The following is a 55,876-nucleotide window of genomic DNA, read 5'->3' on the forward strand; positions in this document are numbered from 1 at the left end:
TTTATCATTTACTAATATATCCTTGGTTTGGATTTGTTTGGATTAAGATCCATATCCAATAAAAGATTTTGATCCAATAAAATATTCAAATCCAGATCTAAATTTCATTTGGATTGGATTTCTTTGGATTTGGATCACTCCATAGATCTAATATAAAATTATATCTTTGATATATTTTTATTCTATAAAAATCAAGGTTATTACACTTCCTAGTGGTCATATTGTATTCAATAAATTCAAAATTTTCTATAATAACAAGACAAGAAATATTGAAAAATTATTGAAAAAAAACTATTTATGAGGATGAGTAAGTCCCCTAATCAAACAATGCTCTAACGACATGCTTATAATACAAGCTACACAAGGTATAAAATAAACAAAGAACCAAATGTAAGCATGTTGGGGACCACTGGTCGAAAAACACTATTTGATCTAGTCATTAAAGATGTGCTTACCGAAAAGAAAATGTTGTTGATGGTTTAACAGTAATAAAGTGCCGCCTATGAATAGTTGCTGGAACAAGTCATCGAAGGGAAGTAGGTTGGAGACCACTGGTTGGGGACCACAAAAAACCTTAGTTTATGTGAAAATAGTCTTGGGTTTATATATGATTCATGAACTCCATAAAAAATAGGAAATATCGCATATATGTCATAAATTTGCAAATATAAGTAAGATATTTGCTATGTTGTGACGTTCTGTTTAAGTTTAAGTAGATGTTCATGCATATGTTTATATGAATTCATGAAGTATATGCGAATAAGTAGGATATTTATGATGTTCTGACTTTTAGTCTAACCAAATTTTTGCAAATATATTTATACAAAATCATAAAGTATATGCGAATAAGTAGAATATTGATTGATTTCAGTGGTTTCAGTCTAATCGGATGTGTACAAATAAATTTATGTGAGGTTCATATTATATATGCAAATAAGTAGGATATTTGTGATTTTAGTTGTTTCAGTTTAACCGAATGTTTGCAAATAAATTTCTGCGAGTTCGTGAGGTCCACATAAGAAAATATGTGATTTTGGATTTAAGTAGGAGTTTGCACTAGTCGACGAGCAATATAATTTTATCGCAATATTAATTTGTCAGTTCGTAATTGCGAAGGGTAAAAAGGTTCTAACAAAGTTGGGTATTTGTAGTTTTGGACATCGAAAGAATAACAAAAATTATGAGTTTTTTAGAAAAATATGTCAAAATAATCATAAAGTATAGTCATTTTCAGAAAAATCAATGGCTCATAATGCACCAAAATTTTATTACTTGAAAAATCATGATCTTATTTTCAAAAAACATAATCCAATGTATGGTTCCTACCAAACAAACCATGCTTATGACATCCATAAGGTTAAATTGCATGAAAGAGGTGTGCTTGACCTTGGGGCATATGCGGGTACACCAAAACTTGGAGCACACCATCCTATATATATATATGTATATATATGTTTTTGTGAAGAGAAGTAGATTTAATGCCCACACCATACAAGTCCTGTTTATCGATTTCTTTCGTGGCATTGCTTGTAAAATTTGACATTTGGGTTTCCTTTTTGGGGAAAGGGGTCCAGAGAATGCGGTTGAAAATTTTGCATTTTCATTAAGGAGATGGATTGACATATAGAGGGTTTTCTTCCCTAAGTTTTTTGGTTCCTTTTCTTTTCAATCATATTTTTGTGTGCATTCTTTTGAATGATTTTTCTCTTTTCTTTTGTTGTAGCAGCCCTCTTGATAACATTGCAAATATCCTACTTATTCACATATACTTCATGAAAAATGCACTGAGAGTCAATCAGTGAAAAGAAAATGCTTGAATATATAAACAAAACACATGCATGCATTCAGAGGGTAGCTATGACATTTCATCAAGGGGAAAACGGTTTTTATCAAGTCACAAGCGTGATTCTTAACCTCAAGGGCATGTTTGAAAGCAACTATCGTAGAAAATAAATAAATTTACATATGAGAATGAAAAAATTTCACTTGTTTGAAAAATATAAAATGAAAAAGAAAGAAACCACCAACTGTCGGTACCTGATGTCCCTGTCAAGCTTCAACCAGTAATTTGATCATCGAACAAAACATTTTTTCACATACTGTCACAGTGCGTAATGCCCCGATGATGGCAGTGAGTGATCACCTCCATAAGCAGCACCATCACGGCCACAACGTCTATCTCGGAGAGGGTCCGCTTGAAGACTTGCTCGAAGAGGTCGGGTGAGGGGCAGCCATTGTATACATATCACCAGGTGGAACGATGCCTCGTCCTCGCAGATGGACAACATTCGTCGCCTGATAGAGGCTCCTCATGAGGGCAATGAAAGTGTCAGAATCCAGCGAGCACAACCATTCCGAGCAGCACCATCGTTGGTTGAAAGGCTGTCAGTGTCGCCAAGATCTCGCCTGTCAAAATAGATGCAGGCCGGCAACGGCCCAAAGCTGCAAGCAGGGAAGGGAGGGTCTCAAAGAGAAAGAGAGGAAGAGGGTTGAGCTGAACCCTCCACTTCGACCTATATATATATATATATATATAGAGAGAGAGAGAGAGAGAGAGAGAGCTTTTCAAATGTGCCCCAAGAATGTTTTTAGGTAGGGGTGGCAAAACCTGACACGACCCCGAAACCCGCCTCTTAGGCGGGTTCGGGTTGGGCTTAAGCCAACCCGTTTAATAAACGGGTCGACCCGCGTAACCCGTTTATTAAACAGGTCGGGTTCGGGTTGGGGGTATACCAACCCGCCAACCTGGCTGACCCGTTTAATAAACAGGTTAGGCAGGTGGGTCAACCCGCCAACCCATCGACCCGCCAACCTGACCCGAGAACCCGTTTGCCCGACCCAACCCATTTATTAAATGGGTTGGCGGGTCGTGTCGGGTTACCCGTTTATTAAATGGGTCGGGTTCGTGTTTGCCACAGCCGACCCGTTTAATAAACGGGTTGGGTTCGGTTGAGGTATGCTGACCCACCAACCCGTCGGGTCGACCTGCCAACCTGCCAAACCGACACGATTGCCACCCTTATTTTTAGGTGGTCAGCCAAAAGATAAATGATAAATATTAATGAGACGAGAATGAAAACCTACCCATTAAAAAACATGCCAAATCTACTTAATAAAAAAAAAATTGGTGTTTTGTTTTTCAAAATTCTGACTTTATAGATGTGTTCATGATTTACTAGAAATTGACACTTGAATCATGATTTTTGTATAGAAAAAATGGTATTTGGAGCTTCAAAAATTTATGAAAATTGTACAAGGTTGATTTTTGAAACTTATAAAAACATGTTCATGCACCAGAATAAAATGTTCTAAGAACTTATTCTTATAAAAAATAAGTATATAGATCACATCACTACGGTCAACATTTTGAAAAAAAATACTAAAAATCCAATAAAACCTATGGTGGGTAGGTTTGACATAATTTTTTTAGTAGGTTACTCTTAATAAGATAGGATGGATTTGTCAATGGCTCATATGTTAAGGACGGATATATAAAAAATCCAAAAAATTAATATACCGGTATAGATAAATAAAGAAAAAAAAAGGAAAATTTTCTTCATATTTTACACTTGTAGCGTATGACAAATTTACTTTTTAGGGACTTTGATTTTCAAATATTTAAATTAATCCCATACAATTTTAAGAGATTGCCTGGTTTCACTTTCAACCCTACTTCCCTACTTTGTATTATTGAATATCACTTTTATAGTTCCTTGTTTTTTTAACCACACAATTAAGGCCAAATAAGACACTTTGATAGTCATTTGAGTAGGAGTGGTAAATGAGCTGAATGAACCAAACATAAGGTGTTCAAGGCTCAAGCGAGCTCATGAAAAATCATTGTTAATCACAAGTTAGAAAATATAAGGAACATAGCCAATTTATTGTTTACTTAACAATTTTGCCGTCACCTAAAAATTTAGATGTTTGATTTTTCAGGCGACAACTCACATGGCAGGCAGGATCAAACAAAACTTTTTTTCTCAACTTTAATCAACCTTTTGTTTATCAAATCTTTATCAGTTTTATTCATTTTTATTGATTGTTCATCCATTTTATTAATTTTTCTTGTCAATTCTTATTTTAACGTAGGTTAAGGGATAAACCGGATGCCTCTTTCCCATGAGGCGACAACTGACATGGCACCTGACTTTTTTAGGCGACAATTATATGATCAAGCTGTCTAAACTGTTAGACGATAAAACAATAAAATTGTCAAGAAAAAATTTAAGTGGCCACGTTTGGCACATATTTTTCTACTCCCCGCCAAAACAAAGAGTGATGCCAAAAGTGAGTACCATCTACGTCATTTTTTTTTGGCAAAAAAACATATTTTTTAGAGTTGAAAATAAAAAAAAATTGAACACTAAAACTTCTAACCTAAGCTTATACTAGCTCATTTACAAAATAAATAATCGTTACAAACTTGTGAGCAATAGAATTAGAACCTTAAACTTTATTACTTGGTAAAATATATTATTAAGTAATGAGCCTATAAGAGCTGAGACGATCATAACATTGGTTATTCATGCTCAAGCTTGCTGAACCTATTTCATGAGTTCAAACAAGCGGTTTACGAACTAAACATGAGCTAAGCTACCGGTGGCTCATCTCATTTCTCAGGCCAGACATTATCTTTAATATTTGAAAATAGAGGCGGCTAAAGGTAAATTCAAATAATTAAGTGTTTATATTTAAATTATACATAAATTTTTAAAAGGTCTGCAAAACTGCACCGTTTATAAGAATTGGGGTCCGTCCAAAAGAGAAGTCTCTCTCTCTCTCTCTCTCTAAAAGAGAAGAAGCGAGAAGACGACGTGTGGTTCGTGAAATTTCCTCGAGGAACTCTTACTTCTCTTTAGGCGTTTGAGTTATTTTCCTTGGTTTCTGATTCGTTTCGTTTCTTGGGTTTTCTTTTTCTTTTCTCTTTTGCCTCTTTCTCGTGAGATACTGAGAGAGCTCTCTGTTTTTCTTTCCTTCTTTTTCTTTTTTCGCTTTTTCTGCGATTATTTTAGGGATTTTGATCGATGGCTTCCAAGAGAATTCTGAAGGAATTCAAGGACCTGCAGAAGGATCCTCCTGTCTCTTGTAGCGCAGGTTATACTCTCTCTGACGATTTTAGGGTTTTCTTTTCTTTCCTTTTTCGTTTTCCTCTATCTACCTTCGATACCATTCGCCCTTTTCTTGGCGTTTTAGATTTTTTGGTTTTTGCTGCACGTTTTTAACCGATCTTTCTTCGTTATGATCGGCGTGCACGAGTTTAGTTCTGCGTTTTGTTTGAAATATGGGGTTTTGCGTTCCGTTCTTTCCTTTTTGTTTGGTTGCTAAAACGTAATGCTTTATTGGCTAGTTTGGGTGTCCGTTGTTCTTTATAAGATGAGCAAAGGCGTTTACAAAAGAAAGCAGGGGCATCCTGCAGAATGGGTTGTGTGATTTACAGGGAGAGATTTGGATGCATGGTGTTCAGAAGTTTTTTGTAGCGTAAATATGAATGTACGTGGAATTTGAAATAAAGCGATTCGGAACTTGGCTGTTGATGACAGACGTGGGCTTTAGAAGACAGCCCTATGATCTTGTGTGCTTCCTATAACCACATTCCAATGAGAAAACAAATTTGGTTACGATTGTGTTTGCCCTGGGTACATTCTGGGCAATTCAGGAGAGCATGGCATCAAGAATAGGCAAAGCGTGGTGTTCCTTTATAGCTCTTGCGATGACCGAACACTATAATAGATGGGTTGCTCTCACCCTCGATCTGGATTCTAAGAAATGAGATTAGTGGCACAATTGCATGTCCTACATGAGCCCTAGTATACCATCCATGCCAAGACTTTAATCTTGGATTGTGGATGTCTGCTCGGATCATTTGGGTCAGTGGAGGTGGAGAAGCCTGGAAGGAAGAATGAGCTGGTCTGAAAATAAATAGATAAATTGCCTATCGAGGATTAGGATATTGGTTGGGACCACATTGATGGCTTTATTTGAAATTGGCCTTTCTTTTTCCCCTTTAACGTTATTTCTTTTTCGATGTGTTTTCTTTATTTATTTTCTATTTTACTGAAGGTTTTCAGGTTTTCAGTTATATGGTATGGTATATTCTGTCTTATGAGTGTGCTTCACTATATAGACATGTATTTGACTATTTATTATTCCAGTCTTGTACATTTGTGATTCTTAATGGTTCCACTAATCTTGATTCTCATCAACTATTGTGCAAATATTATAATTTTGGTACTGATATTAGTTACTTTGTTTGTTTATCATCATTTGTATAATTATTTTATTTTATGTTTTTCTTTATGTGTTATTTGCATATTACAGAAGTTTGTGTGATTATATAGTTCAATAACACTTTTGACGTGATTTTTGCTGGTAGATTTGTATATTGACTGTGTCTAATTTGGTGTGATTTGCCACATAGTGCTTTCTTACCTTGTGACTTGTCTATGTTATGATACTGTATTCTCACAATTGTCTTTATTTCATAAAAGATGGAAAAGTACATCTTGCCCAATGGAGTATGGACTACTTGATTTACCAGGAGAGTTTGCTGATTGCTACAAATGAATTTTCAAATAGAATTTAGTTGATTGCTCTATTGAGGACAATAAGATAGCTGAAGGGGGTGACTAGCAAGAAGACATTGATGGTTGGCCTTCTTCCTAGTATCTAAACTAGTTCTAGAATGTGATTTTGATTTTTGAGCTTGTTAAGTACTATGCTGACCTCCAAATTCCCAAGAAATAGGAGTTTATCAACCTAACACAAGAAGTCTATGTCACAGTGACACTTCACTTAGCATGTGTAGTATCGACACAACAACACACTGAGACACTTTAGGGACACAATAAGACACTTCATCGACATAATCAAACTAGATTCACGCAGAGCTATGTCACATGGATACACCATTTTGCTATCTGTATTGTGTTCCCTTGTATACTAGTCGTATTAAAAGCTTCATAAAAATGGCCGTATCCCCGTATCGGAAGTCGTATCCATGTGGCATAAACATACAATCTATGTAGTCAAATGCTGTAGGCGGTGTCTAGGCGGCGAGCTCCTACAAAGATTAGTCAGGGACTAGGCGATACACCAATTAAAAAAATAAAAAAATACATAAAATATAGAAACAAACTGCAAAAATTAATAATAAACATGCATACAAATCAACAGTAAGCAATAGACAAAAAACTAACATGTCAAACACTGTAAAACAGAATCATGCATTCAAAGAAACATTTTAGAAATCAGAATATATAAAGAATCAAACATATTACATATATATAAATAACAAGATCATCTTATTAAGATGTATACATAATATATCAACTAAAGCAAGCAACAAATACTTTAACAGAATCATGTGCATTCAAAGAAACATTTCAAAAACATGATATATAAAAAATTAAAAACAGAAAATCATATACTTACACAAAATACATAACATGCTTTGATCGAACCATAAAATAAAAAAAAAATCATGCCTTCATACTTTTACAGAAAAAAGATGTATACTAACACAAATTTCATAACATGCCTTAATAGAAGCATGCTTTTAAAACAAGCATTAAGGAAAACAGAAAAATATAGATTCTCTCTCATTCAACCGAAAAAAAATAGAAGAAGAACAAGAAGAGGAGGGGGAGGCAGCTCGGGCAGGAGGAAAAGAAGATCAGGGAAGAAGAAGAGGGGAGAGGGAGGAAATGAAAAATAAGAGGAAGAAGAAGAGAAGGAAAAGAATAAGAAGGGGGGAGACAGGAGGAAGAAGAAGAGAGAGAGAGAGGCATACTTGGGGTTCGACTGCCAGCTGCACACGGTTGTTGTCTTCGTAGCTTTCAGAAGAAGAAAAGGAAAAGAAGAACATGAGAGAAGGGAAGAAGAAGAAGAAGAAGAGGGGAGATGGGAGGAAAAGAAAAGGAAGAGGAAGAAGAAGGGAAGGGAAGGAAAAGAATAAGAAGAGGGGGGACGGGAGGAAGAAGAAGAGAGAGAGAGAGACATACCTGGGGTCCGACTGCCAGTTGTGCACAAGTGTGAAGAAGAAGAAGAAGAAGAAGAAAAGGTGAAGAAAGGGGGAGGGAAGAAGAAGAGCAGAGGAGGGGGGAGAGAAGCGTACCTAGAGGTGGAAGGCGATGACGGTGAGTGAGGGTGACGGCAGACGGTGGGCGAGCATGTGAGAGAGAGCGAGAGAACTAGAGAGAAAAAGAAAGAGAGGGAAAAAAAGGTTTATAACCCTCCCCCTCCCGTGTTTTCATATAAAAAAATTTCTTGCCCTCGCGCCTAGGTGAGGGCAAGTTAGGCGTCGACTAGGTGCCTAGTCGGCACCTAGTTAGGAAAAAAAGACCTTTTTTTTAAACCTAGGAATCTGGTCAATTCCTTGGTTTCTTGTTGCCTAGTCGGCACTTTTCACCACATAGCATACAATCAACATTATGTCATTAATTTTATCTATTTTCTTTTATGATTTTATTTATTTCATATCAATGTTGTGAAAAGCGTTGAGGCATAGCGAGGTGCTCCACCAAAAATGAAGTGTGGCGTAAGCCTCGAGCCATAAAGCATATGCCTCAAAAATATATTTTTGAAAACTTAAAAAAAAATTAGAAAAATATCTAAAAATACAAATAAATAAAAGAAATACTTTATTTATGAATCTGCAATCAATAAGAAATAAAAATCTCAAATAAACACAAAAAAATATGAGATTAACATGTAAAAGTGACATTAATGCAACAACTTGATCTATATAAGTATCTAACAAATAAAATATGAGCATTCAATAAAAAAATAAGTAAGATTTGGCATATACAATTGAATTTTACATTTAACATGTTTATTTTGCTCAATTAAAGATAAATTGATGATAGCCCTATTAACAGATGTAAATGAAACAGTAAACCTCCGGTAACCACATTCAGAACTTGTATTTTGCATGGTTATAAACCAAAGAAAAATGAAAAAAGTATTGCTTTAATACACTAGCTCATAAAAAACTGCATTTACAATAATATGTCCAAAAAGAAAAATGTTCACAATGTGAAAATATCTCAAAAGAGATAATGTGCAAAAGAAGCACCACCTCCACGAAGGAATATGTGCACAAAGGCACAAGAACACTTAGAACAAAATGTACATAAGGTACAAATGAAGAACAAAGGCACAAGAACACTTAGAACAAAATGTACACAAGGTACAAATGAAGAACACAAATGCCAAAATATAAAGAATTTTATTGAACAATTGGAGAACAATGCTCTAAGCATTAAATACATTTATGAGAGGGGTTCACCCCTATTTATACTAAAGAGGGACCCTTGGAGGGGCTCCCACTAGACGTTGGAGCCCCTCCAACGGTTAGAAATCTAACCATTGGAGTGTTGGACCCCCTCCAAGAGTTGACAAAGTCAACAAGAAAGAAAAGAAAAGAAGAAAAAAGGAAAAGAAAAAACGAAAAAATGTACAAACATATTCACTAATGTGAATATGTGCAAAAGAGGAAAATGCTGAAATACCCTTGGGGGTTATATGATGTGAAATATATATATATATATATATATATATATATATATATATATATATATATATATATATATATATATATATATATATATAAAATAGAGATGCAATTTAATACCCTCCCTCAAACTTAGGGCGCAATGACCGAGAGTTTGCCGAGAAGAAAGTTGAATCCTGGAGAGCAGAGCGCCTTGGTGAAGAAATCTATCAACTGATACTCTGAGGTCACGTAAGGAAGATCTATAACTTTTTGCAAATATGCTTCTCTAACATATTGACAGTCCATCTCAATATGCTTTGTGTGATCATGGAACGTGTGATTTTTAGTAATGTAGATTGCACTTTTATTATCACAACATAACTTTGTGGGTCCTTGAACCTGAATCCCCATGTCTTGTAGCAGTTGATGAATCCACACAATTTTCATGGTTGTAGAAGCCGTGACTCGATATTCTGCTTTGGTGGATGATAGACACCTTTTGCTGTTTCTTACATCTCCATGAGATCAGGGATTTACCTAGAAAAATACAAAAGCCTGTAGTGGAGTGCCGATTATTTGGGCCACCTCCCCAATCAGAGTCAGTACATGCAATTAAATTTAACTCAAAAGATGAGGAAAGAAAACCTCCCTTGTTTAAGGTTTTCCTTATGTATCCGACAATTTGGAGAACGATGCCCATATGGACGGATGTAGGAGCATGTTGGAATTGGCTTGCGGTGTGCACAACATGCGAGATGTCGGGCCTTGTGATGCTAAGATATATTAGAGACCCCACAAGTTGCTGGTAGGGAGTAAGATCCTCTAAAGGAATCCCATCATTGATCTTCATTTTTTATCCCACAATTTCAGGGGTCTCATAGATTTTATCATCAGAAATACCTGATCTGTCAAGAATCTCACACGCTAGTTTAGTTTGAGACAAGAAATAACCTCTACGAGAGTAGACTACCTCTATACCAAGAAAGTATGTCAAATACCCCAAGTTTGACATTTCAAACCTTTCTTTTAAAGTGGTTTTAATACTTTTGATGCCCTTTATGTCACTACCTGTTATCAACATGTCATCAACATACAACAGTAAAATCATAATTCCTGCATTAGACCTTTTGACAAATAGAGCAGTGTCAGTGTAGCATGAAGTAAAACTCTCTTGAATCATAACTTCATTAAATCGATCTTACCAAGCCTTAGAGGCTTGTTTTAAACCATAGAGCGCTTTTTGCAAACGAAGGACTTTTTTCTTTGGTACGTCCATGCCAGGAGGAGCGTTCATGTAAACTTCTTCATTAAGATCCCCATTTAAAAAAATATTTTTTAACATCCATTTGGTAAATGTTTCATTTTTTAATAGATGCAATGGTAATCAAACATCTTGCAGTGACCATCCGAGTAATGGGGGCAAAGGTTTCTTCGTAATCAATATTGTATTATTGACTATATCATTTTGCGACAAGAAGGGCTTTATATCTTTCAAGAGTGCCATCACTCTTGGTTTTGACTTTAAAAACCCATCTACATCCTATTGATTTCTTTCATTTTGGAAGATATTGAAAGATCCAAGTTTTGACTTTGTTGAGGGCTCTAAGTTCGTTATCCATGGTGTCCCTCCATTCTATCATTTTCTTAGCTGCTTCAAAATTCATAGGCTCTTGATATGAGTGAATGTCACTAAGACATGCCCTATGTTTTAGAGAAAAAGACTCATAGGATATAAATCTAGAAGGATTTTTCCTAGATCTTTTGGTTCTTCGATAGTGGTGGGAAGGTTCACTAGGGTCACTATACTTCTCTATTGCACTTCTAAAGGTACTTTTATCTCTATGTGTATAGGTAATTGGTTCAACTATTATTTCTTCTTCATGTTGGATGGGTTGTGGAATACTTTCACTTGTGTCATCATCCTCATTTAATTCATTATCGCTAAAAAAATCCTCGTTCCTAGATAATAACTCAAACAAAAAAGAGTAATCAGCATTATCTTCATGAGTTTTATGTTCTTCAAAACCACTCATATTTTCTAAAAATGTTACGTTTCTTGAAACATATAGTTTGTCATTTTTAATATCATAACACCTAAATCCTTTTTGTGTTTCCAAATATCCCAAAAATGCATAAGGAATAGCTTTGGGAGATAGTTTATAATTCTTGTCGGTGACAACAAAACATTTACAACAAAAAATCCTTAGTCTATTGTAGTTGAGTTCCTTTTTATACAAGGTTTTAAAAAGGGGATATTTGATTCAAAAATTTGGATGGAAGTCTATTTATGAGATAAACCGATGCAAGAGCCGTTTCGGCCCAAAATCTTTTTGAAATTTTTTGAGAAATGAGTAAGGTCCTTGTAGTTTCTATTATATGTCTATGTTTTTGTTTGGCTAATCCATTTTGTTGAGGTGTTTTTGGGCAAGACATTTGATGAACAATTCCATTATTTTCAATGTAACTTTTGAAATCATTTGAAAGAATTCTCCCTCGGAATCGGTTCTAAAAATTTGTAATTTACTATTAAATTGATTTTGTATCTATCATATGAAAAACCTTAAAGGTAGAAAAAAGCACATGTTTATGTTTGAGGAAGTAAATCCAACTATATCTTGAGAAATCATCAACATAAATAACATAATATGAAAAATCTCTCTTAGACACTACGGGTGCCGGTCCTCATACATCCGAATGCACAATTTCAAAAGGCTTAGATGAAAACATAGTTCTTTGTCCAAAAGGTAAGCTTCTCATTTTACCAAGAATACAATTATTACAATTGAAATTGTCTTTACATAAAGTTTTAGCAAAATGTAAATAAGAGAGTTTGTCAATATTTGGATGCCCAAGGCGTTTATGCCAAACATTTATATCTTTATGTTGGGCAATATTACAAAAAGATTGTTTTGGAATTTGAAGAAATTCCATAAAGTATAGATCTCCCTTCCTAGAGCCTTCCCCAATCAACTTCTCGGACCGGCGATCATGTATCCAACATTTATTTGATGATAACTTGATCACACCCATGATCCGATAGTTGAGGGACGGAAAGCAAATTTAAATTTAGTTTTGGGATAAATCTAACTTTAGGAATAAAAAAATTTTGTCTTTCAAAATCTCTAATTCCTTTTATTTCAAGAGAAGCCTCATCTACGGTAGAGACAAAAGGAGGTGATTTTTTTTTTTAGTATTTAGAAAGAACAAAAACATTTGGAGTCATATGAAAGGATGCACCCGAGTCTAAGAGCCAAAGAGTCTTACTGGAAGGAGAGAAAGTGGTCATGGCGGCTTCGGAGACGGATCCCTTGAGGAGAGGTTGAAGAGCTTCCATGATTTGATTTAGAGACAAAAGAGACAAAATAGCATTGTTGGAAGTTGAAGGTCCTTCCTCCTTGGTTGGTTGGAAAGTTGGAGATATAGCCACCATCTTTTTTCATTTAGGACATACCGGTTTAATGTGTCTCGGTTCTTTGCAAAAGTAGCATATGATTTTACTATAATCTCTTCTTCCATAATGCCCACCATTTTCTCTTCCTCCTTGACTTTTATTGAATTGAAGGGGTTTATATGTTTTGACATTATTTCTCGGTCTTGAGACGGCATAAGCACCCTCATCCTCATCCTTAGAAGGAATGGCCAACACACTTAGATTGGTTTTATTCATCCCCAATCTAGTTTCTTCTCCACTTATTTTGGTAAGCACATCTTCCAATGGAGGAGAAGACAAAAGAGAGGACGTAGTTTGTTCAAACTCGGGTCTAAGCCCATTGAAAAAGTTGAAGAAGTGATCATCTTCTAATTGTTTGGCTCTCAATTCAATTGTCTCTCCACTCCATTTAGATTCTTGGAGAGCAAGTTCAACCCAAATCGTGGATAACTCGGCAAAGTATTTTCTAACGAACATTTCACCTTGTTGAAGAGTTAACGCCTTCTTTTGGAGATAATATTTATAGGACAAATCTCTTGAAGTATACATTCTTTCAATATACTCCCATACTTGAAAAGCTTTCTTGAACTTCAAAATATTGGCATTTATTTTCGTTTCAACAGAAGAAAAAAACCATGAAAGGATTTTGTAGTTCTTCATCTCCCATTTTCATGCCTTTTGTTGTATTTTTCAAAGGCTTTTTCTCTTTCTTCACCATCAAGGACTTTGATTTCACCCCTCTCAATAATGGTGATCTTAGGTTCGGGTTCGGGAATGGCTCCTTTGATGTATCCTCAAAGACCTTTCCCTTTAATGTGAGACTCCATATTACCGGTCCAAACATGGTAGTTTGAAAATGACTCTTTTTCACCCATTAGAGAGGAAAGATTGGAGGAAAAATACGTACCACAAAAGGACTTTTAAATCTTACTTGACGTAAAATCTTTCTAAAATAATGAAGAGAAGCCCCCATGCCTTTCACCAAGAAACCAAAGGCACGCTTTTCAAGGCACTTGCAAATACGAAGAATCACACAATCTTCAACCTTGCTTTGATACCGTGTGAAAATATCTCAAAAGGGATAATGTGCAAAACAAGCACCACATCCACAAAGGAATATGTGCATAAAGGCACAACACTTAGAACAAAATGTACACAAGGTACAAATGAAAAACACAAATGCCAAAATATAAAGAATTTTATTGAACAATTGGAGAACAATGCTCCAAGCATTGAATACATTTATGAGAGGGGTTCACCCCTATTTATACTAAAGAGGGACCCTTGGACGTTGGAGCCCCTCCAACGGTTAGAAATCTAACTGTTGGAGGGGTCCAACGTCTAGTGTTGGACCCCTTCCAAGAGTTGACAAAGTCAACAAGAAAGAAAAGAAAAGAAGAAAAAAAGGAAAAAGGAAAAAATGTACAAACATATTCACTAACGTGAATATGCGGAAAATACCGAAATACCCTTGGGGGTTAATGAAATTGCTAGAAGAATAGTCGAACAGAGAGAAAGTGACGAGAGAGAGACGAAAGGCTGAGAGACATGAGAGAGAGAGAGAGAGAGATGGGAGAGAGTGACTAGACAAAGAGATATAAGAGACATGAGATACTGATGGAGAGAGAGATGAGAGACAAACAAAGAGAGAGAGACGAGACAAAGAGTGTACCTCTCAGCAGAGAGAGATAACGAGAGGGAGAGATGAGAGAGGCGGCATCTCTCGCTCTTCTTCCTTTCGGCAAAGAGAGAGAGAGAGAGAGAGAGAGAGAGAGAGAGAGAGAGACCCTAATTAGTGTCGGGTTTCTCCCTTAATTTGGGTCAAAGCCCCCATTTGACCTGACAGGTCTGAGGCGTGCGCCTCGCTCTGAGGCATATGCCTCATTGCGTACGCCTCAGGGAAATTATGCTATTTGGGCGCACCTCAATGCATGAGGGGCCTCCCCTTGCTGTGAGGCACGTCTTTTGCGCATTGAGGTGCTCTTTTCACAACACTTTCATATTCACTCGAGTTAATTTTCTTTTAAAATTTGTCATCAATTACATTACATTTCAATTTCAACTTAGTTTCATTATTTGATGTTCTTAAATTTAGTGATTTAAAATTGCTATTTTACACACACTTACATCTTTGTGTGTGCAGCCGTGTCCCTATGTCCTAATTTTTTGAAAATGATCATATCTAACTAAGCATATGGGTGTCGTGTCCCACATCTGTATTCATGTGACATAGCAAGAAGTAGCTATTATCTTGTTTTAGCTGTATCTTTAAGTCATTTTTTTGCTTGTTCCTGCTGTTGTCTTCTCACTTTCACTTATACTTAAGTGATTAATGTGTCATGCATCCAAGCATTTCTTAGATGCTCGCTTCACGCATCACTTCTTGGACTTCATTCTTATGCTGGTCTGTATGTTCCGACCTAGCAACTTTCAAATATTAATCCTAGTTTTTTTGGTTACTGGAATATTAATTTTTTTCCCAAGAATTTATCAAAAACAGTCATCCAGCCACTCACAAATGCTTGGTCCCAACTTCCATCCAGATTTCAGTTTCCAACTCCAAAGACAGGCCGATAGTATGTAATTTTGTAAAATAAGGTTAAACCACCAATTACCCTCTCTGCCCAACAGCCATCACCATTTAATAATTCATTAACCTGTCTAATCGATCTCCCTACTTTTAAAGTAATCTCCCCTAATCTGCATGGAGGGTGTGGTTCATCCTTTGTCTTTTGGATGCTCAGTGGTGAAAAAAACATGTTTTAATCTCTCTTTCATCCGCAGAATCCAAGAAAGCTATCTCCATTTCATTTCTCTTTGGATCTCCAGTCTTGGATGAGCTTTATGAGTTCAATGATTCTGCTGTGCGATTTATCATCTGAAACTTGCAGGCCCAGTCTCTTGTTGTTTCTGAAATTCAGCCAATTCGTCCTCCTAAAGCATGATATTGCTACAAAAGGTCTTGTCCTTGTATCTCCATTGGTGGATCATGCTTCTACAGCCATGCTTGAGGACTATTCTGTATATAGCCCGGTGGCCTTCCTGAGTTCCTCCATGATTCTCTGAGTCTACTAATGAAACATTCATGAGCCTTTCCCATTATGTCTGCATGTAATGTAAACCTATCGAACCTCTTCAGGGGGAGGATTCTCCCTCATGTTGGACCATGTGAAATAATTGCCTGCCAGGGAAACTTCCCTCATTTACCAATGATCAATAAACTCTTTGAATCTTCTCATATTTTCTTGCACAGGCAAGCGTGGAATCCTTGTGAGTATTTGTATGCCTGTATCCATCATAAACTGTTTTGACACATGATCCGTTGCCTGATGTAAACAAACTACCACACATAAAGATTAATATATTATACAGGCATCAGATTGTCTGTGTACAAAGATTTATTTGCATCGGCCTACATGCAACAATATTGTATAGGATCAGATTCATTAGACTGTGGACCACGGTCATGTGCTTGTGATTATCTGGGTAAAATGACAAATATTCTAATTCCTGGACTAGCTTGCAGTTAAATGAAATCTTGCATCACACGGAATTAATGTTATTAAGGGGAATTTGAGTTTTGCATAATTTGGGGATAGCTATGCCGTCCAGCTTTTAAGAGTTATTGGGTCACCTATAGGTGTTCCCAGTCACATTAAGTCATAATATTTTCTTCTAGATATCTCAAGGGAATCATACGACCATCCAGGTTACATGGATTAACACTAAATTAATTGATATAATGTGTAGGGTAATGGTCACTAATCAAATGTTGACCTCGGTCATTGACACCCCAAATTTGTTGCGAGTAGTTGGATGAGTTTATGGCTTCTTAGATTTGGCATAAGCAGTGATGATATCCTACCATTAATATCTGCTTCTCCAAAATTCTTTTGTAATTATAGTATATCTGGGCTTCGCCACCCCCAAAATTGTTTTCTAATTATAGTAGACCTAGGTTTCTCAAAAAATATTTTATCATCGGATTCTAATGTTTACTGTGTTCCTCTTCCTGCTACTGTTTGTTGCTACGTATACTCTGCTAATTTTGTGTGGTACTAAATAACTCTTTTTATGTTCCCTTCACCTTGTGATCATACCATGAGTTTTTGTCCTTCAGATTTTGACTTGTAACATGTTTTTCGTTGAGGAAATGCTCAATATACTCGGAATTACACACAAAGGACATGTACTGTTCAAACTTGCATGCTTGAGTTTGTGCACGGTTCTCTATGCCTTGGTCTCTCACATGATTTCGATATTTGAATAATTCAATCAAGATTGCAAAATCATTGTTTATTGTTCTTCCTGTACCTATAGGTCCTGTAGCAGAGGACATGTTCCACTGGCAAGCGACCATTATGGGACCTCCTGAAAGCCCCTATGCTGGTGGTGTGTTTCTTGTGACCATTCACTTCCCACCTGATTACCCATTCAAGCCACCAAAGGTAAAAAAAGAGGAAGACATATCCCTATCTTTAACATGTGAAAAAGATAGTATATGACTCCGCAATGCATATTCAGGTCTCTTTCCGCACCAAGGTCTTTCATCCAAACATCAATAGCAATGGGAGTATCTGCCTGGACATCCTGAAGGAGCAATGGAGCCCTGCACTAACCATATCCAAAGTATAAAATGTTTTTTTTTTCTTCTCTGCTTTGCTCATGAAAGTCTCTTAGTGTGCCCTGTATTCTTGCTGCAGGTTTTGCTGTCTATCTGTTCTCTTCTCACCGATCCGAACCCAGACGACCCACTGGTGCCCGAGATTGCGCACATGTACAAAACTGACAGGGCCAAGTATGAATCAACTGCGCGTAACTGGACCCAGAAGTATGCCATGGGATAGATGGTGACGTGGTTTACAAAGGGCTGCATTTGGTCTTTCTTCCATGAAAAGTTGTCCAGATCTTATGACCGAATAACTAAAGAAAGATGACTTGGGTGTCGCAAGTTGGATATGTGGAATTTATGTCCTGACTGTTTCATCGTGTTTAGTGATTTAAATGATCAGATGTGCATTCCCTTATAAAATGCTGATTATCTCCACCGATATATTTGCTTTTGCTCCTTAAATTTTACCTTCGTTCATAGCGCCGCGGATGCTCTACCTTCTCAAATAGATTTGATTTCTTTGTGTGAACCAAAGTATTCTAAAACTCAGTTTTACACTGCCGGCACAATGACCATATTTATGGCAGGCTGAGCCAGCGCTACTAGGTCGTCGGGACGGGTGCAGTTTCTTCAGGTTATAAATAAAAAATTTACTAAAACCGGGCCAGAAAAAATCAGTATGGATCGGCTTGGTGTTTTTTCAAAATTGTGAATATACCCATATTTTTATACACGGTAGCGATTTTTGGTAGGATTACAGCTTCTGGAAGTTTCCTTTAATCATTGTTTTGTGTCTAAGGTCTCTCTTGGGTTATTTTCACCCTGTGGAATTATTTAATTCCCCATAGTCTCTCTCTCTCTCTCTCTGTGTGTGTGTGTGTGTGGACATGAGAGATGGGTAGCATGAATATCCCATCTTCAATCAAATGCATTCCAGTCTCCATGTGTAACTTCTTAGATAACCAACAAACCATCTTGCTCGAAGGAAACGTTAGTGTCATGTTTAAGAGTCAATTAGCGTTAGGTAAAAAATATGTGGTTTAGGCGCTCATCTGAGCAATTTCTTGAAATTTTAGGTGTTTACCTTAATTATTTAAAAGCTGGTGCAGGTAGCATTTCCTTTTATGCATCAGCAATGACTTAAAAAAAAAACAATCACAAGTCCGATCCTACATTTCTTTCAGATTATCTAGAGCATATAAAGAAAAAAAGAAGCCAATGTCCATTCAACATGGGTTATCTTCAAAAAATACATTTTTCCAAATTGAATTCCTCAAAAAATACATTTTTCCAAGTTGGACACCTAAAGCCACTCTTATTTATTTCCTGCGCTTCACATCCTCGCAAGCTATATCTTTCCTGTATTTAGTTCATGTCAAAATATGAAACAAAGGCACCTGCATAGTTACAACATAGGTCATGGAACTCGTGTATTCCAGTTATGTACAACATAGGTTGAATCCATGAAGCCAAGAATACCATCTCCAGATGTCCAAAGCAGGATAATGTACAATTGCATAATTCAATGGGGCTTGCCAATTAGCCTGAAATTGTATGCAAGCTTAAGAAACAACAGTACATGTCAGTTTTTTTATGACGAGAAACCCTCACTGAAGCAAGGAAAACCCTGGGTGAGGCCCCACGACCACCCTGCCTTACGTGGCCCACCTCTAAAAGCTAGACACACCTGTGCGCCAGCAGGGTTTGACCCGGTCCCTTCATCTCAGCACCCTCACAACCACCACTTGCCATGCGGACGACCCCAGCAGTGGTGAAACAACGGTACATGTTAAGCATGTAGCACATCAATGCATGTGCGCACCATGTTTGTTCTGTATGCGCATGTGTTCCAGTATGAGTCATTGGTGCGACTCCACTAAGCATTTACTAACATGTACCATGGCATCTACATCAGTCAATAGGCAAAGAACCGTTCTACAATTCATAGTTTCAGTAAACTGTAAAACCAAACCGCCAAGATTTCCTTTAACCAACAAGATCAATATCCAATTTACAGTGAGAATAATTACATGCTAAAGGGCAGTTGATGCAAAAATTCAAGGTGAGCCCACTTCTATTGCAAGTGACAGGATCCAAGTACAAGGAACAACAAATATGCATATCCGATGTTACAAGGCCATACCTTGTGCAAGAGGGTAATAATACTTCCACTGAACCAATATCACTGAAATCAAGAGTTCAGATGCTGGCCATCCACTGTACATCTTGGCGAGCATCGCTCTCCCAGACCAGTGAATCACTGTCACAGTATATGACCCTTGTTCTTTTCTTTCCTCCAGCTTGCAGACCTCTCGCAGAGCTCTCATTAGATGTCAGGCAGCTGTCAACGGAGCAGTCAGTAATATGGGTTTGTCTGTTGATAGATTTCTCGTCCAGACAGACTGCTGACATCTCTGATAGAGAGGCCAAGTTTGTGTTATCACAAGGAGCACCAAGGCAATCACTGGTGACCTTGATTGCCAGTTCAGAAAGTTCTTGTCTTGCAGTCTCTAGGCCAGTTGAACCCATGTTCTGGTCAGCAAGCACTCTACAGGCTTTCTCAAGTATGGATTGGAGGTACTTTCCTTGAGCTTCAATCCGAAGCTGGAGATGCCTCTGTACCTGCTTGCCACAAGAAACACTTTTAGAAGCAAGAAGAAATGAATCATGAAACAGAAGTCTTAAATGCAGGACTGTGAAAGGACCAGGACCAACCTCCAGCTGCTCGTGCAATCTTCTTTGCACTTCCATCTGAACTCGCAATGCCTCGGTAACCTGGTAACCACTGCACAAGAAAGGAAGATAGTTGAAACTGAATGCAAGAAGATGCGCTCACCGAAATTGGTTGATGTATGGTTTCCAAAATCTTACTCATTCACTTCTTGTGACATCATTCTCGATGATGAAGTGCCTTGACTTTCTGAAAGGTCAGCAGCTGCAATAACAGGGCACCGTTAAAAGCATGCAAACCAGGTAAGAATTAGGGTGTCTAAGGGTCAAACTCTGGGTCTTCCAAAGGTCTTAATCAGTCTAAAGATGTGAATTCATAGACTTGAAAACAGCATGGTATTTGGTCATGGAAAATCAAATTGGAAGTAGATCTAGATCCCTATCCCAGTTAGAATTCTGTGACTTGGATAGGGTTACAGATTCATCTAGATATGGTAGAGAAAAGATCTATCAAAACAAATAAAACACATGATTTTTTTCATTGGACTTGGATCTGAACACCACGCACAAATGTTCTAAGGTCCAAAACTACATTGGCTGGATTGCTAGAACACAAACAAAAGCTGGATTGAAAATAATGATAAAATGAGCTATAACAAATATAAATATTTGTTCCGCCCTTATCACTAGCAATGGAAATAACTATTTGCTTGAGATTCTTATGGATAAAATACACCTCTTTATTTGGAAATTAATCATGGTAATGCACACTCATGCACATAAGGAGGCAAGCACCCAATGTTGGATAACCTAATAAGATAACAGGGCTGACAGTGAGTAGGCAAAGGAAGCTCGAGGGAGCTCGCTTTTCAAGTGCTAGCGAAGCTAGTCAACAAAGCTTCACCAGAAGGGGGAGGAAGTGAAGTGAGCAAGCAAAGCAAAGCAGCCCCGCGAGACTTGGAAGTGCAGAATGAGACTTTGTCCATAATTTCAGGGATTATGGAGGAGAAAAATAGAAAAGCAGGTGGTGTGAATGGGGACTTGTAGCCCCACCCTATCCAAGGTTTCTGCATTCAATCAAGATAATTTCAGGGATCGAGCCCAATGTCTCCCTAAACACCTCAGCCTTACAAGAAATACAAGCAGAGAGAGAGAGAGATACCATCCTTTGAGCCGTCAGCTAATTCTTTGCATGATTGCTTGCCCAACCGGTATTTCTGCAGATTGAAGAAGCAAAATCGTTAAAACATTTCTAATCAATTCTATAATTTCTATTGTGGTGTGTCTGACCAAAAGCACAATTTGTATATGCAGGACCACCAACTTGACACTCGGAACCACTCACAACAATTAGCCTTTCTATTTCCTAGCAAAGGAATAACATAAAAAAAACAAGGCTTACAAGAATTTTAACAGAATAAAGAAGTGGACCTGAAGATGACTCTTCAAATGATAGAGAGTAAGACCCTTTACTCCCATCGTCCTCATGATGGTTTTTGGTGTGGCTTCTGCAATCACAATTAAACAGTAAACCCGTAAGAAACGAAATCCTGACCAAACCAAAGCAAGAAACAATGAATTGCATAAATTGAGCTATAAGCCTATAAACTGACTCAGTAGACGGATTGAAATTAAACAAGCATTATTTTGTCAAAAAATCCAACATATATATATACGTGTCATTTTCTTCATTTTAAACTTCAAACACTGATATAAAGTAACGGGAGAAGAGCATTCCCTTCATGGCCGCCAATACTCATCCCAAAGAACTAGAAATTCATTAGTCAAGGAATAAGTGCTTCAGAAAAATGGTGGTGACATAATGTAGGTTGATGAATTAACCTAAAACAAAATTTGCTGCATGTTAACAACAATTAGCCCCACCATTTGCAGCAAGATGGCCAGAACACTAATTTTAGTTTGAGTTAATGGCAATTAGCTTTACTGGTGAATCCAATAACGGCGTATGCACTGAAACAAATTATCGACATTTCAAGAAACAAAAGCTAACAATTTAGTTTTCTATAGAGCATAACTAGATTACCATGTTAATAAATTCTGTTTATTTACACGCCCACATTATTTTGTTGCTATGCAGACTCAAGAATAAAACAAGAAACAGAAGAAAAGAGGACAGGCTTATGCTACCCTAACAGCTCAAACTCAACAACCCATTGGCATCTGAGACAACTGCATAGGCAACTGTTTTACACCTAAAGATACTCTGAATTCACCTGCTTTGCTGAGGTGTGACGGTTGAGTTCAAAGCACTGTTCGTTCACATAAATCTGTGTGATGCGGGTGGGTTATGGATTCAGTCGGTGTCACTCCAGAAAAGGCATATGGGGTTTTGTCTATCTGGTATGTGGCTCAAGAATGGATGGATTGACACAAAACGGTCTAAAGTTGGTGTAATGAAATCAAGATGCCTCCACACACCTCATACAAGAGACACAAAGTAAATCATCAAAGAGGTCTAAACACAAAAGCCACTTAAGGGCTACTCAAGAACGCTAACATAAAAAATATATCATTTATTCATAACACACGCATACAAAATGCATAACTTACAAGGGGCAATGCCCCATATTTATATACATACTCTAGCTGTTGGGGGATCCCAACAGCTAGATTTCTAGCCATTGAGAGCCCCCCAACAGTCACATTGTCAAGGATAACAATGCCCTTGACAATGCTTATACAAGACATCACAAAAACAGAAAAATAAGGAAAATAAAAATATGAGAAGAGAGTTCTGCCCTAAATGGGCAGATCCTATTACAAGGGTCAAAAAGACAAAAATGCCCCTGAAAGGTAAAACAAATTACATTCACAAATATATATATATATATATAAGAAACACTTGTATTCTAACCAAGGTTGTAAGTATAGCATCGTTACCCATATCGATTGGGCCCAAATTAAGATTGGATCGTATCATAACGTAAAATGTCATGAAGTTTTAATAAAAAAAATTCAAGAAAAATTAGAAAAAATAGCAAAAATTCTAAAAAAAAATCATATCCCATGAAACAATGATGAATTGCACAAAATACAACTATAAAATCACATATGAAGCATTTATGTCTCTATGAGTTGCATAAGACATCATCAAATATCTCACAAGAACAATGCAAAATATTAAATATCTTGTAATTAAGAACATGCCACAAGACTCGTAATTCCATATTACATAAAAAAAATTTATGGCAATAGTTAGACTAGATTTTCAATCAGTTTCCACTCATTACTTGAGTGCCCCATTACCACGTCGGATCATCTTATGTTATCTTTGTTGGAGGAGTGTGAAGCCTGATTTCTACCCCCAAAGCAATTTTTTTCTGAAGAGTAGCTTTGTAATTTTATTCATAATAAAGATTTTTTACCTTAACCCATTTTCTTAAGTGGAAAAATGGTGAAATGCACTTTTTACCTTAACCCACTTATTTGAGTGAAAAAATGGTGGAAATGGACTTCTAATGGCCTCTAGACAAATGAAGAAGTTGACTCTCAAAAGGTATTTAAAACCTTAAAATGAAAAAAGTAACTTTCGGCCTTTTCAAAGTGCATAGAAGGTGTATCGTACGATACAACATGATACAGGGGTGTATCGTACGATATACCCGATACGAGTACAATACACACTCGTATCACGATACGAGTGTGTATTGAATCACAAAACCCAAAAGTAACGATATGTATTGTATTGTATCGTACGATACAATACGATACTTACAACATTAATATGTACTGTAGTGGGAGCAACAATCATTTACATATCATATGCAATAACATCTAATGGAGATGAAGATGATAAAAATAAATCATGATTAATAGTATTTTTAGCATATCTAATTATTCTCATTACAACACTCATATATACTATAGTGGAAGAATGTTGAAATTGACTAGCAGTATGAATCACACCAGCAATATCAGGACGAGTAATAGAAAGGTAAGTTAGACGTCAACCATTTGGTGATATGGAGTTTAATCTTTCAAAGGTTCTCCATCATTTTTCTTTATTTTTGCATTAATGACCTCTGGTATGTCGACTCTCTTTTCATCAGTAAGACTTGACATTTCAACTATCTCGGCGGCATACTTAGTCTGAGACAAAAAAAACCTTCAGGTGAATAAGCAACTTCTATTCCAGCAAAATATCGAAGAAAACCAAGATTTTTATATCAAAGTTCTTTTTTAGAACATCTTTGATATGACTAACTCCCTATTTATCACCTCTTGTGATAATTATATCGTTCATGTAGATGAGTAAGATAATTATACTTGCATCAAAAGACTTAACAAACAAAGCAGTATCAATATAACAAGATCTAAATCCTAGTTGAACCATCACATTGTTAAAACATTTATACCAAGCCTTAGGAGCATGTTTTGGACCATACAAAGTCTTTCGCAAACAATTTTTTTTTTCATGTGCCAAACCTAACCCGAGAGGAGGTTCCATATAGACTTCTTCATGAAAGGTTTCATTTAGAAAAACATTTTTAACATCAATTTAAATATAGGTCATTTTTTAATAGATTATATGGTAAAAGAATTCTGACTGTGGTCATCCTAGCTACCGGGGCAAAAGTTTTCTCATAGTTTATCGCATATTCTTGATTAAACTCTTTACCTACTAATCTAACTTTGTATTATTCTAGTGTTCTATCACTTTTTTAAATTTTAAACACCCATTTACGCCCTATGGTTTTCTTTCCTATAGGTAAGGATTGAATTTTACAAGTTTTAGCCTTTTCTAAAGCTTCTAATTCATTATTCATGGCCTCAATCAATTCATGATTTTTTACCTCATTATACGAAGATGGTTCAACATAGGAGTGAATGGCCATAAAACACACTCTATAGTTGGGTTCGAATGATTCATAGGATACAAACCTACTGGGTTCTTGAGATATTCTCGTGGGTCTCCTAACACTAGATTGATCTATGTCTTGACTTTGGGAATACCAATCTAATGCACATAGTGGTTGGCCTTGTGTTTGACGAGAATACACTTGTAGTTCATTGTGAGGTTCAACAATAGGCATACCACCTTTATGAGAGTCACCATTGACACTCATGCATATCATGAATACATTACTTTCATTCACATAATCATCAATAATATCATTATCATGCTCATGCATTAGATCAAATAAAAATGAGTATTCAAATGCTTGCTTAGACTCAATTTTTCCAAAACCATTTTCTTTTTCAAAAAAAGTTACATTCCAAAACCAATATCAATAGTTTGTCTGAATGTCTTAACAATAACTCAAGTGTCAAAAGTTTTCACAGTTGATGGTACGTCTCTTGAAATAAAAGGAATGGGCAATTTTGAAAAACTTCAAAAATCCAAAAAATTCTTTATTCCAAAAGTTAGATATATTTATAAACTAAATCTAAACCTTTTATTTGTTTCTCAAATATCTTATTATGGGTGTAATATCTTCTTCTCTTCTCATGGTTGTTGGGTACAGGATCGCCAGTCAAGAAAGCTGATTGGGGAAGGCCATAGAGAAGGAGGACTCTATTATATGGATTTTTTGGAATTACCCAAGAATACATTATGTTATAATGTTCTGAAACTAGAGTTAGATCTATAGCACAAAAGACTAAGCCATCCTCATATATCTAAAATCCAACACTTTCCAAGTTTAGGAAAATTTTATAATTCTAAAAGTTTTACTTGTTCAGATTATATTTTTGGCAAAATGAAAAAATTATTATTTCATAATAGAACTTTTGTTTCATCTAGACCACTTGAGTTAATACATTCGGATGTTTGGGGTCCTACACCAGTCATATCAAAAGGCGAATATGCATATGTAATTTTTGTCGATGACTTCTCTAGGCATATTCATAATTGTTGTTTGCTGATGATATTGTTTTGATTGATGAGTCTAGAGCTGGGGTTAATGCTAAGTTAGAATTATGGAGACAAACATTGGAAGCAAGAGGTTTTAAGTTGAGTAAGAGTAAGACAGAATACATGGAATGTCGATTTAGTAAGCAACAAAGTAGTGATGGGAGTGTAGTGAAGCTTGGTGAGCAAGAAATACCGGTGGATGATTGTTTCAAATATTTGGGATCTATCATTCAAAAGTATGGAGAAATTGATGAAGATGTAAATCATAGGATAAAGGTTGGGTGGATGAAATGGAAAAGTGCAACTGGAGTGTTGTGCGATCGTAGAATGCCATTGCGGTTGAAGGGACGACTATTAGGCCCGCTTTACTATATGGTACAGAATGTTGGGCTGCCAAGAGACATCATATTCAAAAAATGAGTGTAGCTGAGATGCGTATGCTGAGATGGATGTGTGGAAATACAATAAAAGATAAGATTCGAAACGAGGAGATACGTAAGAAAGTAGGCGTTGCACCCATTGAAAATAAGATGAGAGAGAATCGTTTACGGTGGTTTGGACATATTCGGCGAAGGCCTAATGATGCTCCAGTTAGAAGGATGGAGAAATGGGAAAATATATTAGTTAAAAGAGGTCGGGGTAGGCCTAGGAAGACATGGATGGAGGTGATAGGAAATGATATGAATGCTTTGAACCTCACTGAGGACATGGCATTGGATAGAAATGATTGGAGGAGAAGGATTCATGTGGAAGACCCAAAATGATTTTCTTTTTTGGTTCATATCGCCGACCCCAATTGTTTTGGGATGAAGGCGTAGTTGTTGTTGTTTGTTGTTGACTTCTCTAGGCATATTTGGATTTACTTAAGTATAAATCTGAGGTTTTTTCACATTTTCAAACAACAACAACAACTACGCCTTCATCCCAAAACAAATGGGGTCGGCGATATGAACCAAAAAAGAAAATCATTCTGGGTCTTCCAGATGAATCCTTCTCCTCCAATCATTTCTATCCAATGCCATGTCCTCGGTGAGGTTCAAAGCATTCATATCCTTTCCTATCATCTCCATCCAAGTCTTCTTAGGCCTACCCTGACCTCTTTTAACTAATATATTTTCTCATTTCTTCATCCTTCTAACTAGAGCATCATTAGGCCTTCGCCGAATATGTCCAAACCATCGTAAACGATTCTCTCTCATCTTATTTTCAATGGATGCAACACCTACCTTCTTACGTATCTCCTCGTTTCGAATCTTATCTTTTATTGTATTTCCACACATCCATCTAAGCATACGCATCTTAGTTACACTCATTTTTTGAATATGATGTCTCTTGGCAGCCCAACATTCCGTATTCCGTACCATATAGTAAAGTGGGCTTAACTGCTACCTATCTCATTAATCGAATGCCATATTCTTCTTTGAAAAAATATAACTCCAATTGAGAAACTTGTTAAATTATCTCATGATTACTCTAGATTAAAAGTCTTTAGATGCAAATGTTTTGTTTTTACCAACAAGAATTCTAAACTCTCCCCGCGTGCCTTCTTAGATTATGCAGATAATAAAAAAGGCTATAGGTGTTTTTATTTTAAAAATAAAAAATTGTACATATCAAGAAATGTATCCTTTTTGGAAAAAGAAAGTTTCTTTGAATTTAAAAAGACTAAGTAACCGAATATTCTTTTTTGATAGATTTGACTTCAAAATCTGATGAATGCGACCATAAATACAATTTAGACAAATCTAATGAATGTGACCATGAATATGATTTAGATGATGATCAAGGTCCTATTAATTTTGAACATAATATTGATAATGAAGAGCAAACTCATAGGGCCATCAGTTTACAATATTAAAAACGTAGAGAATCCAATCTTTCATGTGCATGAAAAAAATACTCTGAAATACAAACCAGAAGGTCATCCAGAATTTTTAAACCTCCTAGAAAAATTGTGTCCTACGAATCCTTTTCACCCACATATACGACATTTACTGCATTAATAAAGTCATATGTAGAACCGTCATCCTATACGCAAGCTAAAAACCATACATAATGGGTAGAAGCCAAGAAAGCAGAATTGGAAGCATTAGAAAAGGCTAACACTTGGACTATTCAAGATATTTCTCTAGGCAATAAACCTATAGGTTGTCGGTGGGTTTACAAAGTTAAAACCAAGAGTGATGAAACTCTTGAAAGGTATAAAGCTAGATTAGTCGCCAAGGGGTATACCCAAGAATATGGCATCCACTACGAAGAAACTTTTGCTTCAGTTGCCCAAATGACCACTGTCAAGACACTAATAGCCTTAGCCTCTATTAGAAAATGACTTATATTTCAAATGGATGTCAAAAATGTTTTTGTCAATGAAAATATAGTTGAAAAAGTTTATATGAAAGCACCACCTGATATTAGTATCACTAAGGGTAAAGCTCTTTGTTTAGAAAAGGCTCTTTACGGTCTTAAACAGGCATAAAAAACCTGGTATGACAGGTTTAGTCATGTTATACTTGATATTGGATTTCGATCTTGTTTGACTGACACTGCTTTATTTATTAAGATTTCTGATGCAGGGATTATTATTCTCCTTCTCTATGTGAATGACATGATCATCACCAGAGGCGACAAACAGGGAGTTGAAAACATTAAAAAGCTTCTTAAAACTCATTTTGAAACGACTGATTTAGGTTTATTACGATATTTCTTAGGAATAGAAGTTGTTTATTCCCCTCTTGGGTATTTATTATCTCAATCTAAATTTACTTTTGATATTGTTTTTAGGTCTGAAATTACAAATGATAAGAAAATGGATACTCCCAAAGTTGTCAACATCAAAATGAGAATCGATGATGGAGAACCTCTTGATGATCTCATTCCTTATAGACAACTTATTGGAGCACTTTCATATCTTTCTATTACTAGACCTGATATAGCACACATTGTATACACGACTAGCCAGTTTCAACACCCTTCCATTTCTATTCACATAGGAGCAGTTTTGCGTAATGTTAGATACAAAAAATCTTTCCTTTCACGAGGCCTCTTCTTGTCTGCTTCTTCTTCATTAGATTTAATTGCTTATACTGATGCTGACCGTAGAGGTGATCCCAATAACAGACACTCAACCACTGGTTTTTGTGTTTTCTTAGGTGAATCCTTGATTTTGTGGCGGTGCAAAAAGCAACAGAAAGTCTGTCTTTCGTCCACCGAAGCTGAATACCGAGTCATGGCCACCACAACAATAGAAGTAGTTTGGTTCAGATGTCTACTAGCTGATATAAGAGTTGAAGTGACACAAGCTTCATGCATGTACTGTGACAGCAAGAGTGCGATCTATATTGCTAGCAACCGAACATTTCATAAACACACCAAACATATTGAAATGGACTGTCACTATGTTAGAGAGAAGTATCTAGATGAAACCATTGATCGACCATATGTTACATCAGAATATCAATTAACGGACTTCTTCACCAAACCTCTCACTGCTCCTAGATATCATTTCCTCTTAAACAAACTTTCGCTCATTAAACCGTAAGTTTGAGGGAGAGTGTTAAAAATATAAAAATGCAATATATATATAATATAATAATATAATACTTTTTTATATTTTTTTCTTTATTCATTTTTATTTTATTTTTATCTAGTTCATTTTGAACTAGACTTTCTATCTAGTCAAGATCACATTGGATCTAGTCGTTGGACTTAGTCCAATGGCTATAAATAGAGTCGTTGGACTAGATCCAACGACTAAAAGCTTTTTTCCCCCTTCTCTCTTCTTGTATAAATAGGGGTGATCCCCTCTCCTTTGTAATCAATGCTTCTTAAGCATTTTCATATGAAATAAAGTTTATTATTTTATCTTGTGTTCTTCCATTTATACTCTTTTGTGGGTTGTGCTTGAAGTCTCTCCAATAGATACCTATTATAAGCTTTTGTGCTTTCGTGGAAGACCACCATTTCATTACACATCTATGGTCAGTAATTTGATAAACGGATAAGAGATTTAAGTTAAGTTTGAGTATTACTCTAATATTTGGGACATAAAATTTTTGATTAATTTTAGAAGAGTTTTTTAAAGTACCAAAACTTTTGATTTTCAAAGATGTTGAAACATAAGAATCATTGGGGTTAATGAGACATTTGGATGGTATGAACTCATTAGGAGTCATATGGAAAGAGGCACCCAAATAAAGAATTCAAGAGTTATTACCGAGGTCCATGCATGTTTAGACGGCCGCACCGGAGAGAGAGAGGAAGATTAACCTTTAAATAATGGTTGAAGAATTTCCATGAGTTGAGCAACTGAGACATTTTTGGAACCTTCATCTATACCACCCTTCTCATTTGATGATCCCATAGAGGCCACTTTCTTTTCTTCTCTTTGATCTTCTATTCTTTTCTTTGGGCAAAATGGCTTGATGTGAGTCGGCTCATTGCAAAAGTGGCATATTATCTTACCACTTTTCTTGTATTCATAGTCATTCAAGTTTCTTCCATAGTCATTTGAGCTCCTTCCAAAGTGAAAAAGTTTGTAAGTTTTTATATGATTTTCAAGTCTTGACATAGCAAGCACCTATTCTTCATCTTTGGTAGAGGAGGGTTTCTTTAATCCATTTTCTTCCATAGTTAGTTCTTCTAAAGTTTCAACTTTGGTAGGAATACCTCCTCTATGAAGGAGAGCCGATTCGGTCCCTTCAAATTCGAGTCTAAGCCTATTTACAAAATGGTAGAAATGTTCTGCTTTGACTTGCTCTTCATGGAGCTCTACGTCAAGTGAACAATGTCACTTAGGCTCAAGGAAAGCTAATTCATCCCAAAGGAGAGAAAGAGCATTGTAATATTCTCTTATGCACATGTCTCCTTAGGTCATAGTCCTTACTTTCTTTTAAAGGTTACATACATGAGCAATATCTCTTAGGGAGTACATATCTTGGAGATATTTCCAAGCATCACTAGCAAATTCAAATTTTGCTAAAGTAAAACATTTCTTTAGATCAACACTATTAATGAGTCAATCTATAATTTTGGAATGACCCATCTTTCACTCCTTCCATCTCTTTTCATAGTCGGCAACAACTTTGTTCATTTCTTCTCCTTGAAGTGCAACTTCCTTGCCATTCTCATTTTTGGAAAGAACAAGTTTTGGTTCTTTCTCGGATCCGTCTACCAAGCCCCATAGACCCTTTTCCCAAATCTTATGTTTTACTATGGATGCCAGCATCACATAGTTCGTGTCATTGAGTCTTATGGGCAGGGTGACAATCACTTCTCGTTTATCCTCCATGGATACAAGAAGAAAAATAGAGAAATATAGAGAGATAGAGGGAGAAGAAAAAAATGAAAGCGAAGTTCTTTTGGGCATCACGAGTCCACGATCCACGATCTCACATCCACACGAACAAGCTTCACCAAGAGCACAATTGCAATGATTCTAATACCATGTAATGAAATCAAGATGCATCCTCACACCTCATACAAGAGGCACAAAGTAAATCCTCGAAGAGGTATAAACACAAAAGCCACTTACGGGCTATTAAAAAATACTCAAACATAAAAATATATCCTTTATTCATAAACACATGCATACAAAATGCAAAATGCATAACTTACAAGGGGGTAATGACCCATATTTATAAACACATTCTAGCTGTTGGGGGATACCAACAGCCAGATTTCTAGCTGTTAATGCCCTTGACAATGCTTATACAAGACATTACAAAAACAGAAAATAGAAAACTAAGGAAAATAAAAATATGAGCAGACAGTTCTGTCCCTAACGGGCAGATCCTATTACAAGGGTCAAAAAGACCAAAATACCCTTGAAGGGTAAAACAAATTACATTCACAAATATATATATATATATGTATATATATATAACAATTGGATCCTTGTGATACAGGCTACTTCCTAACAGTTTTCTGTGGAATTGCATGGATAGATGATGTTTTATTGGATTAGAGCATAAAATAAAATCAATAAGGTGTATAACAGGAAATCCATGTGATGCTTTTAAAATTTGAAGACGCACAGTTCTATTAGGCCTACTTAGCAAATATAAGAATTTTTATTTTGAGATTTTAAGTGGCAGGTTAATCATGCTAATAATGTAATCCAGTATATGAGACATAGTATGACAATATGGTTATTTGACAAAATATGCCACAATAAGTTTTGTAACCCAAGAACATTTTTAACTTGAGTAAATGGCTCTACACAATGCATGGTTATATCCATGAATGGGGAATGTCAAAAGAAACTCTAAAAGATAAATTAAAAAAAAGGGAATTTCACATGAAACAATAGGGATGGCACTATGGGTACGTTTGGAGGCGAGAAAATGGTAGAAAAAATGCAAGTAGGAAAGAAAAAATGGCAACTTTTCCAACCATTTCAAACAAGAGAAAATTTTTTGAAGGAAAGTTTCTGAAAGTTTGATTTTTGATAGGAAAATTTCTTTTTTGCATTAGGGCAGCCGTTCACCTACAACACACCTCATTCCAAGAGGCTTCCATAAGAAGAGCTTCCTCCATCTTCACCTTCCTCCTGCCCGCCACCATTTTCAAATCTCTCTCTCTCTCTCTCTCTCTCTCTCTCTCTCTCTCTCTCTCTCTCACTCTCTCTCTCTCTCTGGCGTGGTCGACCACCTCTCACTCTATCTAATTGAACCACCTCTCTCTCTGAGGGGGGCTGATCGACTCTCTATCTATCTATGAGAGGGGGCTGATTGACCCTCTCTCCCTCTCTCATTTTTTACATTTTCCCACTATGTTTTTCTCATGCTACACAAACAAGTTGAAACTTTCCATTTAGAAAAGTTATCATATCAAAACTTCTCATAGGAAAAATTTTATTTTCCTATGAGAGTTTTTCTTGCTTCCAAGCGTGCCCTATATTTCCACTAACTTCAGAAAAAAATACATGGGTAGCTAGTTAAACACATATATTGAATTTACCTCACAGATATGGGATGTCGACAACTGATCCACTAGATGTACAGACTATAATAGGAAAATAACAACAAAAAGATTATGCTAAAACAACTAGCATATGTGCTTTTTTTGTCATGTGGATTAAGGAAACCACCCCATAGAGGTGTAAATCTGAGCATACCCTTCGACCCCAGGGAGCCACCAGCTTCAGCTTATGACAGCCCGTGGGAATCGAACCCATACAGACCTTATGACAGCCAAGTCCCATTCCAACTACGCTAACCCCTCGGGTCTTAGCACATGTGTGTTTGATATGGAAGTTTTCTGAAGCAAGAAATGGGGATTTAATGATCGCATAACCATTCATAGGCAAGGATGCATCACTGAACCAATAATAGATGCATACATGAATTTCATAAAAAATCTTCTGGTAAATAATCATTGTTTACCATCTACTTAATTAACATTACTTAATTCTTAAAAACAAATAGTTCAATAAAATATGCACCAATTGTCGAGTGTTTTTTCATCACTATGTTTATAGTTTATTAATTTTTAAAATTAAATTTGTAAATTCTTATACAATTATAGTTAAATGACAATGCTAGCTGCCCAGGAAGCTATAGCCGGAGAGTAAAGTGGCTCTGTCTTAGCAAGGGCCGGTTGTCTCAGATTTGAATTTGACAAAGAGTTAGCTACTTAGCCTGGTGTCAAAAATTGAAAGAGAAAAACCCACAAGGATTTTGAGGAACTATAGTGATCATTATATTCTTCTCTCTGACATGAATTTGCATGTGCAGCATTCACTAGCGATAATGGTAATAATAGCAACAACAGGATTAATGGAAGCAAAATATATCATATAGTGCATTTAATAATTATCATGGTAAAAAGGGCAATAAAATCAACGAATCAATCTCATGTAAATTCAGCTAAAGGAACATTAGGCAGTAAACTAAACTGGAGGCCAGAAAAGGAGCCTTATCTTGTCTCAGTAGGAATATACATAAGCTATTAGCCTTAAAAATAGACCATTTGCACAACCAAAGAGAATAGATTAACAGTAACATAACATAAAAAACCTTTGCACAAAACAATTCCCGCAGTCATATAGAGCAACAGAAGTCAGAACAGCATTTCACAACCACCATCTACGTATTACAACATGGTGAGACGAAAAATAATTGGTGAAAAAAGATATATCACTCAAGCTCTCCCTCAATGTCAACGAACTCTTGAAGTACCTAAAGCTTTTCCTTTAAATAAGAGGGAAATAGTTCCTAACACTCAATATAATAAAAGAAAATTGAAAACTATGGAAATAGTTTCTTCAGTGAGGACCATAATCAGGTCTGCTTTCAATGAGAATGTGTCATCAGGAAAAATCATAAGCTGCCACAAACTACAGAAACCGTAAACAAGGATTAACAAAAAATAATGCAAACAGAGAGAAAAAATAGCATAAAAAATTCTCAGGCATCTCCCTGAGAATCTCATAACGAGTAACAATATCATTCTTAGAAAGCTGCGTTCCATGGAACATAATACATATTTCCAACTACAATAAGACTACAAATATAGACACTGCCGCAAGATACAATTGCAGAGAAATCAAGAAAAGAGAAAAGGACGAAAAATGCGAGTTTCCGAAATCAAGAAAGGTAGAAGAAATGGGGATCAAACTAACTATCGGGCCCGCCGAGCTGCGTCACCGCATCGATGAACCGCTCGTGCAGCTCTGCGGTCCATCGCAGCCGCGGCTTCGGATCCGTGGTGAGCACCAAACAGGCGTCGACGGGAAGATTGGTGCCCGATAGCTGCCCCTGCAAGTCCTCGCGCCCAACTCCCTTCTCCAGCGAGTGGTGAATCGCCTGGTACATTCTCCACTCCCACCCCCCAAACGGTAGAATCCCCGCGAGAAACCCAACACCCACGAGACGAAATCGCTAAACGAAAGACCCCAAATCGCCAAATCGAACACCCACCTCCCCTTCTCTCTATTCTCTGTTTCTCTCTCTAAACCCTAATCAACCGAAGCCTTGGGAATCCATAGGGAGTGCAGGATTGGGAGCTCGGGCTTATCATGGGGAATGCAGAGTAAGGGCTCTAAGAAGGTAATCCTTTCAGCATTGGCTCAGAATGGGTACGGATAAGCCAGACAGAGTGAGTCCAGGAACACCCAAATGACAGAGAGAGAAAACTAAAGACATCAATAAAAGAAGGGGTGGTTGCCTCTTTGTCTTGTTTTTTAATATGGGGAGGAACGGTGGAGCACACTTGATTCATTATGTTACAAAATTTTGGGGCCGTAGGGCAAGGTGGGGTATTGGAGTAATATCAACAAGGGCAAACGGTCTAGGGGACTAAAAGCAAAAGGTTAGGAGTCAGTGTGGAGGGACCCCCTCCACCTCCTTGCGTCGCATGGGACGCTTGTTGCTTTCTCTGTTTTTAATCACTGAGGTGGGGTTGTAGGGTTTCTTGTGTGTGGGGCCCACTCCTTTGGCCTTGTGAAGGAGATGTGAGAGTTTTTTTCTTTCTTTCTTGGCTCTCCTTGCATGCCCTAAAGACTAAAGGTGCATGCATGGTTGGCGTGATTGTTAAACAATTGCACGTCTATATATATAATTGGGTAGATGCTTAATGATACGTGCTTAATGAGTTTTTCTGTTCTTTTCGTATTTTTTTTTCAGTTTTGACCCTATAAATGTGTTGGTCGTGGTCGATTTATGAGGAACCCGCACCTGGATCATGTGTTACCGATGAAAAGAATGTTATTTGGAGCTTAAAAAAATTTATAAAGATTTTTGGACTGTTGATTTTTCAAAACTTATAAAACCCAACAATTAGAATTTAAAAATAAAAAAAAAACCTGAAAAACCCATTAAGCATATTTCATTAATCACCTACTCCTCACTAACTATATATATATATATATATATATATATATATATATATATATATATATATATATATATATATATATATATATATATAAAGTGGTAGTTGTTTAACCCATAGCTGCTTAAACGGCCACCTGCTTGATGGATGATTAGCTTGCAAAACCGGCCAAAAAATATGCAAAGCCCTTTAAAATGCAGAAATAAGGCTTTAGCAGCGCTTCAAAATGCTGCTAAAGCCTCATAGGGATGCATCCGATATTTATAAAAATGGGCTTTAGCATTGTTTTGAAGCGTGGCTAAAGCCTTTTTTTTTGCTGTTTTTGCATATTTTTATGCAAAAAAATGTTGAGTGATTGAGTTTGGTGCAGGCAGCTATGGATTCAACAGCTACCACTCGCTCATGTGTATATATTATATATACGTCTCTCCTTCAAACAATTTGGTGATTATCTTCTCCATGGCTTTGTGGAAGTAGGAATGCCTTGAGAAGACTGCACGGTAAACAAACTGAGCAGCTCATGACGCGGTTCGGTTTGGCTTGTTACAAGTTCATTCATGATCGGTTTGTATAGCTGGCAAGCCGAACTTCGAGCATATCATTTAGTTTAAATAAGTCGGGCCCGAAAACAAGGTGTTCTACTTGTCTCAGCTGAGAAGAACTCATATAGTTAAAAAATATATTTTTTATGTATAAAAGGGAAGATCCAAAATCTACAACCAACAATAATTGAATGACTCCCCTTCTCTAATGCTTGAGCATCTCATCTATTTGTTCTTTATAATTTATTTAGTAAGAAATATGCTTTACGAGACTTTACAACATGTAAGCATGTTATTCGAAACGTGAAAACTTGACAACTAACAATGCATTTAAAACTTTACAATACAAAGTATTGAGGACCGTTGATTTTTAGCGGTTTTAAAAACACATATAAACATCAAAAATTCATAATCCAAAACATGTTGCTCACTAAATGAATGATAAAAATCCAATATGTAAAGTCTAATCAATGAAAAACTCGATCATTAAAGAAACAACACCATCAATTATCATCAATTGTAGATTTTGGACCTTCCTTTTGATGGACGGTCTCCTTTTCCATGTATAATATATATTTTAAGTATAATATGTAAATGAAATAATGCATAATATATATATGTATATAAGCGAAGAATCAATGAAAATATGAAGTATTAAGTGTAATATATATATATATATATATTGTGTATAAATAACATGAAATATTTTTACACTAGCCAGCTCGTGTTCAACTCGTCTCATTCAAGGACAAGCTTTAACCTTCATCCCTGGTCCAAATGAGGTAAGGCATGGCGGAGCCCTGTTATCCCCCGGTCCACTGCCATCCCTACTTGAGGTTCCTGCTGCCACTGGAGAGTATATCAATCTTTGACCTCGTGCAAAAGAGGTTCCTTGTAGGTTTTGAACCATGATCATTCTTTATGTCATTTGCCAAACCACAGTCGCACTAGCCAAGAAGGCAGGTGATGGGATGAGGTGAAATCACATTGCACAAATGCAATGTACTGCTGCACCTGATCACCATCAATGTGCCGCATTTGTGCAATGTGGTTGCACCTGGACCGTCCCCTTTGGGGACAAACAATTAAAGATACATGAGCTGGAGATGGGAGGAGTGATGACATTGTAATTTATATCACCAATCTCCACAGGTGTTTGAGAACCCTGTTTTGGAAGATGAGAATGGTGTTGACAGTAAAGATGGGTAATTTTCAACTAGATTCTCACTGGGGACGGCAGTGGATGAGAGGAAAACAGGCCTCGTCCGACCTCACCTCATTTAGACCAGAGACGAAGGACATGAAACGGGAATAGAAGCGGGGATGAAGGTTAAAATCAATACCTGTGTGAGAATGGAAGCTCTGTCCCTGATCCTCATTAGTAAAATAACTAAAATATCTTTAGGGATGGCAGTGGACTGGGGAGAAACGGGGCTCCACCCGGCCTCACCCCGTTTGGACCGGGGATGGAGGTTCAAATCAAAACCCATGTGGGGATGAAGGCGGAGATAGAGGGCAGAATTTTGAGACCGGGTGAGGATGGCGACCTTGTCCCTCGGCTCTGCCCAGTCCACTGCCATCCCCAATCCTCACAAGGATTTTAGTTGCTTTTTAATTAAGAAAAAAAAAAAGAATTTTGACATTGTTCAATCACTTGTTAGTAAACCAATGGGGGGCTCTACTTGTCTCGTAGGAGCAGCCAGTCACGTCACCTTGTGGTCGGGCGTTGCAGGTTCAAAACCCAATGTTCTTCATCCTCGGTCTAAACGGGCGTAGGCTTGTTTCCCCCCGTTCACTGCCATCCCTAATTATAGCATTTGCACTATGTCAATTGGTGCTTACTGGACTCATGGTTCATGATATTTGAAATTTACACGTGCCATGTAAGTAGGGCTGGTAAATGAACCAAGCAGCTCGTCACAAACTCATTTGTGATAAGTTCGTACAGATGGTTAGCCGAGTCATGAGCAACACAAGGTGTTTTGCTTGTCTCGGCTTGGGAGAGCTCATATAAAAAAAATTGTATATAATATATATTTTAAGTATAATATAAAAAATAATGCATAAATATATATACAAAGAGAAAATGCATAGAATATATATATATATAATATAAACTATTAAGTGCAATATACAAAATATATATTTTAAATATAATATTTAAAAATATATATTTATGTATAAATCACATGGAATATGTTTACACGAGCCGGCTCATGTTTGGCTCGTGTCATTCTAGGATGAGATGAGCAGAGCTCAGCTTGACTAAACATGAATACAAGCCGAGTCACGAGCTCAAACAATTAGTAAATGAGCCGAGCCCTGTTCGGTTAGTTCGGCTCGTTTACCAGCCCTGTGTGAGCAACACAAGCATTTGTTGAAAAACGATTACTAATGTCTAAAAAAATTTAAAATCGCATTCCATATACATAAACATAATAAGTGCATGTTAATTAAGAAAAAGTTACAAAGAAAAAATTGGTTTGGACTGCACTATCCTGCTTTTGCTTTTAATAATTTAAGATTAGGTTAGGAAATAATAGAAAAAACGATACCCAATATTTTAGAATACCAACCAAACGGTGCAAACATCACAATCATGACCTACTTATCAGAAATGCTAAACAATAAACAAGTAAAGAGGTAATAAATCATATTTGGAAGTAGGGGACGTTGGCATTGTAGTTTTATATGACAATAATTGTTTGATGTAGAGTAGTGGAATCTGCTCCGTTTGTTTATTCAAATTGGGGTACCCCGTAGCCACCAACCAACATGGAATTTTGAAATCTCCAAAGCATGATTTCTTATTATTTGCATTATTTACAACAGGGGAACTCTTTTTAAGAAAAGTAAAGGGGTGTGTAGATCTAGGGGTGGCAATAGTGGCGGGTTGGCGGGTCAGCATACCTCAACCCGAACCCGACCAATTTATTAAACAAGTCGGCTTAAACAAGTCGGCTGCGGCAAACACGAACCCGACCCGTTTAATAAACGGGTAACCCGACACTACCCGCCAACCCATTTAATAAATGGGTTGGGTCGGGTAAACGGGTTCTCAGGTTCGCGGGTCGGGTTGACGGGTTGGCGGGTTGGCAGACGGGTTGGCAGGTTGACCCGCCCGCCTAACACGTTTATTAAACGGGTCAGTCGGGTTGGCATACCCCCAGCCCGAACCCGACCCGTTTAATAAACGGGTTAGGCGGGTCGACCCATTTATTAAACAGGTTGGCTTAAGCCCAACCCGAACCCGCCTAAGAGGCGGGTTGGCGGGTCGGGTCAGGTTTTGCCACCCCTATGTAGATCTACTCAATTCTAACCTTGGCCAAGTGGGAGGTGGGGCCTTGGCTGCTAGATGAACAATCAAGGGTTTGATATCTAAGGGTGTTTCTTCTCAGCTTTAGCTGACACCCAGCATCGACCCTAGGAATGACGTCTTGATTACCTTTGTAGTTCTAAGTTGTTGGCATGATGACCGTAGGTATGGCGAGAGTTGTACCTTTGTTTTATGGGGCCCGATGTGGAGGGAAAAAATGAGCCTCTTATTAATAGTAGGAGTTTGGGGGCCGCGCTTCCAAATTTTTTTTAAAGTATCAAAATAACAATAAAATTTGCATTCACATTAAACAAATATAATATTTCAAATATTTATATTATATTAAATAAAAAAATATAAAATATTTATATAAACTATCCTGAAATTTTTTTTGGGCCCAAGAGCTCTGAAGCCCAAGCCTCATTGGCCTCTTTACAGGTCCATGGACACTTCATTTCCAGATGGAATCTAAAATACTTCATCCACCATTATAGGGCTTGTGGGCCTCACTCTCACAGTTCCCAAGTAAGAAGCACAACTCTCAAGGTGAGATGTGCAGTAAGGATTGAAAATAAGAGATGATCAGTCATATCATTATGACCTAACCTACTCAAGACCTGGCCCAAGGCTGAGGCTAAAATATGCCTTCAATGATAAGGATTGTTTTTTTTTTTAAAGAAAAAGAGTAAACTATATTTTATTAATTCAGAAAAAGTGCACTGCTTAGCAGTATGAGTTATCAAGACCCCAACTTTACAAGAGCAACCGACGAAGATAGGACGAATTCAATAGAGGTCCATCGCCATAGAGCCATACGAAAAACATAAGATAAAAATATGAACAAGTAGCAAAGAAATTGAGCTACAATGACCCTCAAAAGTTTTAGCGTTGCGCTCTCCCAAACTGCCAACCAAGCAAAGAACAACCAGCATCGCCAATAAAAAACACCTGCTTGCCTATAAAAATTTATTTCAAAAAAAAAAAAAAAAACTTCTATTACAAATAGCATGAAATGTCAAGGGGGTCGAATAAGATGGCTTGATGGCCACGATTGCATTATCATATTCATAACTGAGGGGCTTTAGGTTCGAATCCCACAGCCTACAGAGGTTATCCCCAGCTTGCCTATAAAAATAAAAGTGAAAAAAATAGAAAGATGCAAAGCAAATCTTACCAGCAAATCTAAAAAGAAGGTAAACAAAAGGAAAAGGAAATCAGCTGAGAACAAAAAGTAGGAGGCTCCTTGAGATTCAAGTACCCCAAAGCTATTTAATGATCACATGTTCTGGAATAAAACCATGATGGCTTTCAGTTAAATTCAAATTGTAACCTGACCACTCAGACATGTGGGTCAATATCAAATCATTGATAGGCTGCAAGGTGCACTTTTTCATGAGAGCTAAAATTGACTGTCTAAATTGTAGAAACATACATTAGTGAAAATGGGCATTATCATATTAATCATAGGCACAAATACTGGTCAATTTTCGAAAATCTCAAAATTTTATCATGAGATTTCTGAAAACTGCTATAATCCCAAAAAATTGATATTTTAAAAGATCACATATGTTGAAAATATCATGTTTTATAGACATATATATTTTGTTTTTTTCTTCTTATGTTTTTATATATTTATAAGATTTAACTTACTGATATTTTTATGAGAAAAGGCACAATTTTTTAAATTTATTGATAGATTTTTTTTTGTAGAGAAAATCTCAATAACAAGATTTGTGACTATGATATTAATCATGATTACTACAAACACTACTAACATGGATCTTGTATATTATTATTTAAAAACAAAAAAATTGAAAAGTCTCAAAAATCCAAAAAAAAAATCCAAAAAATCCAAAAAAAATATAAAAAATATAAAAAATTAAAATAAAAAATTGCTCTTTTTGCTTAAAAGGTTGTCACTTGAATGGATTTTACTAAAGAGGTTGCATTTTTTAGAAGTTGGCATGCACTTGTAGCACTCTTTGTATCTTTAGCTGGAGACCGCTTCTTCTCATTATTGTGAAGAGGAAGATTGAAGGTAAAGACTTTTCTGAGAAAGAAGAGTAGAATGGATAAGTAGTTTGCAGTGGGATAGAAGGATAATTTTTTTTATGAAGCCTGAAAATAACAAAGGATGAATCGTATAAGGGCATATCTAGTCCCATATTTTGTAGTTTAAGAATATGATGATTCACTTAGAAGAAAAACTCTTAAAGTTGAAGGATGTCAAGACTACCTTCTACTTTGACTTTGCTTCTCATTCGCTCATTTTGTCGGTCATGTGAATTTATTTATTTTACGCACTGATACCTTTTATTTTAAGTCTTGTTTTTAATATTTCTGAAAAGAACTAAATTGGTCATCTCATTATACAAAACAAAGCCTACCCATTCAAACCTTATCATGGGTCATGTTTCTTTTTCTTTTTTTTGAGAAGAGCATCAAGAAAGAAGTTCTAAAAAAATGTTGAAAAAACATATGAGAAAAAAAGACAAGAAAGAATGAGGTCATGGCATCCCCTACGCTTGGTGGTTCCTTGTCTCTAGTTTCAGTAGCATTGATAAAAGAAACTAAAAGAGAAGGACATTATTGCAACAAAAAAAGAAAAGAAAAAAAAGAGCATTATTGAAAAATAAATACATAGAAAACAAAAGTGAGAAAGCTCTTAAAGTAGTAATGTTTCTTCTACAATTGAAGACTCAAGCAAGAGATGCCCACTTCCTTTTTTACCTTTGAGCCTCACATTCAAGAATGTCATGTCTACTTTTCTTATTATTCTCTTCAAGCCTCGTGATAGCTAGAATTAAAAAAAAAGTTTATTACCACCTCATCTATTGCATCCCTTATCATTACCATTTTGCTCATTTATGTCATCATTACCATGTTATTTCCTCTATTTCCATGTCCAATGATCTATGTTCTATCATTCCTTCAAAGTCTTTGGAAAATGATTGGCCACTTGGAAATATTCAATAATGAAAAGATTGATGCAAACTTTGGAGCGATGAGGTTAAAGCATAGTTTCAAAACTTGTCGGGTCAACCCAGTGGCTCGGTTGACTTGGTCCATATCGTCCAAGTATTGCATCAAAAACTAGTACAACTCACCTATGTACAAAACTCGACCGAGTCATGGCCGAGTCACGAGTCACTCAAGGACGAGCCAAGTGACTAGTCACCAGATTTTAAAACCATGGGTTGTAAGTGCATCAGAGTGAAAAATCTCAGGCTTCTATGCACTTGAAGCTCTCATTTTTTGGCTTACATGGCCAAGGAGTCTTGCTCATCTAAAATTTTTTAGAGTATCAATCTTTATGAGATTTGATTGGCTATTGTTGAAACATGAGGTTGTACATGTGCTTTGATGACTAGTTGCTTTAAAAATTATGGATCAAACAAAAGATTTATCCTAGTAAAGAGGAGTAAGATTTCTTATTTTATGATAACTTCAATTAGGGGTAAACATTGAAAAGTGAAGTTGGATCAACCTTGACAAAGAATTGATTTATTGCTAAGTAATGCAAAATGCACACACTCGTTTGGCACTCACCCTTTCTCAGGTTGGCAAACATTCACTCAAGTGATGAGAATTTATATTCTCAAATTTCATTTCCAAAAATTTAGCAAGGGACAGTTTTGTTTTTTAAAAAAAACTCATTTAAAGCATCAATTTTAGCATGAAGTCATCATTCATATTGTATTTTTTTCATGTCATTATGTCATGCATCCTTGTCATTCATGAGTGTCATCTTTTTCTTGTCATTGGATTAGCATGAAATTCTCTAGCATCATATCTTGATTATCTCGTCAATAGCATTCATATGCATACAATCACTTAGGTTGTCTCACTCGACCCCACCATGGTCTATAAGTTAATCTTGCAACAAGATTTATTTTGACTAAATTTTTTGTAATACTTGATGATTTTATCCAAAATTTGGCTTTTGCAATGCATGTATTCATGATATAGCTTTCACAAGAAGTCTCATTTTGAGTCCTCTCTCAAATTATGTCATTGTTTTACAGCATTTTGGCACTTACTTGTTTTGTCAAAGATGCCAATATTGACTTCGAGCAGGCTAAGATCAAGTGTTTTTTGTGTTGTTTTTCCAAAATAAATGATCTTTCATGAGTCAGAAAATTTGTTTTAAGAACTTGTTTTGTGATCGCCTTAACTAAATAAAAAAGGGGTCAAACCAAAATAATCTCATCATGCATTTTTCTGCATATTACTAACAAAGTTTCTTGCAACTGACATAGTTCTTAGAAACTCAATTGTCCCATTAAGAAACCGTACCAAGTCCTATTTTAAGATCATCCTATTAGATAGTTCGACATTTGGTCCATAGGTTGATATAGCAAATTGAGTCCCAAAGAAGAGCACAATCACACCAAAACACCTTTTGGAAGTGAACTAGTGTCCTTATATAGAAAACAATCAATGCATTTCAAAATGATTTGGTCATAAGAGTAAAAAATGCCTTTATGAATTCCTTGTCTTCCAAAATTTTTTATGCAATTCTATGCCTATAGGATGTTGGCTTTGTCTTGTTTAATCTGACCTCGTTCGACAAGACCTCTAAACATTAGGCACATAGCCAAGGAGACCCTCATGTAAAGTCATGCATGTGCTTTGAGTACAGAGAACAGTCCAATGTCTATTTGTCAAAATGTCAATCTCTTTCAAAGTTATCTTTTGTCTTTTAAAATCAAGGTGTCTACTTGTTTGTTATCGACCAAGTTTTTCTTGCTCAACAACAAAGAGAAGCATATGTAGACACCACAATTTTGACTAATTATTATTTCATGGATTTGGTCTGAATGTCCATTTTCTCAACATTGATGTCTTTTGTCCAAAACTACTAGATCTACTTTAAATAATTATTTACCTATAAAATGATTTTTACAAGCTTTGCATTCAAAACAGAAGTTGAATAGGATATCATAAGCTTTCTAACACACCAAAAATCACCTCAAAGGGACATCGAGATCATAAGTTATGGCCAAACAAGTTTTAGTCTGTTTGAAACTAGTTATGGATCTAGATCCATTTCAAGTTGTCACCTAGACTTAATTGTCCACCCAAACTTTTTGGATATGGATCCCAATTGTTGTTCTCAACATGGATCTGGACCCAAGTTGTCATTTGAACTAATTGGATAAGGATCAAATACAGTTCAGTTGGTACCCTTGTAATTTGGATATAGGTAATATCCAAGTCAGGTTGTCGCCCAAGCCGAGTTATCACCCAAGAAGTATGGATCTAGATCAGATCCAATATGAGTTGGCACCTGTGCAAGCCCAATCATCATCCATAGAATGGAACCAAACACATTTCATCGAGGCGACAACCTAGGTGATGCCCAGGATAGTATTGCATATTCTAGGCCTGACTCACACTTGGAAAGTGTTTTGGACCCTAAACAACTACCAAAAGCCTAAAACTCACCCTCAGAGCCTTCCAAAACCAAAACCTTATCCCGCTCAACCTGCCAATACTGGTTTCTTGGACCCTAAGCTAAAACCATGCCCAATAGGATTGTGACACGTCAAATCTCTGGCCAATCAAATTTAGGCACCTACATAGTATTTGAATCTAGTTTCTTTGGCCCATAATCCACTAGATCTAAGTCCAAGATCGGTCTCAAGACCTATAAACAACTCTCTTATGCCCATTTGTGATCTTTAAGCCTTCGTACTCAGACTCTGACAAAACTCATCCTAGCATAGTTATTATCATGCAAAATTTTATTTTCGCATTCAAACTTATTTTTTGAAAAGATTTAAGAAAAACTCACCTCCATTTTGAAAATATGGGGAAATTGAGAGAGAATGAGACTCGCCTGTTACTATGAGGTTCAACCATTCCTGGTGCCATAACTAGGGGTAATCGAACCAAGGATCGAACACTGTGCTTTGCTTGATTAAGTGTCCGAAAAATTATTCTAAGTCCTAGAATGCAGAGAGAATCATACATGTGTTATGATTTTTTGGAAAATATTGATTGAAAACGTGATGCATGATTGGAATTGTTGAAAAATACTTTTGAAAATGATATATTTTGGGAAAATCAATTTTATGGAAGAAGGAGTCAGATGATTGGGCATGTGGACCTTAGTCTAAATGATGTAACCTTATTCTAAATGGTGCATGAATGCTATCAAAACTCTTTTTGGAAAAAGATTTGAGAAAAATCATTGAGAAATCCCCCTTTGTTTTAGAAATTTATTTTGTATAAAAAGGGTTTTGTGCCTTATAGAATTTGAACGAAATAAATTCGCTGCATATTCCTGACTATTGCCATGAATATACTTTGAATACATCTCATTTAATCCTAAAAGGAGGGTTTGAAATAAAAGTATCGAAAATATGCAACAATTTTTTAAGATAGCTTGTTTGTAACTTAAAGGAAGATGATAAATCTGAGTTTCATTCGTATTCTTACTATGACCACAAATACGAACTCCACTAAGTTTATTAACTCCTTAGAAGAAAGTGCACATGCCATTCGTGTTGACCACTGTAGATTTTGAAAATATGCATATGAATCATCAACCATAGTAATTAATATTAAAAATAAACTATATGCAAATGTAACCCTAAATTATGCAGAAAAGTAAATTTTCACTATTTTTGGTATTTGATTACAATTTATATTAAATAATTGAATTGAATAAGGAAAATAAAGAAAAATAAAGTCGAGCTTTCCTACAAAATTAATAAATATGTTAATATAAATATGTAGGCTTTTCGGGATTTATCCAACAATATCTAGAAATTGAAGGATTTATCTAGATATAAGTATTTTTCTATGCATTAATAAAATAATAATTCCAAATAAACTAAAACATGGATGCATGATTTAATAAAATATAAAACTAAACAATATATAAAGTTAGAAATTAAGAATTGAGGGCAAAATGACCAAAATACCTTTAAAATGATGCCAAATCGAGTGCAGAGCACCTTGACATGATCAAGAACATGATCAAAGTCTGAAATTATGAAAATAATGAAATAAATAAAAAAGATTAAATTTGCCCGTATTTAAGCAAAACAGGACTTTGCGGGCATCTAGTTTTTGAGAAATAACTAAAAAAGATATCAAATGACTTCTAAAAATCATGGAAATCAACATGAACACTATTAACAACCTTAAAAATAGCATACAATTGAAAAATACATTTTTATGATTATTTAATAAATAAATATTAAATAAAAAGAAAGAAAATAGGTTATTAAACATGTTATTCTGTATATATCACAGTGTTAGACCAGAACGACATAACAAACAAAGATAAAAATTTATGAAATTTGACAAAAATAAACTAAAGATGACAATAAAGAGACTCCTTTTTACAGATCATAAAAATGATCTTCGATTAGGGAGATATGATTCCAGCAAGATGCGCTTGATTCTGGCCAGTGCCTGACAATTTAAGAAAGACAGACCCCGGTTTCAGGTTAAAATAAAATAGCAAATGACCTGCAAAATCATAAAAATTACACAAAAGAAACTAAACATGCAGAAAAAGATGGTAATTTTTACGTATTAGAGAGATCATCTCTGGTTAGGGAGAAATCACTCCGACAAGATGAACCAAGATTTGAACCATGTATGACAATTCAAGAAAAGCAGGTTCCGGTTTTGGGTTTCAAAAAAATAAAAAACGATAATCAAAATTCATAAAAATCACACCATAGAGACTAGACATACAAAAAAATTGGTCACTTTTTATGGATTGGAAATACAATCTCTGTTTAGGGTGATATCACTCCGACAAGTTGCACCTGATTCTGCACAACATTTTGACGGTGCAGAAAATAAGTTTCGGTTCTTGAACTTATAAATGGGTCATCTGATACCCAAAAATCATAAAAATTTACCATATTTATGCTAATATATGTATCTAACCCTCATAAAAAATTCATATCAAAATGATGAAAAAATACACATAAATTAACACTGTTACCGCATGGCCAGAATCAAGATTTGCACAGGGTTGTTAAAGAAAATTCAAGAACTTGATCTAACATGCATAAAACCGAAAGAAAGCTATAGATGCAATATTTTTTTATATTTTTTATGGATGAAAGAATGTAAAACTATATCTAATATGCATATAAAATAAAGAAAATATAGAAAATAAAAATGGTGTGGGATTTGCTTTGATGTAGTCATGAGAAAGAAAGATTCGATCTATGAGAGATTAGATCTTATTCTTTCGGGTGGCTGAAATGAAATCAATATTCAAGCATCAAAATATATGAAAAGAGAGCATCAAAACAAGGGTTTACCTGTGGCTGTATTGATTCATGATGATATCATACGAAAAATAAAAAAAATGACAAAGAAAAGAAGAAAAGAAGAAAAGAGGGGGTGGCAATGAATGAAAGCAATAAAAAATAAAGAAAAACAAAAATAAGAAAAAGAAAAGAGCTATACCTTGGGTTGGAGAAGAGAGAGAGGGAGTTGCAAAGCATGGGTTGGACGTCTAGCCCATGGCTCTATTTATAGAGTTTTTTTAGGCTTAAGGTGAAGAGTTCCAACCTAGTTGGAACTCTTCTTAATTAAAGAAGATAACAGAGAGGGGGGGGGGGGGGGGGGGGGTCGACCCCCTCTTTAGAGTTATAATTAATTTTTTAATTTGACTTTTCTAATTTCAACTAATTGAAACTCTAATGAAGACCTAAATGGATTTAAAAAAAAACAAATGTGGCACCACCTAGGTGGGCCCCATATTTGGTTTAAAAAACAAATAAAATAAAGGTTTTAAAAGAAAAGTTTAAAAACAAAAGATAAAATCGAAAGTGAAAATCATAGTTCTAAACTAACTAATTAAAGATCTAAATGAATTAAAAATTTCTCAAATGTGGTGCCACCTATGTGGGCCCCATATTTGGTTTTAAAGAGATTTAAAATAAAGATTTAAAAAAAGTTAAAAATGAATGAAAATAAAACTAAAGGTTAAAAATGAGAAAAGAATCCTAAATCAACTGGAATTCTGAAATAACAAGGACAAAATGGAAAAGATGAATTTATAGGTGACACCACCTAGATGGGTCCCTTCTGGAGTGAATTGGATCTAAGATCCATTTTAAAACTTGAATTTGATAAAAATCCAAATCAAAGTCCGATCCGGATCTAGATCTGACATATTGAAAAAGATATTTTTCTGAAAAGCATTCTAAAATATCAAATGTAAAGCATTGGTTTTTAGATTTAAAAGATCAACTTTGAATCCCATGTTTGAAATTAGTAAAAGATTTGAATTCAGATATGGATCCAAAGTTTTAGAATGATAAATAGATCTGGATCTCGAACCATGATGAAAGATCTTGGATCAAAGATAAGACACTTAAAATGGATCCTGGATAATAAAAAATGACAAATGATTGGATCCTAGATATCTGATGAGATAATCCAAGTTCAGAAAGCAAATTGAACTCTGGATATAGATGATGGAGTAGATTGAATAAAAGAATTCAGGTTCGGGATAGAGAATGAATATATCAGATCCAGTATTAGATCCAATGTCTGAATCGAAATATGAATTGGATCTCAGATATAGACAAAATATCAGATAAAGGAATTGATCTGAGTCCAGATTTGGAGTTATCCCAGCTTGGAGATTGGCAGAATTGGTGTTCTGAATAAAATGATCAAGAAATGATTTTCGTCCTGTAGGGTGAAGAGTGACATTAGACTAAACTGGTTTAAACTGGATTGAACTTGGTTGAACTAGGTTCCAGAGTTTCCAAACTCAGATGAACTAGAAAGACACTGACTCAACTAAACTCCTAGACTGGATGTTCGAGAAATGATACAATTCTCAAAAAATCTATGAGAAATATACACTGGAGTGAAGTGAGTGATGAGAATGTACTGAGTTTGAGCTGAAATGAAGGTCAGTCATACTGAGGTGAACTAAATTTGGAGCTTAAACACTAGCTAAGCTTACTGGGGTCAGCTCAATTTTAGCTGAAATGAGCTGATTTGAGTTAAAACAGACTCCAAGACTGTGGAAAGTGAATTTGAACTGGAATTGGATCACTTGAACTCTTAATAAGCTCAAGTTAGACTCAGAAAAATAGGGTCGACTAGAATTTACTAACTCTGAAACAATTGACTGGAATTCGAGCTAGAAATGAGCTCATTTCACAGAAAATGAATCAATTTTAGCCGAAATGGTAAGAAATGAATAAGATCTACTCATCGTGAGTTCAGAGGAGCTAGAAATGACTGACATTCTAACCTTTCTGAACTTAAAATGAGCTTGGCAGAGTCTAACTGACATGGATCTAAGGTGACCTAAGGGTAAAATGGTAATTTTACTGGTGAAATACAGTAAAATGACACCTAAACTGGAATGGGCTTAGGAGTTAGACTCCTACACTGTACTACTAGGTTGGCATCTGTGAAAGAGGGGTGTCCGGAATAGACCTAGAAAATTTGGGGTGTTTACAATAGTTCATCTATACTTGGAGTCTGAATACATAACCCTCTAGATCTAGATCCTTGTCTCACCTTTCTCTAGAGACACTACTTAGTTGAAGCTTTGTTTGTTTGCCGTCACGCTCGTCATCATCATCATAGAAAGGGATACCTATGCTCGAGGTGATACCCGTATTCATTATTCTTTTTAGTTTTATTTGCTATTTTATTCAAAATAAGTGTGGTTTTATTTAATGGTTTGTATATTTGTGTCTTTTAGATTTTTTTGAGTCTTGGTGGTATTCCTACACCATCAAGCTCACCTTTTTTTATAGGATTCACATATGAGGTATGTGGTGTTGCATGCTAAAGTCAAGATTAAAGGAGAGTCAACATTCCTGACGAGATTGATCTCTTCTCACCAGAGAAGGAAAGACACTCAACTTTCAAGCGGGGATCCTATTTCTCCTTCAACAAGATCTAAATCCAATTAAAAAAATTTCTTTGTCAAAACCTCATCGGATTTGCGTATTCACACCCATCCCATTAAACTTAATAAACTTCTATGGGGTCGCACCTAATGTCTCATTACTCTGACCCAAAATGAGATCCTGAATTTCATAAGGTCTCCTTTCACCCATGTTATTTCTTATATGATGACTTATGTTCCTCGTGTCCTTTTTCAAGTTTCAAACATGTTCCTCATGCTCATTGGGTTAGGGGTACAAAACTCAGGTTGTAGGCACCACGACTTTTGGCAAATAAGTAGGTTGAGCCTTCCTGACCAAGACACTCTAACTTCTCTACTTTTGTGTTTTCCTAAAGTTATGATGCATAGTCTCATTCTCCATGAATTTATGTTCTATCTCTTTTATTGTCAATTTCAAGGAGGCATTAAAGTTTTCCAATTCTTCGAGAGTATATCTACTTGAAAACTCTTGCACTAACCCTTTTCCTTTGTCTGACACCTCATGACTATAATGAACCTCATCTTCCTCATGTTCTGGATTAGTTACTTCCCTATCAAATTGATTGAAAGAATCCACTCTAGACGGGATCATTATCACCACCCCTAGATTGGAACCATCCTCTAACAATAGACTTTTTAGTTCCCTGGTGCCTCTAGGCTTCTTACTAGGATGCCTAGGTGGGTCTTGATATATGGACTCATATTGTAAATTTGGGTTAAGGTTCTCATAACCTTGCCCCTGGTTTGACTAGTTCTTAAGAGGCAACATGTAAGATTCCTTTTTTGGAATCATTGGCCAGGGTTCAATCCACAAACAAGACAAAAACACACGCCAGATTTTTGAAATGCTCCACGTATCTAATATTTGTAGCAGTGGTAATACAATATGGAAGACATTAAAATGTTAGTGAGCTGAAGCAATATTTGTAGCAGTGGTAACTGTAGAAGGCTGCAATAGATGCTCAAAGTCTGGATCAGATATAAGTGGAGGGCCAAAATGTCTTCCAGATTGTATTTTTAGTTTCTGCTCCAAATCAACAAGCAGAGCTGCAACACCCACTTCTTGAAAATTATGTGTGTGGATAACTTGGGAGCTCAAAAGACCATCACTAACTCAAAAAAGAGACAAAAATTACATTCCATATGCAATTAGCAACAGATGACGCACATGAAAGCTACAAAAAAAACCCCTGATATATTCTACAAAATAATCAAGTGAATTATGCAATATTAAGATACATGTTACTTGCACCAAATGTAGTCATCCAGTGCTGCTGACATCCTTCCCCAAGCCATCGCCATTTAAGTACATCACTAGCAATATAACTACAACCATCTTCATCAACCTTTTCAAAGTTGGATAGATCCGTGGAAGATGAACAGACAAATTCTTTGCTTTCAGGAGATTCCTTGCTCACAACCGCACTAGGGTTTAATTGAGAACTAAAAGATCTACTCAATAAAGATGATAACGTTGGTGAGGACCGCTTTGAAAAATCAGAAGTTACAGCAAAGGCTGCAGGCTGGAATGATAGCTTTGGCATATGCCTAGCTACCAGGGCACAAACATAATTTAGGGATTTTACAAGTGCACCAGACGCAAAAGCAACTGAAGTAATTGGAGGGGATGCTGCACTTCCAGGTGCCAATGATATTTCAGCTTGAAGGCTCGTTGATTTTAACCATGGAGAAACTCTTTTATTGGTAACAGCATTACACTCGGCAATTGAATTCACACAAAAGAGATCAATTTGTTGTAGGGTCTGCACTGTTGGTATGTACCTATGTCAACAAGAAAAAAGAATTCGTTACACAATCTCAAATTTAAGCAGCTACAACCATTTTTTAAATTGATATTCCTATAAGGTTGCAAAATTAAGCTTCTTAATGATATTAGTAATTGTGAACTCAGTTAAGGCCTTTGATCTCCGTGGGATAACAAGCAGTTAAGATCCAATCTCTCACCAAAAGTCAATTATAGGCTCAAGTTGACCATTTGAATCAAACTAATGCTAATAGAAACTTCAATTTTGTAACACAATTTCTCAAGAAAAGATTGTAACACTACAGGACTGAAAATATGGTATTTTTCTTTTGTTGGCACATTGAGCCCTTCTTCTCCAGAATAACTCGACACCCATTTTTTTACGAGACAAGAACAAATGCTAAAAATTCACTCAGCAACTAATGCCCCTTTTCAAACAACCATTCCATAATAATATTAGTTGATGTTGTTCAAATATGCAAAAGAAATGCTGACAGTGATACACATCCCAAAGGAATTGTTCAACTCTCAGCCCATCAACTGATGCAGTTCAAAGATAACTTGGTTAACCTAAAACAACGTCAATTGATCTTCCATGTAAAATATCACTAGTTACAAATGTAGCCTTGGAACAACATATGATAGTGGCGCCTTCAACAAAACACGAGAAGGGTTTGGTTCCCCGCTCTAACTGCCCCAACAAAAAATCAAACAAACCCCAAAAAAAACCATTGCAGAAAATCAAACATATCTCATATTCCATTGGGTACCTAAAAAAGAGAAATCTACTCAAAAAATCTTAGTTTTCATCAAATCTACAGAACAAGACTGCATCTAAATCTCATATTCTAGACAACAAATTCAGAGATATGCAACTCAACAAAGTGACTCCTCTTTTTAGTTTGGACAAAAACAAAAACATAAACGTAAAAAAAGAAAGAGAAACCCAACATGTATTTAAAACAGTTTCATACAGAATTGAAAAAGAAAAAGAACCATTCAACCAGAATGCTTCTTACCAAGACAAAATCGATGCCCACCTTACCTTGGAAAGGAAAAAAAAAAGAAATTGCACCTTTTAGGTTGTCCTGATTCTCCTGTGGAGGCCTCCATTGCCTCGACAACCGCAAAACCCTAGATTTGCTGAGCAACTATCGCCGACAGCGATCGGTAAAAGAAACCTAGAGGGATCGGAGAAACCAAAAATTACGTACCAAAAATCAGGCGGGGGAGCTCTGATCCCTTGCCGTCATGGAAAACGAGTCGCCGAGTTTGTGTTTTCCTATTTCACACAACAAAGACGTGGGGAAGAGCAGCAGAGAGAGAGAGAGAGAGAGAGAGAGAGAGAGAGAGAGAGAGAGAGAAGAGGGTTGCAGGGAGAAGGAAAGAGAGGGCTAGCTAGAGAGAGGCACACATGTGAGGGTTAAGGGCTTCGACGGTGCTCGGCTCCTCCGCCGAAGCTCAGCTCAGGCTTGGGCCTCCAACGATGTCTGACCAAGGTGAAAAACAAGAGGGAGAGAGAGCAAAAAGAGGGAGGGAGAATTTTGCGCTCGAGACTAGGTGTTTATATCGAAAAGTAGCGATGGACTTAGCGACAAAAGTATTCTATCTCAAAATCCGTCGCTAATTAGCAATAGACTTAGCGACAAAAATATTTTGTCTCAAAATTCATCGCTAATTAGCGACGACATAGCGACAGAAAAAATTTGTCGCTCATCCGTCGTGAAGTTGCGACGGAGTTTGAGATAGAATTTTTTTGTCGTTAAGTCATTGCTAATTAGCGACGAATTTTGAGACAAAATATTTTCGTCACTAAATCCGTCGCTAATTTCAACTTTAGGGATGACTAATTTTCTCTAGCTAATCCATCACAAATTTATGACAAAAGTAATCCATCACAAATTTTCGTCGCTAATTAAGGTTTTTCTTGTAGTGACTGCACCGGATCTGGCCAATTGACACTCATAGTGCCCACCCTAGTTTAAAGTCTTGTTTCCGCCCCTAAGTGGGGTGGACTATATATATATATATATATATATATATATATATATATATATATATATATATATATATAAAGAGAGAGAGAGTAACAACGTTACAATGGATGAAACACACACCGCTGATCACGGCGGTGATCAGCGGCACACGTTAAATTTTGCAAAAAGGACCCTTCAGTGGTGGTCCTGAACTGCTGCTAAAGGGTTGTTTTTCACCCAAAAATTTGGCCGCGGTCCATCACCACTGCTAAATGTCAAAAAATCACAAAATAGGGGATTGGGTGTGCCGGGCGCATTCAACTCTGTTCAGCTGTACGCCCAATTGTGTATATATATATAGAGTGAGGGGTAGGTGCATAACGACGTAGGTGCCTAACCAGAATGGACGCATGCTGAGCATCCATCACGCATGCATGATGGACACTGACTGAGCGTTCATGCTTAAAAGAGCTTTTAGCGTGCTTTGAGGTGCCACTAAAAGTCTGGGTGGAAAATCAGTTATTAGTAGTGCTTCAAAAGCACGGCTAAAAACTGATTTGCACATGTTTTTAAAATACCTTTAGCTGCTGCTAAAGGTCTGGCAGAAAATTAGCCTTTAGCGGCACTTCAAAAGCACGCTAAAGGCTAATTTTAACCTGAACGCTTGCGTCCATTCTGTTAGGCACCTACCATTTTCACTATATATATATATATATATATATATATGAGTCGAGTGAAACCAATCATCTATTATTCGTTTTTGGCTTGCTGAGCCTATTTTATGAGTAAAATAAGTTCTTTACGAGCTGAACATGGGCTGAACCACCAAGACCTCATCTCAATTTTCCAGCATGAGCACCGGGACATACCTCATGATTTCATAGGTGTGGATCGTGCAATGTAATAATTTTTTTAATTATAAAAAAGTCAACTATTATCCTCAACAATAATAATGATTGTACTTAATACACATCAAAATAGTAACTCAGTATTGACTTTGTTGTTATTCTATTTGTACACGGATACCTTCAACATTTAATGTCGGTGCTATGTAGTTGCATCACTCCTTAAATTTGATAGTGATGATATTGACGCTTCTTGTTTTTTCCCACTTGGACTTTGGTGATCACCCCCGCTCTAGCTTTATTTTCACCCTTCCAATCTAATCCAAATTCTAAGATTTGTAAGCTTTGAGATTAGGGATGTAGGCAGTTTGAATTCAAGTGGGATGTAGCCAATAATATATGTTTTTAATTGGATAGTGACTAATCAGAGTTGGATTCAGATTTGGATCATGTGAAAAGATTAAAACTGAATAGGAATACATATAATTTGATTTGGATATCTATTAGATTCAGTTGTGAATAGGAATGGCAGTGGACCGGGGCGGATGCGGAGGACAAGGTGTCCACCCCCCGCCCCATCTCAAAATTCTGCCCTCTATCCCCGCATGGGTTTTG

The 55,876-nt window shown here is 36.3% G+C and overlaps 2 protein-coding genes across 2 annotated transcripts; one reads left to right on the forward strand and one right to left on the reverse strand.

The window, feature by feature from the left end:
* Positions 1-4,785: 4,785 nt before the first annotated feature.
* On the forward strand, positions 4,786-17,977 carry LOC149811626 (ubiquitin-conjugating enzyme E2 8-like). The gene is made up of 5 exons (XM_089992752.1): positions 4,786-4,822; positions 5,016-5,097; positions 17,247-17,374; positions 17,451-17,555; positions 17,630-17,977. The coding sequence occupies exons 2-5, from the start codon at positions 5,028-5,030 to the stop codon at positions 17,771-17,773; spliced, it is 447 nt and encodes a 148-aa protein (XP_089848878.1). The 5' UTR covers positions 4,786-4,822; positions 5,016-5,027; the 3' UTR covers positions 17,774-17,977.
* A 1,522-nt stretch (positions 17,978-19,499) lies between these two features.
* On the reverse strand, positions 19,500-35,322 carry LOC149811627 (protein PHR1-LIKE 3-like). Its single transcript, XM_089993671.1, has 6 exons — positions 34,704-35,322; positions 21,640-21,716; positions 21,371-21,425; positions 20,410-20,473; positions 20,254-20,323; positions 19,500-20,160 (listed from the first exon to the last, which is right to left on the reverse strand). Exons 1-6 carry the CDS (start codon positions 34,894-34,896, stop codon positions 19,738-19,740), a joined length of 882 nt encoding a protein of 293 aa, XP_089849797.1. The 5' UTR covers positions 34,897-35,322; the 3' UTR covers positions 19,500-19,737.
* Positions 35,323-55,876: the final 20,554 nt, after the last annotated feature.

Source organism: Nuphar pumila, chromosome 17 (assembly GCF_984573655.1).
Source record: "Nuphar pumila chromosome 17, dmNupPumi1.hap1.1, whole genome shotgun sequence".
NCBI classification, from domain to species: domain Eukaryota; kingdom Viridiplantae; phylum Streptophyta; class Magnoliopsida; order Nymphaeales; family Nymphaeaceae; genus Nuphar; species Nuphar pumila.

Excerpts from the sequence above, each read along its gene's own strand:
- LOC149811627 (XM_089993671.1), bottom strand. The coding sequence starts at position 34,896 with ATGTACCAGGCGATTCACCACTCGCTGGAGAAGGGAGTTGGGCGCGAG. Across the intron at positions 21,426-21,639 it reads ATTTGAAGAGTCATCTTCAG|AAATACCGGTTGGGCAAGCA; the intron begins GTCCACTTCTTT and ends TTCAATCTGCAG. Across the intron at positions 20,161-20,253 it reads GATTGCACGAGCAGCTGGAG|GTACAGAGGCATCTCCAGCT; the intron begins GTTGGTCCTGGT and ends TGTGGCAAGCAG.
- LOC149811626 (XM_089992752.1), top strand. The coding sequence starts at position 5,028 with ATGGCTTCCAAGAGAATTCTGAAGGAATTCAAGGACCTGCAGAAGGAT. Across the intron at positions 5,098-17,246 it reads TCCTGTCTCTTGTAGCGCAG|GTCCTGTAGCAGAGGACATG; the intron begins GTTATACTCTCT and ends CTGTACCTATAG. Across the intron at positions 17,375-17,450 it reads ACCCATTCAAGCCACCAAAG|GTCTCTTTCCGCACCAAGGT; the intron begins GTAAAAAAAGAG and ends ATGCATATTCAG.